This window comes from Drosophila bipectinata, chromosome 3R, assembly GCF_030179905.1.
Source record: "Drosophila bipectinata strain 14024-0381.07 chromosome 3R, DbipHiC1v2, whole genome shotgun sequence".
In the NCBI taxonomy this organism is placed as follows: domain Eukaryota; kingdom Metazoa; phylum Arthropoda; class Insecta; order Diptera; family Drosophilidae; genus Drosophila; species Drosophila bipectinata.
In genome coordinates, this window is record NC_091739.1 from 10568037 (window position 1) to 10623632 (window position 55596).

The 55596-nt window shown below is 41.9% G+C and overlaps 9 protein-coding genes across 15 annotated transcripts; 1 reads left to right on the forward strand and 8 right to left on the reverse strand.

Annotated features, from left to right (window-relative positions):
- Positions 1–1095: 1095 nt before the first annotated feature.
- On the reverse strand, positions 1096–9309 carry NPFR (Neuropeptide F receptor). 6 transcript variants are annotated; one of them, XM_043212087.2, is made up of 7 exons: positions 8871–9309; positions 7608–7842; positions 4276–4684; positions 4040–4209; positions 2728–3304; positions 2376–2655; positions 1096–1771 (listed from the first exon to the last, which is right to left on the reverse strand). In XM_043212087.2, the coding sequence occupies exons 2-7, from the start codon at positions 7608–7610 to the stop codon at positions 1756–1758; spliced, it is 1455 nt and encodes a 484-aa protein (XP_043068022.1). In that variant the 5' UTR covers positions 7611–7842; positions 8871–9309; the 3' UTR covers positions 1096–1755. The 6 variants fall into 6 exon arrangements, 5 of the variants coding, with proteins under 5 accessions (XP_043068022.1, XP_070137715.1, XP_043068021.1 ...); XR_006246158.2 differs by having other exon boundaries at positions 2311–3304; XM_070281614.1 differs by having other exon boundaries at positions 2376–3304; positions 9128–9309.
- A 339-nt stretch (positions 9310–9648) lies between these two features.
- Positions 9649–11228, reverse strand: LOC108129296 (uncharacterized). The gene is made up of 2 exons (XM_017247258.3): positions 10200–11228; positions 9649–10140 (listed from the first exon to the last, which is right to left on the reverse strand). Exons 1-2 carry the CDS (start codon positions 11191–11193, stop codon positions 9944–9946), a joined length of 1191 nt encoding a protein of 396 aa, XP_017102747.2. The 5' UTR covers positions 11194–11228; the 3' UTR covers positions 9649–9943.
- A 560-nt stretch (positions 11229–11788) lies between these two features.
- On the reverse strand, positions 11789–13222 carry LOC108129439 (uncharacterized). The gene is made up of 2 exons (XM_043212171.2): positions 12185–13222; positions 11789–12131 (listed from the first exon to the last, which is right to left on the reverse strand). Exons 1-2 carry the CDS (start codon positions 13209–13211, stop codon positions 11935–11937), a joined length of 1224 nt encoding a protein of 407 aa, XP_043068106.1. The 5' UTR covers positions 13212–13222; the 3' UTR covers positions 11789–11934.
- An 894-nt stretch (positions 13223–14116) lies between these two features.
- Positions 14117–15424, reverse strand: LOC108129415 (uncharacterized). Its single transcript, XM_017247397.3, has 2 exons — positions 14386–15424; positions 14117–14330 (listed from the first exon to the last, which is right to left on the reverse strand). The coding sequence occupies exons 1-2, from the start codon at positions 15407–15409 to the stop codon at positions 14134–14136; spliced, it is 1221 nt and encodes a 406-aa protein (XP_017102886.2). The 5' UTR covers positions 15410–15424; the 3' UTR covers positions 14117–14133.
- Positions 15425–15766: 342 nt separating this feature from the next.
- Positions 15767–17127, reverse strand: LOC108129329 (uncharacterized). Its single transcript, XM_017247293.2, has 2 exons — positions 16073–17127; positions 15767–16016 (listed from the first exon to the last, which is right to left on the reverse strand). The coding sequence occupies exons 1-2, from the start codon at positions 17097–17099 to the stop codon at positions 15820–15822; spliced, it is 1224 nt and encodes a 407-aa protein (XP_017102782.2). The 5' UTR covers positions 17100–17127; the 3' UTR covers positions 15767–15819.
- A 1453-nt stretch (positions 17128–18580) lies between these two features.
- On the reverse strand, positions 18581–20032 carry LOC122321523 (uncharacterized). The gene is made up of 3 exons (XM_043211607.2): positions 19060–20032; positions 18777–19002; positions 18581–18705 (listed from the first exon to the last, which is right to left on the reverse strand). The coding sequence occupies exons 1-2, from the start codon at positions 19952–19954 to the stop codon at positions 18806–18808; spliced, it is 1092 nt and encodes a 363-aa protein (XP_043067542.2). The 5' UTR covers positions 19955–20032; the 3' UTR covers positions 18581–18705; positions 18777–18805.
- A 2338-nt stretch (positions 20033–22370) lies between these two features.
- Positions 22371–24872, reverse strand: Osi1 (Osiris 1). Of its 2 annotated transcripts, XM_070281530.1 has the most exons (5): positions 24855–24872; positions 24679–24807; positions 24571–24625; positions 22990–23112; positions 22371–22921 (listed from the first exon to the last, which is right to left on the reverse strand). In XM_070281530.1, exons 2-5 carry the CDS (start codon positions 24736–24738, stop codon positions 22509–22511), a joined length of 651 nt encoding a protein of 216 aa, XP_070137631.1. In that variant the 5' UTR covers positions 24739–24807; positions 24855–24872; the 3' UTR covers positions 22371–22508. The 2 variants fall into 2 exon arrangements, with proteins under 2 accessions (XP_070137631.1, XP_017102917.2); XM_017247428.3 differs by lacking the exons at positions 24571–24625; positions 24679–24807; positions 24855–24872 and adding an exon at positions 23551–24340.
- A 1494-nt stretch (positions 24873–26366) lies between these two features.
- On the reverse strand, positions 26367–28927 carry LOC108129472 (uncharacterized). Its single transcript, XM_017247449.3, has 5 exons — positions 28645–28927; positions 28249–28587; positions 27735–28181; positions 27531–27683; positions 26367–27463 (listed from the first exon to the last, which is right to left on the reverse strand). Exons 1-5 carry the CDS (start codon positions 28859–28861, stop codon positions 26367–26369), a joined length of 2253 nt encoding a protein of 750 aa, XP_017102938.2. The 5' UTR covers positions 28862–28927.
- Positions 28928–30325: 1398 nt separating this feature from the next.
- Positions 30326–36579, forward strand: LOC108130002 (glutaredoxin domain-containing cysteine-rich protein CG31559). The gene is made up of 2 exons (XM_017248337.3): positions 30326–31337; positions 36003–36579. Exons 1-2 carry the CDS (start codon positions 30516–30518, stop codon positions 36474–36476), a joined length of 1296 nt encoding a protein of 431 aa, XP_017103826.2. The 5' UTR covers positions 30326–30515; the 3' UTR covers positions 36477–36579.
- The last annotated feature ends 19017 nt before the right edge of the window (positions 36580–55596 follow it).

The window sequence follows — 55596 nt, forward strand, 5'->3', positions numbered from 1 at the left end:
GGCCTGCGAGGTGTGACAATAAGCAAAGTAAACACTTTCACGAGTGCATGCGACCGTTGCCCGTCATCACAAGACAAAATACAAACCATCCAAATATCTACTGGCCGTTGACAGTTTCACAGCAGCCGGTGTCACATCACGCATTCCTCAAAGAAATTTTTAATTAGTTTATTTTGTTTTTGTTTTAATTTTCACGCTGGCCGTTCCACTGTGGGAACATTTCACTTTTCCAACGATACATAATTCACTTTACAGGTGGTCACGTTTGTGTCACACGTCGTCGAACTACGACCTGTGAGCTCCACAGAAAAAAAGGTCTTTTGAACTTTATGCTTTAGTATTTTTAAAATTAAGGACGGCTTTAAAAGTATGAAACAAATTCTTAAATTCTCCAATTTATTTATAAGTCAATAACACCAAATTATATTTTTCTCACTGCATTAAAGTAAAACAACAAGATGTACGACCTTTCACCCACGCTGCGTAAGCCCCAATTGAATTGTAATAATATACTAATTTCTCTTACCTGTCGGTCGTCAAGACGGCCACCTCAAGTAGAAGGGCTAATGAGTTTATTAATAAGCTTGTGAATTTGTGGGATTGGGGACCCCAATTTAAGTTTCTAGACGTTTGTTGTTTTGGTTTTTGCCACACTATGCATAGACAGAAACCTTTTACGGCCTTTTCTTGTCGCAAAAATGCCAAAAATAGGCTCGTTCAAAGTTCGCCTGCGTAAACGATATTTTTATGGGTCATACGTTTTTATGTTGCGGTTGTTGAAGTATCTTGAACCCACAAAGGGCACAAAAAGAGTGTCAAAGGTTGTAAATGGTGTGGGCCAGCTGTCGTTTATAGCTTCTGAAATAGCCATTTCGTGTTTCTGGGCCAACGATTAAACGTTTTTCAGGGATTTTCTTTGCCAAAAACTTTTAAAAACAAAAATTTGTTGATAATTTTTGCAGCCTTTGTTCTTATTGGTTTTATTAGTTTTCTGTTGATGCCCAGAGCTCTTGACATAAGAACCTCTCAGAATTATTGATGAATTACCATTTTACACAAATATTTCATTTCCCATAAAAAACCAAAGTAAATATGCAGGATTTGTAAACAACATTTATTAAAATACATGTATTTGTAGCATTATTGGTGTACTGCTTGAAGGTGGCAAGCGTTTGCTTTGAAATGATTCAATTGTGGCTAAAACTGGCATTTCATTTAATGTTTAGGTTTACAGTTATGGACTATAATACAGATTTGCTTGTGAATTATGTTATCCTAAAAATAGCAAACAGCAAACAGAACATCAATTATTACTAACCCTAGGCTTACATTTAGGTATTATGATACGAAATACTCTGAGAGAAAAAAAGAAAGGTTTTCCTAGGAACTGTATTAAGAGAACTTAATCAAAGTCTTAAGTGTTCTATATATATACGACTTATCAAACACCCGAAATCCAATTGGGGGCTCAATCAATTACTTTCCGGCATTCGATACGAAAGTGATGGAAACCAAAGATCTGACTTAGTCCGATGATGGAGATGATGTCGGTGATTGGATGCTCGTGTAGGAATAGATTATCGCACAGGGCTAGAGACTCCTCCGCGATGTGTGTCTTAATTTTAGTGTAACTCAGCTTGGCTTTGGATCACTGGGCATTATACATATGTTTACTGTAAATTCTAAGAGCGAACTGGAAATCGCATCACTCGAACACTGTTCCCGCCTCCCGCTGCTCCCGGATTGATTGCCAATTCAGTACTGTTCCAAACTGAAAGTGTGTCATAAAATTCTGGGTCATAATCGATGGTTGTTCAGGAAAAATAATGACACAACATGGCAACGACAAAAGTTACAGCTCGTTATGTCAACGACAAGCAGAAGTGGAGGCACATGCATACACTGAGAATAAATTATTGACAGTCATAGGCTACAGCAACTCTTAAATCAGGAAATGTTAGTTACGAAATAATGGAATAAAGTCTGAGGCTCAGTAAGCTTTACACGGAAGGAGTAGTTAGTAGTTAAACTTATGAGATCAAAATAAGACAACTTTAAGATAAAAATGGAAGATTTTACATATTTCTAAACAAGGTTTACTGTTATAAGTTATTTACATTTTAAACTACATATGTTACTTAAATTTTCCTGATATAAGCGGCTCAGTGTGCACTTGAACTTTGACTTGCATTTGGAACAATTGAAACGTGAAAAGGAGCAGCAGCGATGCTTGGAGCATGCAAATCCAATCAGCTCCCAAAAGTTGCTCAAGCCGCGCAGGACGAGAACGACATGGCATGCAGACAGAACCTGAGGACGTGAGGACCTTGGGACCGTGGGACCCCCGGCTTTGCCCCAGAACTCGTGTGCTTTACCGCGGCATCAGTTTGGTGACCTCCGAGGGCATGGGGTTCTCCGTGAGGGCCACAGACTCGGTGATAGCGCTGCGATGTCCGTACTCTGGGTTTCCGGTCATGAAGTCGGTGGCGGCCATGCTGCCGCAACCGCCGTCCGGGCCGCCACCGTCGCCGAAAGTTGAGGCGCCACCGCCGCACTGGGAGGCCCCGCCCTTGCCCAGCAACTTCAGCTCGCCCTTGGTGAGGTCGCCGCCCAGCTTGCGGCGCCGCCGGGCCGCTGCCGCCTGGACGTTGCATCCTGTCGTGTGACCGTTAAGAGCAACATTAGTGGGTTCTGAGCAACGGCAGAGCAGTTCGTGAAATTCTTTACGGAAGTTGTCGTTGAGCCAGCCGTAGAGCAGCGGGTTGGAGCAGGCGGAGCTCATGCCAATCATGTGACAGATGGCGTACTTCACAAGCATGTTCTGGGTCACCGGCGACTGCTGCATGTCCGCGTACAGGTTGAAGAAATTCAGCGGCAGCCAGGACACTCCGAAGATTACGGCGATGCTGATCAGGAGGCAGTTGGTCCGCTTCATCCGCCGTCCCCGCTCCACCTTCCGCTGGGCGGAGGCGGCCTGGACGGCCACCACGGTGATGCGGCTCTTCAGCTTGTTGTAGATCCCAAAATAGGCCACAGAGACAATCAGGATGGGCACCAGGTACTGGACGCACAGCGAGAAGATCGAGTAATAGAAGCGACCGTTGCTGCTCGGCCAGTCCTCGATGCAAAAGGGTATGGTGTCCTGGAAGCCAATCTGTTGCAGCAGAGTGGGTGTGTCCGTGTTTATCAGCTCCTTGTAGATAAAGAGCGGTGATGCCAGGAGCAGGGCCAAGGCCCAAATACACGCCAGGGTGGTCACTGCGCCCACAAACTGCAGACTATCTCGCGTGGGGTAGACAATAACCTGTGAAGGATATGGGTTTTTGGATAATCAGCAAGACGGCTTAAGAATCGATTTTAATTCTCTTTAACTTCTTATATCCTTAGAAATATTTAATTATCTTTAAAACTCTTAAGTTAAGTTAACCTAATCTTTAGAAAAACCTCATCCAGAATCCATCATTATATCAACAAAAAGAGACAAATAATTACTAAATGTATGAAAAAAGTTAATATATATGAGCTCAAATATAAAGCATTGGTTTATCATATTAAGAATTACACAAACAAAATTAAATTAAGCTGTGGCTCTTATTCCCAATAATTAAAATAGTTAGTCATATGATATATCTCCATATCGGCTAGAGTAAATTAATGGCTTTAATGAAGTTAAAATTACCTTTCTCAAGTGCAATAAATTGTATAACAAGCTGTTTACTTTCTGTTTCGAATTCTCTGGCATATTTTGCGAGAAATTCAGATTAATTTAATTTCCCCCCTTTACCGGAAAAGCCGTTCTGCGAAACCCTTTTACTTTTGTTTTTCTGGCTATTAATATTACACAACGTTAATCGGGGGTTAAACATTCGTGTAATTGCCAAATATTTACTCACAGCCCATCGATTTTCCCTCACCGTCCAATAGAATGGTTATAAATTGATGCCATTTACCTTATTAATATCGGGACATGACTGGCCCATTCAATTGGCCCCATTAACATGCTAATGGTGGCATGAAACCAGGCTCAAAAAGGACTAACCTGATATCGGTCGAAGGCGATGGCCGTTATGGATATTGTCGACACGAAAATGCAGAGTGCCTGCAGCATGGCAATCGTTTTGCACAGGATGGAGCAGGACCCAAAAGGCCAGTATTTGGATAGGATTTCCATTAGTGTCAGCGGCATGGTAACCAGGCATAAAAGTAAATCTGAAAAGCCTCACCAATGACATTCACCGTACACAGCTCTGTCCATGATCCGGAAGGATAACTCACCCGAGATGGCCAAGTTAAGGATGAAGAGGTTGCGGGCCGTGCGCATGATGGGCTTCCGGACGACTGCAATGACCACTAGGGTGTTGCCCAGGGCGCCGAACACAATCAGTACGCCGTACATACTGATGAGCATATGGTACCATGGGCTGTCCACTGCCCGGTTGCTCAGGAACCGGTCGATTAACACTGGATCAAGAGGCCGAGCTCCCGTATCGTTCGCATCCGATAAGTTGCTGGTGGCCGTCGAGTTGAGAGCGGCGTGGGCGTTGCTCACTACGGATCCCAGGTCCAAGTAATCCAAGGGATGTCGGTCGTCGAGATAGCGGACACTGTTCCCGCTGCTCGCATATCCACTGAGTCGGTCCCCGGTTGCCAGGGGCCCCGATTCCGTTTGGTTCATGCCGATTATCTGGTGAAAAAGAGAGAAAACAAAGAGTGGCTCATTACGCGCCTAATCCACGGCGAAAGCATTCAATTGTCATGGGGCAAGGAGCAGAGGCACGCAACTCGCCTATGATTTACGGGATTGACTTGCAGCACACGCCACACACATTCCGCAAAGTCGTATTGGTTTATGGGCTGGCCCACAATTCATGGCAATAAGCATATGAAAAGTTTCGTCGGTGCCAGTAGGTGGCCCAGCACCAAAGGATTCTATGGACCTACGACATGAATGAAACTTCTGACGCCTTTAGGTACGTATTTCACTGAGAAAAATTAACTACTACCATTGGTATTTGTAATTTAAAAATTTCATGGAGTATAAGGAAAGTAAAATATTAAAATATTAGACACCAAGAGGTTATGGGTTATATTTAGGTATGTTTCTTAAGAAAAGTCTTTCATTATCATAAACTCTCTTCAATAACGACATTTATTACCATAATATTATATATTGTTATAAAATAAAAAGTCCAATAGAGGTTGGATTTAGCTTTACATGAAAAATAAATAAAAATTAAAAAAATAATATTTATTTTAAACATTTTTCAGCTTAAACTTCACTTTTTCTCTTGTTAGTAAAGCTTGAATCTCCCAGCTCGATATAAACTTTGAATTCCCTTAGTTTTTGCCCTTTGAAGCCACATTCTAAACGCAGACATTGGCAATTATCAGCTACAAGAAAACTTCTGGTAGGGCTTAATCTTTGACTTTGCCTTTAAGTTTCGCCCGAACTTTTGTGGCCCCAAATGTGATTTTCCTCCTCATGGCTCGAAAATTTATGCAATTTCTCAATTTAAATTCCCGAGCTGTCAGGATCAAGTTTGTTGGCTGGTTGTTTGTCAATGGACTAAAATTACATAAATATTCATGCAATAATCGACGCCTTAATTTATGCAGCTTGTCAAGACGGGACGTGCATTTAATTGGAAAAAGTCAAAAATGTTGTTCCTGGCGAAATGTGTGTTTAATGCTTTTGTTCCGAAAAACAAGATGTCTACAGCGGATGCCGCCTAGGGACAGCCATCAGATACAGATACAGCTATTTCTGAAGCTACAGATACAGGCAGGTTATAAATGACGACATTTGCTAAAAATAATTGTGTAATTTTATGCGCCAAATGGCTGCGCACTTGTCAGTATTGATAAAATGAAACGAGACGAAGGTGGGCCAGGCAAACGCTTCGTATCCACTCCGATACAGACTTACGGGGGCGCCCAAAGGTATGCATTACCATTGACAGCTGCGATAAATGGGCCCCTAATAAATCTCTCAAATCGAGGATTAACTCAGAATCGGATAGTGGATGGTGTGCCTCGGGGGGACGGAGATAATGTTGCTGAGGAAATTTTAATTTACACTTGCTGTCAGTTAATTGACAAATATTTACTGGGAAACCGAACCGAGGAGCCCTTTTGGGAAGCTTAAAACTCAGCTCACCACACAGCGGTCAGTCGGAAAATTGTTTTTCTGTATCAATTTAAAAACGGCTTGGGTTTCCCCTAAAGCCCCAAGGCGAGGACGAAATGAAAACTTTTCCCCCTCAAAAAAGAGCAACGAATCGCTTGAGAAGCCACGTCCAAGGTTGATCATCAATTTGTGGCAGAAGTTTCAATCAGAGTCTATGCTCTGGACTTCTAGGAATTGATTTGCCAAGGTGAAAATTGAGTTTTCGTGTTTTTCCTCCTTTCCTTACCGAATGGAATAAAGCCAACGGACTGTGGAATGGTGAGTGCTTCACAGCTGCTTTCTCGGTTCGATTGGAACCAAAAGAATTTAGTGACATCCACATTATGTAAAGTAGCCTCAAGTTATCGGCAGTTGTCAAAAATTTTGTATAATTTTTCGGAGTGGCGTTGCTTATAGCATGTTTTCCCCGAGTGAATAAGCCGAGCGTGACAAAGATTTTAAATGCCAGTCAGTTTTCCGAACCCGGACGGGAAATTCGAATGGAGCTCTGTCCTGGTTAGGCAGTTGCCTAATGGCAATTTGACTCAGCTATTTTTTGTGATTTATTCGAGGCGTGGTTTCTTGTTTCGCCCACAACAAGATGGATTTTATTGCCGCTTGTGCGATTTGTTTCCAGCAAATACATATTTCCCCTGCTGTGAGCTTATCAATTTGTTATTCGATGTTTGGCACAGCCCTTTGGCTGCTGCCTTCAGAGCATACACTTTATTAATTGTATCCAATTTTCCAAGGAGTAAAAATAGCTGTAACTTCAGCCTCATCTGCTTCATGGTCAACTCCAATTTATTTAAACGCCTTGGGCTAAAACGATAAAAGTGTCCCTGAGATCCAAAATCTGGCAAAGTGTGTAGGCGTGTTGCCTTGTGAATTAATCAACTTAGCCGCTTAGGGTCTTAACACTGATTTTCAACCGTTTCCGTGAGGGCTAAGTACTAGTGCTGTATACGGTTTAACACATCTTAGGTGTCAAAGAAAAGCCACAAACAGGTTGAATAACTGGGGATCAAAATAAAAATCTGTTTTCCGTACGGCTGTTTGGATAATGTCGCCCACGAAATCACAAAATGATTGGGTAACCAAAAAAGAAATTATAATGTAAGACGATATGTTTGTTTTGTGTGACTTTTAAGCCTTCTCAAAATCTTCCAAATTGCGTTTTCTGCCATTCGGAAAATTGGCTGTTATTTTGAAATTTGTAAAAGTACTCCTAAGGGCGCCGTTGCAAATGGAAATGGAAGACCAGGAAAGGTTTCCACTGCCATATGGTTAAATCAGACAGATTTTCTCGACAACAAATCTCAAGTACTTGAGCAAACTTTAGCATTTTAGGAACAAAGTAATTTCGTTTGACATTCAGAAGCCCTAAACGGCTTCCTGAAAGGACGCACGCTTTAAGTATTTATATTGCAATTACACTCACCATCACTCCGACAATCTGCTTGGCCCCGGAGATATTTGTAGAATGGAATTGTATGTTCTGCTGGGTTTTGTTATTTTTTTGTTTGTATCTGCAAGCGACACGAGTGACTTTCTGTACTCAGTTGTCTTCCACAGCTACAGAAGCAACTGCTCATTTAGTTTGCAATTTAAAATGCACTCATGGGAATTTTCCCTTTTGTCTTGTACGACATGAGACTGTAAAAATGTACACAATCCTGCAAATGGACGAAATTGATGATGAGAACACGGTTATTAAAATCTGAAAAACTTGTTTTTATTTTGTCATCCTTTTTGCTGGCATCTGCGAAGTTTATTATTGGCATATGAACTTAATTAAAATACTTCCAAATTCTTGAAATTTCCATAAGATGGGGGCCAACTTTATCCCCGATGGCCCACAACCACACGCCTTGAGCCAAGAAAGTTTTCACAACATTGTTGGTGTTTTTAAGCGACTTGGAAAACTGCAGTTTTGCATGCATTGGTATGCATAAGTTTTTATAATTTTCCCAGCTTGATTGCTTTGCTTCGGCGCAGTTTCAGGGCACTGAGCACATTTTGGATAAAAAGTCCTGTTGCTGGCATTAGTTAAACTGTAATTGCGAAACTACTTTTCCGCGCTCATAAACTTTTGGATGGCTTTAATGCTACTTTGAAAGTAACAAACTATAAGTCCCTGGCTTTAACTTTTAAATTACAAAATAAATCCATAACTTTCTGGACTAGAATAATTATTTTAATAGATTATCGTTCAAGTCATTATTTCGGAAGATTCAACAATTTAATTGTCACTTTTTTGTTTTATTTGTACAAAGCTGTCATTGGGCCCATATGGCTTATATTCTTTAATATTCAGAGTCCATTAATATTGTCATTAAGCAAATCGATGTGCAGCTTTCATTTACGAGTCATTAGTCATGATGCACATCCGACATTAATTCTGAACCGTATTGAATCGAACCTACAGTTTCCTGAGTTCATTAACTGCCTCGTAGTTTCGGTAAATTATGATTTCTAGTCCGCACCACGCCCACGTCACTTTGCATTACAACTGGCGGCGGGGAAGTAACATTTTTCCCCTAGAGACTTTCGGCGAAATAATATTTTCTTTCGATTAATTCGCAATCATTTGTTGGCTTGCATTTGGGAATTCACTGGAGCGCGCTTGAGAAAATAATCATAATAAATACAGACAACGGGCGAGCGTCCGGCGGCTATTAGCGAATTTCCGTGGACCACTTACGGAGCAGATTCCGTGGAGCCGTAAAAATGTGAATGTCGGGTCTCCGGCGAACTGTGCAAAATTTTCACGCCTCCAACATTTTAATGGCGGCACATCATTGAGGGGGAAAAACACAAATACAAAACGTTTTCACATACTACGCAGAATACAGAATTACGCCGACCTCACGTTTCAACGTTTAAAATTTTGGATAAATATGCCGCAGAATTTTAATTATTTTTTTGTTTTTTTGCTTATTTTTCACGCCTTTGAATTACATTTTCAGGTTTTCAGTGTTTAGTTTGTCTGCTCACTGATCTCCGATAACCAAACGCGTGCACCGTCAGCGACCATCTGTTGGCTTTTCGTGTGCGTCCCTTGCTTTATAGGTTTGTCTTCTGGGGGATTTTTCGGATGTTACCCTTTGCACGGCTGTGTGCGCGTTGCGTATACGCCGCGTGGCACCGAAGTCCCGACTGAACGCGCCATAAGCGAGCAGACCTTTGCCACCGACTTTGTTTTGGAAAATCAGCTGTGCGGAGCTTTCTTATCACCGGAGCCGGGGGTTGAAAAGCTCTGCACACTGGGCTGGGGGTTGCTAAAAATCCTTGATAAGATTCCACGCTGTCTGAATGGCAATTGAGTCACTTCAAAGTCAAAACAAGTTGTTATCAGCCTGGACTATAATCTGCTATCCCCCCCAAAAATGACGACAAAAGTCATCACGGTCATTTAGAGTCACCGTGTGTCTTTTGATAACATATCTTTTAAACATTCTTCAACAGTATAACAGTCTTACTTAGTATAATTTTTCACGTTTCCTTCACGTTTATTCTAAAAACAAAACGAAGACCTTATCGGTCACCTTGTTCTGTATTAGAGCTAGACCAGGACACATTTTTAAATATACTATGCCAGTTTTCTGTCAATGAATAACGCTTGTTTGCTACAATAATATAATCTGTAAGTATTTAGAGTATTTTGTGTCCTATTCGAACAAGAGTCACATGTTTTTTTTAGAAGAGTACAAACTTCAAGGCAAGCATTTTTACATTTCAACATCATTTAACTATACAAAATTATTTTTTTTTTTTTTAATGAAGATCCAAAACACCCTTTGAATCCAGTAGGGCCAACAATTTAGGAACGCTTTGCTGGTATACTTCGTTGGTGTACACAGCGTTCTGAACTTGTCTGCCCTTGGGGGTGTCAGAATAAAGGTCCGAAAAGTCCGAAATATCTTCAGTTCCATTGTACGTCATACATGGCTTAAATAAGTTAGCCAGCAAACCTTGATGTAAAAAAAATATATGTAGAAATCTTTTAAAATCTTCAGAAGACTCTACTTACTCTTAAATCGGCGTCGCTCGAACTCTGCCTTGTACTCCTGGAGGCTGGGAAAGGATCCTTTATAGGCCAGTTTCTGCAAGTTTTCTTTTAAGGCTGTATAATGGAATTCTACGAGTTCAGCTTCCTCCTCTTTCACTTCGTCCTTCAGCGAAGTTGTAAAAAAATAATGCAAATCGATGGCCGGCGATGTAATATTACTTAACTGGAAGTCGAAACCGACAACATGTATTGGGGTTCCCTCGTGGTCGTATTGATACATCATATTTGTTATCCAACATTGGCCATGAATCAGGGTCTGCAAATCCTGTGCAGTCACGTCGTTAATTCGAGCACCGTACTCCACGATGTGAGGACCCAACTTCTCCAGCTTTACGCCGTATGCTTTTTTCAATTGCGGTTGAGTATTAATAAAACGCATAAATGCTCGATACAAGCCCGTGTAAACCTCGGTAAAGGCCTTCTTGTCGCTGGGAGAGAAGCATTTAGCCAGGAGCTCGGGATGACGTTGATTTAGAACAACTCCAGCGGCATGAAACCTGGCCAGCATTTCCACAGTCACCTTGGCGTGATGCATACCCAACAGATTCACACGATCCTTGTGATTTATGTACTTGAGTGGGACCAAGTCCTCCAGGATTATAGAGTTGCGTTCACGATCAACTACGACGGCGTCGGGTGTGAGTTTCTCATTTAGTCCTGCTTCCTGAAGGATCTCATTCAGCTTGGGCAGGATAAATTCGTACATGTTCATTTCCCGCTGGAACAGACCATACTCCACCGGGGACAGCGCCTGTTTGAGGATGTATGACTGATTCTTCGTCACTCCATCCCCTTGTTGATAGTCCACATAGATGCGTATCACCACGCCGAAAAAGTTCTCGCCCTTTCCACCGACCGGCTTGGCCCAGATCTTGAGAACCTTGAGACCTTCGTCCTTGTAGTACTTTTGCAGCCATGGCTGGAAATATTGGTTTGTTAGCCAGTTGGGAGCCATTGTTAACTCGCTGCGATTCCAACACGATTCTGACATTTCAGCCCAAAAACCTGACGCTTATATTAGGACCATCTTATCTGGTGATTCCAAGTGTCTTCTAAATTCAGGGAGATTACAGAGCATGCAACTCAAGTCATTCGCGCCAGGTACGCCTCCAGATCTCTCATCAGTTTTTCGTTCTCAAAAGTATATACAATTAAGTTAGTATATAGGCGATAAGCTATATCAGCAATAACTGACGATGTTTATTGGTATTTTAAAGAGCGCAATGCCGACAATGATTTAAGAGTACAATCACGTTTCTATTCCTACATGAAATGATTTCTAATCAGTCAAGACCAATATAATCATAGTTGTCGTAAGTTATTTGTATAAGAAATTAAATCAATCTATAAAAATAGTAATTAAATAAAAAAGAAAAAAAATGAATATTCTGGCAACCCAAAATGTAGGATATTTTGGTAGAATGAAAATGAATATATTCGTTTTGTACAAAATTTAAATAATAAACATGGTTATTTTTTATTTATAGGTTTTATATTATTTATTGTTAAATATTGTTGTATAGGGGAATATACATGATAAAAACTAAGTAACATGTAATTTTTTTTGTATTTATTTAGTCCAATTTATGTAAGAAAAAAATTTATTTAAATCTAAGCGCAAAACATAGCTCGGAACTGTATCCAGTTCAAGTTTTGCGAAAAAAATCAACAATAAAATATAATCTATGTTTATAGCCTATTGAATATCCAAAACACCCTTCGAATCCAGAAGAGCCAACAATTTAGGAATACTTTGCTGATATAACTCGTTGGTGTACATTGCTTTCTGAACATGTCTTCCTTTGGGGGTGTCTGAATAAAGGTCCGAAAAGTCCGAAACATCTTCAGTGCCATTGTACGTCATACCTGGCTTAAATAAGTTTGCCATCAGACCTTAAAATAAATAAATGTATTAAATAATTTTAAATTTTAAAAGACTCCCTTACTCTTGAATCGGCGTCGCTCAAACTGATCCTGGTACTCCTGAAGGCTTGGAAAGGGTCCTTGATAGGCTAGCTTCTTTAAGTTTTCTTTTAGGGTTAAGTAATGGAATTTTACAAGCTCGGCTTCCTCCTCTTTCACTTCGTCCCTCAGTGATGTGGTGAAAAAATAGTGCAAGTCGATTACCGGCGATGTAATATTACTGAACTGGAAGTCAATGCCGACGACATGTATTGGGGTTCCCTCATTGTCGTATTGGTACATCACATTGGTGGTCCAACAATCGCCATGGATTAAGGTCTGCAAGTCCTGGTCGGTCACGTCGTAAGCTCGAGCTCCATACTCCATGATGTGAGGACGCAACTTTTCCAGCTTTTCGCCGTATGTCTTTTTTAATTCCGGTTGTGTATCAATAAAACGCATAAATGCTCGATATAGGCCCGTATAAACCTCGGTATAGGCTTTCTTGTCGCGGGAAAAGAAGTTCGTAAAGAAGCATTGACTCAAGAGCTCGGGATGACGTTGTTTTAGAACCACTCCAGCGGCATGAAACCTGGCCAGCATTTCCACAGTCACCTTGGTGTGATGCATACCCAACAGATTCACACGATTCGCATTTTTGTACTTGAGTGAGGTCAAGTCCTCCAGGATTATAGTGCTGCGTTCACGATCAACTACAACGGCGTCGGCTGTAAGCTTCTCATGTAGTCCTGCTTCCTGAAGGATCTCCTTTAGCTTAGGCAGGATAAATTCGTACATGTTCATTTCCCGCTGGTACAAATCGTACTCCACGAAAACCGCTGTCTGGGGAATATCCGGGGATAGGGCCTGTTTGACGATATACGACTCATTCTTCAGCACTCCATCCCCTTGTTGAAAGTCCACTTGGATGCGAGTCATCACTCCGACAAAGTTCTCACCTTTTCCACCTGCCGGCTTGGCCCAGATCTTGAGCACCTTGAGGCCTTCGTCCTTGTAGTACTTTTGCAGCCACGGCTGGAAATATTCGTTTGTTAGCCAGTTGGGAAGCATTGTTTGTTCGTTGCGATCTTACACGATTCTGACGTATCAGCCACAAAACTGACGCTTATATTATGACGAAACGGCGATCTTATCTAATGATTCTAAGTGTCTATTATATTCAAAAGTCAGATTACGGAGCCTACAATGCAAGTCATTCGCCCGAGGAACACTTTTAGAGCTCTCTATAGTTTGTTGTTCTCAAAAAGTAAATACAATTAAGTTAGTATATAGGCGATAAGATACATCAGTAATAACTGACGATGTTTATTGGATTTTTTAAGAGCGCCATACAGATATGACTTAAGAGCACAATCACGTTTCTATTTCACCATGAATTTTTTTTTTAATTAGTCAAAACCAATAGATTTGATGTCTTCATAATATATTTATATAAAAAACTCAACAAAATAAAGAAAAAAGTGTTTATTTAATACAAAAATAGGTTAGAATAGGTTATATAAACATCCTTTCAATAACAAAATTATTTTTGTTCAAGTTTACCCAAAAACTTGCTTATTTTCTAAAAAAAAAAAAAAAATATATTCGTTTTGTACAAAATTTTAATAATAAACATGCTTATTCATGATTTATAGATTACAATACAATACAAAAAAAATATATATTATGTTTTTGAATACTTTTGAATGAATTTCATACCGTATCTTAAAATAGTACCTTATTTTAACAGAAAACAAAGCTCGGAACAATTTTATAGAATTTTCATAAAAATTGAATGCACGAAGAGACTTTTGGCATCTTTTTATTATATATGTGTGGGTCCATTATCTCTGAAATTCAATCTTTGGGAGAAATATGAGATATTTATTTTCTTATAAGGGCCGTTTATGGACAGAAGGAGTAGTCTGAGTTCTGCAGCCAGTTCAAGTTCTTTGAAAATGGTAGAAAACAAAATAAAAATAATATTTAAAGTTTATTGAAGATCCAAAACTCCTTTAGAATTTAGAAGAGCCAAAAATTTTGGGATGGTGCGTTGATAGCCTTCATTATTGTATATTGCGGCCTGAACGTGTCTTCCTTTTGGAGTATTTGAATAAAGGTTGGCGAAGTCAGAAACATCTTCAGTGCCGTTGTATGTCATAGCTGGCTTAAATAAATTGGCCATAAGACCTGGAAATTAAATAGTATTTTTATTAAAATTTCCAATTTAGTACTCCTTACTTACTCTTAAAACGGCGACGCTCAAACTGAACCTGGTACCCTTGAAGGCTGGGAAATACTTTATGATAGGACAACTTCTGTAGAATGTCTTTTAGGGTGTTATAGTGGAATTCCACAAGTTCTGATTCCCTTTCCTTTACTTCCTCCCTCAATGATGTTGTAAAGAAATAGTGCAAGTCAATGACCGGCGATGTACAATTACTGCACTGGAAATCTATACAAATGACTTCTTGTGGATTTCCTTCTTTGTCGTATTGGTACATGATATTGGTTGTCCAATAATCGCCATGAATCAGGGTCAGCAATTCCTGTTCAGTTACATCGTAAGCTCGAGCTCCGTACTCCATGATGTGAGGACGCAACTTTTCCAGCTTTTCGCCGTATATCCCTTCTAATTCTGGTTGAGAATTGATAAACCGCATAAATGCTCGGTACAAGCCCGGATAAACCTCTCCATTGGATTGTTTGCCGCGAGAAAACAAATTTGTAAAGAAACACTCAGTCAGAAGCTCGGGATGACGTTGTTTTAGAATAATACCAGCGGCATGAAACCTGGCCAGCATTTCCAATGCCAACTTGGCATGATCCAAATCCAACTGCTTAACGCGATCCGCATTTATGTAATTGAGTGGTGCCAAGTCCTCTAGAATGATCACGCTGAGTTCACGATCCACTACAATGGCGTCGGCTGTTAGCTTTCCATTTATACCAGCTTCCTGCAAGATCTCCTTCATCTTGGGTAAAATGAACTCGAACATGTTCATTTCCCGCAAGTAGAGATCCCCGACAACCGCTGTCTGGGTATCAGTTTCTGGAGACAAGGCCTGTTTGACGATGTATGACTGGTTCTTTGCCACCTTATCGCCTTGCTGATAGTCCACATAGATTCGGGTCATTACCCCTGAAAAGTTTCCGCCTTTTCCACTTGCCGGCTTGGCCCAGATCTTGAGAACTTTAAGGCCTTCGTCCTTGTAGTACTTTTGCAGCCATGGCTGCAAATACTCGTTTGTTAGCCAGTTAGGAAACATTGTTTAGTCGGTGCGAGTTCCTAAACGATTCTGACATTACAGAAGTGGACCAGAAGCTTATATCATAACTAAAGGAATAAGCCATAAAGTAAGCATATAAGAGATTACCTATATCAGGAACACCCGACTTTGTTTGCTATACTCTTTTAAAAGTGCAATAAAGATTACGACTAAAATGATTTAAAAGCAAACTTAAACTTCTATTTCACCATGATAATATTTCTTATCTACCAAGAATAACTACAACTTTGTTACCCTTAAGTAATATAAAAATAACAAGGAAAACCATACTTTCTACCACAATAATAATAATAAACATGCTATTTTTAAAGTATTTCCACCACGAAAAATTAAAACTTTAATAATTATACAACTTATTGTTTATTGAAACATAAAACAGCCTTTGGTGGTTAGTGAGCATCCAGGAAACCTTTCGCATCAAGGATAGGTAGAATAGTTTCTATGCGTCTTTGAATCTCTTTACTTTCATATATTGAGTCCTGGAACCTTATGCCTTCTGGAGTGTCTTGGTAGAGATTTACAAATTCAGGATCCTCGCAGCCCTCGTACACCATGATCGGTTGGAAAACGTTGGCAATCACAACACCTAATAAGAAAAATTAACTTTAGAAAATACAACCAATTTAAAAATGTCAAACTTACTCAAAAATCTCCTTCTCTCAAATTGAAGCTGGTACTCAAATAAACTGGGTATATAACCCTTGTAGGCAAGAGCCTCAAGAGTCTTTTTCAAAGAATAGTAATGATATTGCACCAGCTCTAATTCTCTTTCCTTGACATCAGTCTTCAGGGATGTGCTAAAGAAGTAATGCATATCAACCGCGGGATGGGTCCAGGTACTGAACTGAAAGTCGATGGGCAGGACCGTGGTGGGATTCCCCTCGTCATCGTACTGGTACATTACGTTCGTGGTCCAACAGTCTCCGTGGATGAGCGTCGTGAAGTCTTTTTCGGTGACATCCACAGATTTAGCGGCATACTCCATCAAGTGGGAAATGATGTGCTCTAGTTTTTTTCCATAGCGGTTCCACAAATTGGGTTTGCTCTTTACGTACCTTATGAAAGCTTTGAACAGCCCAACGAAAACCTCTCCGTAACCCTTTTTTCCTCTCGAAAAGAAATGACCGTTGAAATTTCTTCGCAAAAGTTGTGGTTCTCTTTGGTCTAGGACTATGGCAGCCGCATGAAACTTGGCCAGCATGTCGAGGACTAGCTTAGTATGCACTATGTCCAATTGCTTCACTCTGTCTGCATTTGTATAATGGAGCGGTGCGAGATCCTCCAGGATCATAATCGTTCGCTCCCGATCCACTACAATGGCATCTGCCATCAACTTCTCATTAAAATTAGCCTCTCGGAGAATCTCGGACATTTTTGGTAAGACAACATCATACATTTCCAGTTCTCTGTTGTAGACATCGTACTCCGCAAAGAGACCGGCCTGGGGGGCATCCGAGGACACTCCTTGCTTTAGGATAAAGGATTTCTTTTGCAATACACCGTCTGCCAGCTCGAAGTCTACATAGATTCGAGTCATCACGCCAACATAGTTTTCCCCTTTTTCCGTCGCTGGCTTGGCCCAGACTTTAAGGACTCGCAGTTCATTATCCTTACAGTAGGCCCGGAGGGCTGTCTGAATGTACTCCTCCGTTAGCCAAGTGGGAAGCATTTTAGCTGCTACTCTTCTGCGATCTAAAAGATATCTGAACTCACAGCCTCTTGAATAAAAATCTTATATATGCATTTCATGCTTTTATCTTATCCGCTAAATCTTTATTATAAGCTTGGCAGTCTCTAGATAGTTCTCATCTTTTTATAAAGGCGTGCACTTTTTCACTGCCAGCAGTGAGTTGGCAATTAATTTTACAGCCACACGGGTACCGTTTCAAAATTGCTGTTTCAGGGTTATCAGGGCATTTACAATGCTCATCTCAATGGGATGTCGGTGTAAAGCTTCATCATGAGTTTGCAAAAGTGACGAAGTACAAGTAACGTAAATATTCAAAGAAATTATCTGTTTTATATGGAAGTAACATACATATGAATTCTTTTGTAAGTCTGGGAACGATTTGCAGATCAATTCTTTACAAATATGCATCAAAATCTATAAGCAAAATATTTTTTCGATTTTTAGTCAAATTTTCTGGAGGATCCCCTTCAAAAATGCGGAAATGCATGTTTTGACAATATGGGCTTCTGCGATGACCATATCTTTGCCAATAATCACCCGAATGTTGAGCGGAATACCTTAAACGATTTGTAGATGGAATCTTTACAAATCTACATCAAAATCTATGAGCGAAATATTTTTTCGATTTTTAGTCAAAATTTCCCCTTCAAAAATGCGGAAATGCATGTTTTGACAATATGGGCCTCTGCGATGACCATATCTTTGCAAATAATCACCCGAATCTTGAGCGGAATACCTTAAACGAATCGTAGATCGATTCTTTCCAAATCTGCATAAAAATCTATGAGCGAAATATTTTTCGCAGATCATTTGAACGATTTGCAGATCAATTCTTTACAAATATGCATCAAAATCTATAAGCAAAATATTTTTTCGATTTTTAGTCAAATTTTCTGGAGGATCCCCTTCAAAAATGTGGAATCAAATGTTTTGACAATATGGGCCTTTGCGATGACCATATCTTTGCCAATAATCACCCGAATCTTGAGCGGAATACCTTAAACGAATTGTAGATCGATTCTTTCCAAATCTGCATCAAAATCTATGAGTGAAATATTTTATCGATTTTTAGTCAAATTTTCTGGAGGATCCCCTTCAAAAATGTGGAATCGCATGTTTTGACAATATGGGCCTCTGCGATGACCATATCTTTGCCAATAATCACCCGAATCTTGAGCGGAATACCTTAAACGATTTGTAGATCGATTCTTTACAAATCTGCATCAGAATCTATAAGCGAAATATTTTTTCGATTTTTAGTCAAATTTTCTGGAGGATCCCCTTCAAAAATGCGGAAATGCATATTTTGACAATATGGGCCTCTGCGATGAGCATATCTTTGCCAATAATCACCCGAATCTTGAGCGGAATACCTTAACCGAGTGAGTTCATTGAATATGATAAGAACAAGTTTTTTCGTCAAAATTAAGATAGAAAACTTTATTTTAGTAAACTCGTGACGAAACAATTTATCTCTTATAATATCTTATTTTTTTTGCAAACGTGCAAAGTTTCCATTTGGTAGCTTTTATGCCCCAAGGTGTGTTATTAAAATAATCTGAGTCCTTGGCCGTAAATCCATAACCTACACCATTTAAATAGGAAGAATAGCTCGAATGTGCCACATGTTCTCCAACTGTAAACTCACACACTCACTTGTGTACACATGCATTTCAAATTTTATTTTAATGAGGCTCTAAAAGTCCCTTAGAATCAAGCAATGGTAACAACTTTGCGATCCTTTTTTGCACAGCCACATTTTCGTACGTAGAATCCTGGAACCTAATTCCTTCGGGAGTGTCCTGATACAAGTTGGGAAATGTGGGGTTCTCACTTCCCTCATACACCATAAAGGGCTGGAACGAAGTCGCAACTATGACACCTGTAAATGATAAAGGTTTTTTTAAACGTGTAGAAGTTTAAAAGAGTTTTTAGTTACTTATGAATCGACGCAGTTCAAATTGAAGCTGATACTCAAATAGGCTGGGAAATTTGTCTTTATAGGACAGTGCTTCCAGAGTCTTCTTTAGAGCATAGTAGTGATACTGAACCAGTTCAGCTTCCTGTTCCTCTACAGGGGGTTGTAGGGATGTACTAAACAAATAGTGCAAGTCCACCACTGGCGATGTCCACGAGCTGAACTGAAAGTCTATAGGAAGGACAGAAGTGGGATTTCCTTTGTCGTCGAACTGGAACATTACATTTGTGGTCCAACAGTCGCCGTGCACCAGAGTCTGAAGGTCCTTTTCGCCAACCTCAATAGATTGAGCCGCATATTTAAGCAAATGGGGGCGAAGCTTTTCTAGCTTAGCACTATAAAGACTATTTAAGTCCGGAGTTCTTTTCACGTATCTTATGAATGACTTAAAAATACCGTCGAAAAAATCTTTATAACCTTTTTTCCCTGGTGTAAAAAAATATGGCAAGCTTTTCTGGCTGAGTAGATGCGGTTCCCTTTGATTGAGAATAATGGCAGCGGCATGGAATCTAGCCAACATGTCCAGGACCAGCTTAGTATGGTGGATATCCAATTGATTCAACCTATCGGCATTTGAAAAATGAAGAGGTGCCAAGTCTTCTAGGATAATTGTAGTCCGCTCCCGATCCACGACGATAGCTTCCGCCATAAACTTTTCCGTGAATCCAGCACTCTTTAAAATATCTGCCATTTTGGGAAGCACAATATCGTACATGTCCATCTCCTTATTGTAGACATCATATTCGAGGAAAATGTCCGCCTCTGGGCCGTCTGTACCGCAGATTTTCTTCATAATAAAGGATTTTCTTTGCACAGATCCATCATTCTGTTCAAAGTCAACACAGATCCGAGTCATTACGCCAACAAAGTTTTCACCTTTTCCCGTTGCCGCCTTGGATGAGACTTTAAGAACTTTTAGATCTTCGTCCTTGTAAAAGGCTTGTAGAGCCCTCTGGATGTATTCCTCGGTCAACCAAGTTGGCAACATTTTTTGTTTCAATTAGTCACTGAAACGTGTATCGAAACTGAACTGTCAGCATCCAACCAGATGCTTATATTCGCTTCAAACCTTCTGCTTATCAAACCTTTTTTGTCGGACAATAAGATAAGCCTTTTTAAATAATAAGTATCTATATTGTCACCTTTAAATCAGTTCTGTTAGGATGTACTTTATTTTATAGCCGAATATATAGTGAGATGGCAAATTGATTTTCCTACGTCATTTAAGTCAACATTTCTTCTAAACAGTAATGTTTACTCTTTAGGTATATAATAGCTTGTTTAAATTTCTTTGTAAATATTTAAGATGAACTCAAATTTCTTCTTGTAAATAGATGAACAAGAAATTTATTAAAATTCTTAATGTTGCCCCTTTAAAAAATTGCATAAAATGGGTCTAAAATTGTTTTCCCCAGGTTTTGATTAATATACACATTATATCATTAAGAATTGAATATGATAGTAATTGCACATCCAAGATCCAGAATAGAGCATTCGTCGACCAAAGAATCTTAATTGAAATTATGACAGATCGCTGAAATAATTTACTCGTATACGTAATACGTAATGGGAGACCTTTGAAATATCACGTATACGCCCCAATGTGCACCAATTTTTGTCCATAGTTTGAATTTTTTTCATAGGTATTGAACAACCGATACTCAAATACAAACAAGAATAATATTATTGTGGATCTAATAGACCCTTTACATTTAAAAACGGCAATTCCCCTCTATTACCTGAGTTTTTACATTTGCGAACACATCGTCCTGAAATCTTAAACCCGATGGGGTATCCATGTAAAGATTGGAGTTCTCCGGGTCCTCTTTGCCCGCATACAGGAAAATTGGTTGAAAAGTGTGTGCTATAAGGGCCCCTAAAAATAAACTTGTGCATTTTCCGGATTTATTATCTGTTCTTGGTTGTTTAGCCTTTTGTTTGGCTTCAGCTGGATGCCATAAATGTGGGCAAACACACGTTGTATGCTCTGATATTTGCTGGAATAAATCATTTACATGCATAGTCCGGAGATTGCAACCGGTTGGCGACAAGCCAACGGACTTTTGTGGCATTAGTTTGTCATATTCTAACTAATAATAATAATATATCCCATTGATTTCGGAGGCATGCGTAGATGGCTGGACAAACAATTGGCTCGGTTCATCGGGAAACCGAAACAAATGGAAATGTAAACAAACTGGTACAGATAAGAAAACATTGGAATTCGTCCACAGCCCAAACGAAATGCAAAATAAACAAATATTCATAAATGTATACTAAAACTATTTCAAAGTCTAACGTATGACAGAAATGTATACAAAGGTGGTTGATTTTATAGTTTAATTCATATTTTCATTAAAAGTTGTATAGGTTATGTAATATATTCCAAGACACAGTACCAAGTTTAGGCCCCGTAAGTATCAACAGACAAATCTCCCAGATATGCCTTCATTTTATAACAGAGAATTAAAAATCTAGTCAGGTGGCTGTTAATACTGGTGGGTTCGCATCTGTTCTCAAACAAACCGTTGTGAAATAAATTTATCTTTAGCAAATACAAAGTGCAATTAAAACGAGCTAGTTTAGTCTCGTGCTGACTTTTTTATAAGATATGAATGAATTTTTCAAACAAATTTGGGAAGTATATACATACATCCAAGGCGCACACAATTCAGGTGGAACCACCAGAAAAAAACTCGGTTTTAAAAGTAGAATCTTTAAGAACTATTTCTGGCCACAATCGTAGTCGCACATAGTTGGCTCTGGGAATCTGTTGGTAGTAAACAAATTGATTCGGCCAAATCGAAATCGCTTCTCGGAAGCCGAATCCACATTGTTTGGTAAACAAGAGCCATGGCACTGATAAGAACACTGGTAAACAATGAAGCCAACTGCCTCTCGAATGTTTTTGTTATTATTTTGGTTGCTTTTTGTTCCGAACGGTGTCTGTGGGGAAGTGCTTGTTTGCTTTCACCATAAACAAATTGTTTTTATGGTCATATGGGCTATTGTTTGCTTTTCTGACGCCATAAGGCGAGTGCGGCAAAAAATTTAGGTGGATTTTTTAAGAGCCTAAAGCCAAGGCAATTAATGACATCATATGGGAGGATCCATAAAAATTTTATTGCTCTTACCTAATTGACATTGCGAAGCCGGTAACAAATAGTTTTTATCCTCAATATTTAGTTTCAGTCGGCGAAAAGTACTTTCTGTTCCTACCCTATTTTTACACAAGTCCAAATACACACTGGTTCATTTTTGCGCATTAAAAAACAAATAATAAATACTTTTATTTAAATAAAAATAAATTACCTACACTAAATACGAGCTAGCTGCCAGGACTAGGCCTGCTGACAATCTTTTAGTTTTAAATATTGGTGGCACAAGACCGTTTGGTTCTCAGGACTCCCTTACTGTATTCGCTTGCTGATCGTGTCCAGATAGTTGTAGCCGTGGTAGGCCTTACTCGTGGCCCAGTCCTTGCTGTAGCTGTTGCCGCCACCCACCTCGTGGGGTGACCCCGACCCGGAGCTGTAGGGGGAGTACGAGTTGGAGAAGCTACTGCCCACGAATGAGGAGTAGTCCGAGGGGTCCGATTCGTAGACGTGCGAATGCGTTTGCACCAGATGGGGATGGATCTTGCACATGGTCTTGTACTTGAGGTAGTGGATTAGCCAGCCCACACCGCCGACCAGAAGCAGATTCATTCCCAGGACTGGCATCAGGAGGCCGACCAGAGTCATCTTTAAGTGCGCGATCTTCATCAAAATAATCAGGGGCAGGAGGATGAGCCACTTCTTCTTCTTTTTCTTCAAACGAGCCTCTAATTGGGGTTTATGTCTCCAATTAATTACTGTTTTATGAGGATTTTCATTTAACCCCTATACGAACCTGATTCGTCCAAGACTCGGGCTCCAGTTTCACTGGAAAGCGTCAGTTGCAGGGCATGATTGCGGCCGAAGGTCTCCACCGCCCTCTTCAGGAACTTCAAGATAAGAGTCAGTTCGCTGTCACCTGAAAAGAGCAACAAAACAACCATAAGAATATACGAAAATAATATGTGCGAAAAATGCATAGCAAATGCTTATCGACAGAGGAAGCCAGGGGCAATAATTCTTCAAATTAATTAAACATCCGCCGCGGGTTATCCATTAAATCCAATGTATGCCATGGATGCTGTCTAGGCACAGGTGATCAATTATAGTCCCCCACAGACACATTCCGGTCATTTGATTGCCCCGGTCTTAAGCTGCGAATTTTGCTGCCCAACTACCGGGGAAAACAACTTTCGATTGCACCGAAAAAAATTAAATTAAGTTTCATTGTTCAGTACATTTCAACACGAAATTTGACGTCTTTTACCAGTTTCCATAGCATGGATACTTGGAAAATACCAAGTATTTTTGCTAAATCATAAATAGAACCGAAACTTCTTTCAGTGGCAAGACCCACCTTCCAAACTCTTGGCATCGTTAAAAACAACCACTTCGTTAGCGGGTTCTCCAAGCTGGACCATCCGCAGCCAGCGGTTCTTGTCCCCGGGCAGTTCGCGTCCGTACTCGTTGGGAAAGAAGCCCAGGCTGTTGGTGGCCAGCTTCCAGATGAGCTTGCTGGCCTTGTACTTGATGCAGGACACTAGACTGCGAGTCTCGAAGCACTGTTTCTGGTTTCGCGCTATATAGGCATCACTGTGCACTGCCCGCGTGGAGACCGCCGCTCTGGGCTGGGATCCTGGGGCCGAGGGCGTTCCTTGGGTAGTCAGCTCCTCCGCCGTGGAGTAGTGGAGGAGGATGAGCAGCATCAGTGCCACCACGATGCGACACAGCAGCATGTTTTCGGCTCTCTTACGGTTCACACTAGATTCACTGGGACACTACCGTACGGCTGAGTGGACGAGTCGCAAATGGCATCCAAGTGGTGCTGGCTGCTCCTTTTATCGCGCAGCTTCGACCGCAGATCGGCTGGATAGCTGGTTTTTCATCCAGCTAATGCTCATGTATATGCAGTTTGCAGTTTGCAGAGCTTGTAGTTTGCACCGGAATCGCAATTCCTGCCAGTGGCATGGCGCTGAAAAGTCCAATGCCAATGCCACCGAGGCTTTCTGGGTCAGAGTCGCACGGGGAGACTCCAATAGCGAAAAGCGATCAGCGATCGGCGATCTGCTCAGCGATCGATCGCCAACAAATTGAATCGCATTGTCGTCTGGGATTATGATGCCAATATCGAGCAGCAAACAACCACCAATTGGCCGCCTTCCCGCTAACACTGCGTGTGAGTCCCCAGCATTGGGACAATGAAAGCCGGCCGAACGAAAGTGAATCGCTAACGCGAGCGGTGTGCGATAGGTATCTGATGGATATACGGTTGCTGGTACAATTACATTGGCCTGGCGCCAGTGGCAGTGACTGGCAAATGATACCAATCAGAATAAGTGCAAATGTGCATTTATGCGAGTTTAAACGGGGCACATACCTGGTGGTGGTAGCCCGGTGTTGCATCGTGCAATTTGCATATTTCTTCGGTGAGGCTGATTAGAAAACAAAAAGTGTATTGCGAGCTATGACCGTCTTAATTACCAACCGCAGACACTGGATGCGGGATATGTGTAGTATGCTGGATGCTGGATGCCCCATGCTCCATGCTGGATGTTGAACGCGAAAGTTGTTGTTGTTAGTTGTTACTGGCTCGTTGCCCCTGTTGCATTATTGACTAGTGAAAGTAACAATTGGCTCGGCTTGTCGACTCTTTTTTCTCACTTGGCATTCTTGACAGACATCGCTCGCAATGCATTTGATTAGCTCCACCGATGTCCAAGTCCAAGTGCAATTCCAACACCGAGCCCGAGCTCGTGGTTAATGAGAGTGAGGTAATCGGACTTGACGGCCACCCCTGGCATGACTAATTTAGACTAGAATCGGTGACCAGATCCACTTGCCGCAGCTGGGTAGAAAGTTTTCGGTTTTCTTGTTGATCGGCAATTGTGGTAAATATTGTTTTTAAGCCACCAGCCGCAAAAGCAACTATTTTTGACCGCCAGTCGGCCGGCTGGCAATAATGACTGCCTACTGCCCACCCCACATCCAGTCCGATTTGATGGCTACATATTAAATCACGAAGAGCACGCAAACGTGCGAGTATTTCCAGGATTTTGGAGTTTGCACCGCAATCCGCCCCGAACGACTTTTACGAGAAATTAACCAAGGCGGAGAGAGAGGCTGGAACCGAAACCAAATTGCCAACGACTTGCTTAGGCAATTAAGCAAATCCATCGAGAGGGGACACTGCCAAAGTTTTTTGTTTTCTATTCGGTCCAGACGGCCGGATGGGCTAACGATTGTTGAAACTGCCACCGGCGAGGTGAAGATACCCCCAGATGGCTTCCAGACCAACCCCGCTCGTAAAGATATAGTTATGGCATTGACACGTTTGATAGTGAAATTTCCGTCCAGCTGCATATCCCACTTTGATTTTGAATATTCAATGCTCAGGACAAACGGCTAATCCGATGATTTTCCTTTATGGTCCAGTACTTAAAATTGAAATGGCCTAGGAATCAAGTGAAAATAAAAACAAATTTTGTCAAGTGAGGGTAGTATAAGATTTTACAACTTAACCAATTAAGTATCTGGGGTAAAGCATAAATTTTAATCAGGTAAAACATTTTTTATTAGTTGATCCTTTTTCAATTACTTTCATTTAGTAATATCACCTTTCTAATTGGAGAGTATTTACCATATAGATTCAAAATATATTTGAAACTCTTCATTATACCTAAAAAAAATATTTATAAATAAGATTAAAAAAATCTTTTTTAATATGGTATGAAAACCATAAATAATAATAATAAATAAACTTGGCTTATAATTATCTTGGCCTCTATTTAGAAAACTTTTTGCACTTCTTAGCCAATTTCACAACCTATCCAACTTAGCCATGTTTCAAAACAAGGTTCGTGTAAAATATACAAGCAAATGTAAATACAGGTATACCAGGTATATATCGTCAGTTGGAGTTCCACTGCCAAACACCAGACGGCGTTTTTTATATTTTTTACCCACTAAATTGTTAAAAATTAAGTATATAAATATAGATTATGAATATACTATAATTTATATAGTAATAAGGTGTAGTACTTTACTTTTGTAACACGGTTAATAATGCCGAACCATTTTAAAACATAGTATTTTTCATAAAAAATAAATAAGTTAAATTATTTATTTAAAAGTAGCCTAATGAACAACTTATGTACTTAAAACAATAAAAACAAATTAAATAAGAACATTTTGACTGCTTCTGGCCCGCAGCAGTCGCATTATCAACGAGTTCTTGTCCAGTCCGTAAATCGAAGTCTGGCCAGTGGACTCGGCAGATAACTCATCCGCCGTGTAGTCCGAGTTCTGCGTGGAACTCGACAGCTCGGTGGCCGCGGTTGTGGTCGGCGTCTCCGTAGCCTCTGTGGTTTGACTGTACAGCTCCTCAGGTTCTGTGGTGGCCTGAGGTGGTGCATCTGTGGTGCTGATGTCTAATACTTTCTCCGTGGTTTCCGAATCAGTAAAGTCCAAGGAGTCTTCGCTAGTCGTTTCCATTGCATCAGAGGAAGTATCCTCCAGGTGAGTAGTGGCTTCCGTTGTTGCAACACTAGTCGCCAGTTCAGTGGTGCTTGGCGGTGGAGTGGTGCTGGGAACGGGTGTGGTGGAGGTGGTAGTGGTGGTGGTGGTTAATGTGGTGGTCAGCATCTGTAGAAGCTGGGCATCATCATCCCCGAAAACGGTCGGCTTGCTTTCGATATCCAGGTGGGGTAGCACAGGAGTGGCAAATCTCAGGTAGACTGGCACCTGTGGTGGTGGGGGTGCCATAGTTGTTGTGGTGCTGGTGATTAAAGGAGTTCTAACCATGTTTATAAAATAATTATAGCTCTGAGGTTTCTTTTCGGCAAAAGTCTTTTTGAAGCTAACTGGTTTTCTGTTAAAGAAACCATTGACATTATCGAGTGTTTTTCCAATCAGCCAATTGTCGTTGGAGGACCAGGACCCATCCTCATCGGATTTCACATAATTTGAAAGCTTGGATCTCGTAAATCCTGAGAGCTCTATTTTGCGTATCTTTCGGTTATTTGGTTCTAAGGAAGGGAAAGTGGTTTTCATGGGACTCTTCAGGTGATGGTGTGGCTTATAGGTCGTAGTCGGTTTTTTAGTGGTTAACACTTTCTTGATGTTATTTTTTTCAGTAGTAGATTTCTGCATTATGCTTTTTCCATATAACACGCGGGGCACCACTGACAAGGATCGACTTTTCTTGGTGGGTATTCCCTGTGGCTTACTGCCAAGTGGCATTGGGCACTCACCTTTATGAATAAGCTTCCAGACTGAAAATATTATTTTTTTATTAAAGTTTAGACATAATATTAGTTGTTTGGAGAAGGTAAAACTTACTACTTGCTGGATCTTTGCAACGGACTCGCTCCAAGTAGCATTCATTAATGATTGTGTGGTTGACGCCGTTTCGTGTGGCACAAATTGGTTGAATGACAGTGGGGCAAGGTTTGTCACATTGAAGGCAAGCTCCATCATGCGAAATGGTCCATGCTAAAGGGAAATTTAATATATAAAAAATTAGGGCTTTATTATGTTACTTACCATTTCCAAATTTCTGGCTGTACTCCATCAGGTCGCAAACACTAGAGAAAGTACGCCTCTGGCTCCGAAAAGTCCCACAAATGGGATCATTTCCAAACACACATGATTTCGCCGAGTTTTTTGGGTTTCTACTGCCGTAAACCTTTCGAACCTTTGGTTTTTGAGGCTCAACCATGTAGGGCTTTCGTGCTGGTAAGGAGTAGCTCTTTTCCATAGCTCCTGTCTGGCTGATGAATTGTGTGTGGAACGTGGATGGGGCATAGATCTGGACAGCATCTTCAGGTATCTGGAAATCATCAGTCTGTCTAACCCGATTGTTTCGGTACTTGTTGCTTCGCTTTGTGCGATCAGCGTCTACTTTTGGCTTTGTTTGGGGCTTGTGTTTCGGGCTCTGTTTCATTTTGATGCTGTCTTCTCCACAAAGACCTTGGGAAACGATGCGCCAATCTATTAATTTCGGGGAAAAACATTAATAAATTATAATACAATTAAAAGTTTATTAAGGGCTACTCACTTCTCTGGGTCTTAACATTCTCAGCATTTACTAAGCACTCATTAGAGAAGGTGGACTTCACTCCGGCGTACATGGCGCAGACAGGACGATAGATTTTGGTGCAACGCACGGGTTGCAGCGGCTTCTGGTTGTTGTGTGGTAAGGTATTTTCTTTGGGGCACACTCCCCATTGTTGGACCAACCACTCAGAGCCAGACAAACACGATGTACGTTTCATTTCGCAGCGGCTCCTGAAGGTCCTGCGGTGTCCGGTTTGCGAGCTAACTCCACAAACTGGTCTCTGCCGGGTGCTGCACTCGAATTCGCAGTTGGGGAAACAGTTCTGAAGAGATACTTCATCTACAGATATCATTTCAATTAATGACCAAAATACCGACTTAATATTAAGCTACTTACAAATCGGTGCACCCATTAGGTTGTTGCGCTGGGCCTTCCTCAAATCACAGTCGTTTCTAAAAAGAAAGTACATTCCGTTGGCAGTACTTTGGGCACACACGGGCACATCATCGTTGGAGCAGGCCTGGTCCACCTGATCATGAGCACCGGAGAAAGCCAATATCTGACACAATATTCCAAAGTAAGCAATGAGTAGCACTAAACTCCGCCCGGCCATGTTCTTGCAGTTCTGAGACACCGAAACTCAATGCAACCCGAGATGCGTTTGGGCCTTTTATATTGCCATCTGGGGGCACGCTCTGCCATCTGACATAGTCATAGCTCTGCGCTAAATGGTAATGCGATGATGATATTATCGGACCCAAAATTCTGCAGACATCACATCGCGCGATAAACACGCTTGGCATCGGCATTCTGCGAAAATTTGTCACAGCCCGATAGATGCTTCGATTGTCCGCTCTATTGATAGCGTCAGACAGCGCGTCAATTAGATGAGAAACTAAGCATCTCCGGGGCAAGTCTCCGGCGGACTGGCGGCTACGTGATTTTCGACGGATTTTGGGAAAGCGGTCAGATAAGACCCGCCACAGAATTTGCATTGATTGTGAAGACACAGTCGCCGCTTAGCCAATATCTTTTCCGTTCTCCGTATGAGTTGATAATCCTCTGGCATTTTTCGATTACCGAACTCTTCAAAATACATAAATATTGAAAGCTTCCATATTAATCGCTTACAGCCAGCTTAAGATGAGGTAATGAATGAGTTGTGAATTTTTTGGCATTATCAGGAAAGGAAGTTGTAGCAGCATTATTGTAATGGAAAGAAGTCTACCATTCATTCAGAAAAAATTTCAATGAATTCTCACGCATGTTGTGGCAAGATGGTATTATCTCCTACAATAATCTTGGAGCTCTGATTAAATTTTATGTTTTTCTTCACCTTAAATATGGATGCTACATGTAGTTCAATCAGAACTTAAGTGAACATGCGTATTTTAATGTTAATTTAATTCTCTGATGATAATACATAAGAGAATAATGCCAGATGCATTGTGGCCTTAAGGGGGACCTAGTTCAAGACAATCATATTACCAAGACTTTTTTTTCCTATTGTATTACTCTTAAGTTTATTAAAATCTATTTTCAATCTTTGCGACTCAAAAGCATTAGCCAAGAACCGCTAATCGAAGAGGCTTGTGGGTCAAGTTCCATCAAGATGCGGATATTATTTAATTATTACAGAAGGCGCTGCCGGGGTCTCAGCTAATTTGTGTTCTTGCGGTTCTATCTGCGATGGATAATCTGGAAATAGACGCGGCATAACGTCACAGTCACGCGCAGGCATCATGTTGGCTCTGGCACCTGCTTCCCATTTCCAGCAAAACCCATCCGAGTAGGCCAATTGTTAATTTTGCGAGGAGGCCAGCAGCCATCAGCTAGCAATGGCTCCCCCTTGCCGTTCTACGATGCTAATGACAAACAATTTGAGCCGAAGAAACGGGTGCTAAAATTACAAAATCTAATAACGCGCAGCGGAGGTGCAATCTGGCCGAAAGAAAGCCACGGAGTTGCTGAATCAGAAAACTCAACTGAGCGCTGAATGAAGTGGCTTAGAGAGAAGATGGAGAGAGAGAGCCATGTGAAGCGATCTTGGCTCCAACTTGGCTTTGTGGCCAGAAAAAGTCGGGCCAGTCTAACGACGAGAGCTGAAGCATAAAGACATGCGACTTCTCGGGTGCAACGGCCGTCAGAGTCATTGAACGCTTGCATTTTCCTGGGCCAAAAACGCAGATCATAAACCACAGACAGACAGCCAACTTTTGGCTTTGGTTAAAGTTAACAAACTCGGTGAATTAGAAAATTAGCAAGCCATGGTGCTGGCCACGCCCCCCGTTAATAAGGGCAGCAAGCCGGGCAACTGTTTCATGGACCAGTACCAGCAGTATTCCGCCCACTGCGAGACCGCGGACAGTGGCAACGGCAGTGACCTGGAGAGCAACGGCCCCCCCGCCAAGCCGGACGACAGCGAGGAGAGCGGTCCCTCCTCCCTGGGCAGCGACTCCACGGAGTACGTTCGCCAGTCGGCCTCCCAGCCTAGCGGTCAGCGGCAGCGGCAGAAGTCCCTCCGGGTCCTGGGCTCCCTGCTGCCCGACAGTCTGCTGCGGGACATTCGCGATCGCCGCAGCTCGGAGTACGTGGTTCAATACTCCCCGAAGGAGGAAAAAAAGTTAAAGGAGACCCGCCTGACCCGCGAGTCGCTGAGCGAGGAGAAAATCGAAGAGCTCCGGGCGGCCGTCGAGCGGGCCAACTTTGTGCAAACCGGTGAGGAGTCGCTGGACAGCATCGAGGCCACCGCTCAATCTCTGCCAGCCACCAACATTGGCAACAGTGGACGCAGCAGCAGCAACATCAACTACAAGTATGCAGACGACCAATACTACAGCTTTCACATTAACGAGCACGAGAACTTTGGCGGCTTCTCGCGAAACGGAGGCGACTCCAATCGGGACGAGGAGAATGGGAGTCTAACGGAGCAGGCAGATCTCTTCGCCGGATACCGGGATGTGCGGTGCGGACCCAGTTCTACCCAGTCCACCATCCGATCCGCCAAGGGGACCGTGCGGGGCGTCAAGAACCGTGTGCGCAATGGAATAGCCACGTTCTTGCAACTCCACCAGCAGCCGAATGCCAAGGTGAGTTGCGGAAACAGTTACGGGTTTCTTATTAATTGCATTTCATTGGAATTTTGGAGCCCTAATTTGCATATTCTTTCTCGAAAAAAAACCATAAATTAATGGCAAGAGTTTTGAAGATGAAGATGCAAAAAAGATTCAAATGAGAAATGGATATCTTATATTGAAATATCTCTTTTAATTATATTCTGAGATATGTTTAATTTTGAAAACATGTTAGAATTTTTCTTGAAAAAATTAAACTTGTTTCCCTTTTTTTCTCAAAAAAGTAAAGACATTCTATCGGGCTTGCAAAATTATGAAAAAAGAGCTCCTAGGAGTTAGAAGCCTTTGGAGAAAAGGGGAGATATTCATGTCTCTTATAAGATATAAAAAAAATATTTTTTAAGCCATATTAAAACTTGTTAGTCTGCCATAGTTTTGACCGCGTCTGTAAATTCCGATATGAATATTCAGTTATTGATGGCAATTCAGTTCCCACGCTGCTGGGCGTCTTCAGAGCCATCGCATCCACCGGCAGGTGGTTGAGTCACCTGAACCGCCTTGCCTTCCAAATTATGCAATTCCCTCGACGCGCGCGAGCATCTTGTCTTGTCCAATTGTCTGCATTTCGGCCCAACTTGCCGGAGAAAGTGCTGGGCAACAATTGTGGCGGCTGCCTGGCTGGGTTTTCAATATATCTTTCACATTTCCAGTATTCAACTATTGGCGTATTGGAGTGCCCGTAATCTAATGAACCGCTCGCGGTTTCCCCCTTGTCAGCCCCCGGTCCCCTGTCCCCACCCATCTGAGTCGGTTTCTTCTTCAATTATAATGGAAACCGTTAAGTGGCTTATTTTGTCGCCGCCGATGTCGCTTTGTATGCGCTTAGCGCGCGTTTACAACTTGCTCAGATAGCTCGGACGGCTAATGCCAGATATCGTCTTAGCCGAAATTGGTTTTCTCGTTTTTGTTTTCCTCTCATGCATCTCATGTTGCCAGTAATTCGGGGTTTTGGTTTTCGTTTTGGTTTTGGGTGCGCTGGATTGACACGACTAATCGCAGTTAATGTCGGGCAGCTTGTGGCAAGCAAGGGGCTGGGATCTAAGAGCTGGGGAGCTTGGGAGCTGGAAAGTAAATAAAAAGAACGGCTTATTCCGCGGAGACAACGGGGCTTTGTGAAATTGTCATCGTAAAAGCGCGATTTGTAATAGTTTCTTTTCTTTTTCCGAGGCGGGTTCTCGGAACTAGTTTCAATAAGCGATCTCTGTTTGGATAATTAATTCATTTGATAAATCAGCATAATGTCTTCCCCATTGATGGAGGAGCTTTCTAGTATTTTGATTTGATAACCATTTGATAAATCGCTGAAATTGACACCGAGCTGATTTATAACTTCGACTCTGGTAACATTCTTTAGCAAAATTTCACTATGTAATCTGATAGATCTTGGCTAAAAAACATCTACCATACATATTGCGATTGGGCTGAAAGGCAATTAAGCATTCGGCCGGTTTGTTGCGTATTGCGTTGAGTGAATTATAGGAAAATTACGGAAACATATACAATACCACTACTTGATTTATGACTATGGACTTTCTAGTGTTTCGATTTAACCAACTTTTAGCCACACACATAAAAAGAGCTTTCTAGTATTTGGACTTGGCAGTAAATCACCTTTAGAGTCAACGCTTCGCACTATAATGTCACAAATTATCGGGAATGACTGCCATTTGGAATTCCCGATGCCAAATGATAACCCCAATTAGGGTTACCAAATAGTTGTGATCGATTTCGGGCCTTTCAACAGTATGAACCCCATTTATGAGTCGAAAACCAGTCTCCAGTTGATGGATTATCTATCATTGAACCGTTTTTCCGCCCATTTGCTCACTTTTCCCCGTTTTGCCTTTATCAACCGTGACTGCAGTAGAAATCTGGTGTCTGGTCCAAAGATACCAAAAACAATTTCGGGTTTCGTATTGTTTTTTTATGCTTTTTAATTTTTATTAGTGCCCCGCTCCCATTCCAAGACTTAGAAATTTCCCTTTATCTAATTTAATGAGCAGATTTTAGATCACTTTAATTGTTTCGTTTGCCTTTGCTTTTCACTTTCTGAGCCATAGAGCCGAACCTGATGAATTGATGGAATGATACCCGGCTCGGCCTGCCCCGGCCTGGTCTGGCTCAGATCGACGGACTAGAAACACAACGGATCACTATACATACATTAAGTGGATGCTAACTGAATAGAAATGTTTTATGGCCTTATAGCGGGCCGCATGCAAATTAGACTGAGAGATGGAGGAAGCATTCAAGACTCACAATGAGGAAAGTGATAATGCAAATTATAATGCAGCCAGCAGTATGCAGAGCAATAAAAATCGAAAGTGAAAATGCTGCTTGTCTGGGCATTGTTTTGGTTTGGTTATTTCATTTTTATTTTTTTTTTTTATATTTCTTTTCTGCAGCCCTTTGAGCTTTGGAGTTTAGCGCATTGCTGGAAGCTATAATTAGAGCATTCACCAAATTTTGTTGATGGCTGGCCGCAAATTGGAGGTGCTGGCCAACAAATCTGCTGGCCGTTCAGAAAACACACAACTCACTTTGTCACCTTCGAGAAGCATCAGCAACATCGCAGCTGGTTTGGTATTAGCCTCCATCTCGATGGCTGTTGCCCAACTCTTCGATTGGCAATCACTCTACCACTGGCTCTTGGCCATACAAGTGACCTGCTTTCTCTTTTGTCCACTTATATGTAGCAGTTGTTGCTGCTCTTGCTGCCGTTTTGTTGCTGCGGTTGCTGATGTTGTGGGCTGTTGCTGCTGCTGCTGCAGATGCTGCTGGTGTGACAAAAGTCGCGCTGAGGTCAACCGTGCAAATCACGTGTGGTAATTGTTAATTGGCGGCGTGTTTATGTTTTTGGCAATGCAAATTATCAACATCAGCCGAGTTGACATTGAACCACTGACAGATGAGGTGCCACTTGGCGGTTAGGTGCTTTATTAGCTTCGCTAGTTGCCTCGCCGGCTCGGCTGGATCGAGGCTTTTCTTTTTCTGTGGAATTGAATTGGCAAAACAGCTCCTCGCCAACGTTCACTTGAAGATGGAGATGGAGCTCGCAGCTCGCAGCTCAATCTCAATCGCAACCTGAAGCTGCAGTTGATGTTGAAGCTAATACTGAGGCTGGAGTTGACTTTCCATTTGACCGCAGCTTGTTTGTTGTTTGTTTGTTTCGCCTGCTTGTTTATTGTCTATTTGGTTCGTGCTGCGTGGCTTTGAACTTTTCTTCGGCTGTGTCGTGAAATATTTTTCTCGCTTTTGTCGTTTATCGTTGACAACGACACCAGCCCCCAGCTGCATCTGCTGCGGAATGCCCGTTTTTTGTGTATATCCCCATCCACTTCTCATTACCTTGCTATGGCCAGCTTATTAATTTTCTGTCTTTCTATTGCAATGCAAATTCTAGTCATACCGGTTTCAAGATGGTTCGAGCCATGCACATAAGAAAAACCAATAAATTTTCAAGATGTTGGGATTAAGTACCGTAAGGTTACTAATAGATTTTCCTTTTTTTTTGGACAAAGAGTTTCAATATCAATGAAGATACATTTTTACCTCATATTGTATCTATCAGTCAAGCTTTCTTAAACCACCATTTTTTTTTTCGGTGCACAAAATGCATCCAACGGTTCAATGATACTTGCTAGACATCACAGGTGGGGGGATCATATCGCATCGTATCGGTCGGACTTGGTTCATTAGCCAAAGCAGACGCCACCAAAGTTGGCCAACTAACGGAAATGTTAATTGTCAAATGAAATGAGCGAACCCCCAGCTGAACCGGTTCGGACTTACAAAATAAGACATCATAAATTGTCGGGAAAACATTCCAGGTTTCCATTGTGTGGCTGTCTCTTTATATCTGTGCCCGTTTCGTTGCTGGCGCTGTCGATTGCCTAGCAGTTTTCCTATTATTGCTTAATTGTATTGATTAATAGGATTTTGAGTGACATGCAGAGTTGCCCGGTTACGTGACTCCGAGCTAACGAACTCGGCACTCTGGCAGAGAGTGGCTGAGGTTTTCCACAAGCCGCAGATCGAGGCTTTCCAACCAACCAGTTTTCGGCATCCGAATACCGATTTCCAATTTTCATTTCGACTATTTTTTTGGCCAAGACCTGATTCTATCGTTGTGTACAGAAACTGCAATTAAATTGGCTGCAAAGCTGCGATTTCAATGTCAGTTTACGTCTAAAAAATGAACATTTTTTCTTTTTACGAAAATTGTATGCCTTTCTTTTTTTGGAATAATTATACTACGACTTAAGACAACAATAGCGACAAAAATAAATGTTTTATGTTTAGCACTAAATATAAATTCAAAAACGTATTGATTATTTCTTTGTGTGAGCAGTTGTCCGAATGAAAGAGCCACGATCTTGTGACATAGCTGCATATTTGCTTCCGATATAGCCTTTGTCTATGGTTGGCCTTCATCCTCTGATGGTGGAGACTCGATTTGGCATTGCCGTTCTGGCCAGACCGTGACAAGCTCAGAAATCCGCGCTGTGTGGCGAATGCTGTGCCAATTTCCAGTTTTCGGTGGCCTGCTTTCCGGCCACCAAACCAGAACTCGAACTAATCTGTGGTTTCTGTCTCTTCCCCCTCTGTTTTCACCCACAGAACTTCAAGGAGAAAGACCTGGGCAAGGTGGTGCTGTACACCACCAGCATGGGCATCATCCGGGACACCTACACAAAATGTGCCAACGTGAAGCAGATTCTACGCACCCTGCTGGTGAAGTTCGAGGAGCGGGACGTCTTCATGAGCGTGGAGTACCAGGCGGAGATGCGCCAGCGGATGCAGACTACCCAGGTCCGGGTGCCGCAGCTCTACGTGGAGGGCCAGCACATCGGAGACGCGGAGACGGTGGAGCGGCTGAACGAGTCCGGCGAACTGCGACAGCTGCTGAAGCCCTACAAGTCCATTGCCAGTACGCTCACCTGCCAGACCTGCGGCGGCTACCGCCTGCTGCCCTGCCCCTCCTGCAACGGATCGAAGAAGTCCGTGCACCGCAACCACTTCACCGCCGAGTTCGTGGCCCTCAAGTGCATGAACTGCGACGAGGTGGGCCTGGTCAAGTGCCACAACTGCTGAGCCAATCCGAGCTGAAGAGTCCTCTGTACATCTCCGTAGCTGTAAGCCCAGTTAACTGTAGTCACCAGTAAGGAACAATCGGAATATCCTAGGCCTAAGTAGTAAATAGTTTAAAATCAAAAGCACCTTGTTTTCTTGGGTTATTTGGGCTATAAAAGGGGTCACTCTAGAAATGAGACAAAAAAAGGTAAATTAGGATCAAAATCTAAACAGGTTAAGGTAAGGCAGAAATTACCCAATTTCGCAGAATATTAAAATAAAATCAACCATTTATTTTTATGTGATTACTATCCTGCGCTTATTTTAGAGCCGATAACAAAGCCTAAGCTCCCAATCAATGGCTTATAATTTGCGCTCTGCAGACCAACAAAATATATTAAATACAAACTAACTAACAAACTTAAATATTAAAAAACGTTTAAAACAAATGAATGATTTCAATTTAATCTGAAAAATTGAATATTTGCCACACACAATAGTCTGTGGGGAGAGAACTGGCATATATTTTAGATGCAATTAAAAAAGTTTAGCGCTTTAATTTTTCATTAATTTGCAATCGAACCACAAAGTATGCAAAGCTTAATACGGATTTTGCGTTCAATTAAATGTTGCAGGCCTCTTGAATGCTTAGCGGAGCTTAAAATTAATTTAGATTTTTGTTGAATTCGTTGCATACATTTGGGCTAACCGGAGCTTAGGGTTGCCAACAGCCATCAAAGTTTTACACATGTATTCATGTGGTGGTGCGGTCGAAACATTCGGGCCGGGCTCCGTTGAGGGCTCGCTGTTATGATCGCTTTCTGCAAAATGACCTTTTATTACAACATCAGCCGCACCATTGACTTTCTGGCTTCTGGGAAAGTGACTTACTGCCCCCCGGTCCAAGCAAAGAAGCAACCAAAACTATGCCACCGCAAAGCTGGCCAAGACAAAGAGTATATATTTCAGGAAATAGTTAAATGTTATAGGGGGCAAGGACGCATACCCTCCACACATTACTTTGTGTGTGTATTTGTGCTTCGGTGTAGTGGTGTATGTGTAAGGACAATGATTGCTTTCCACTCTGCCCTGCTTTTGGCTCATGCATCTATTCTGCTGAATCTGCACTGAAACGCAATATCGAAATATTTTTTAATAAAAATTGGACACAAGGAAATAGGATATGTTCAGCATGTTTCCAAGAAACCTCACTCATTTACTTGAAAGCTCTGAATGAATAGAAGGCATCTGACAAGGTAAAATGAAGAATTTTCAACTATATTTTATAAAAAGTGGGTTTCTTGGCAAATTTTAATTTTCCACTTTTCTAATCTTTGTAGCACATATTGAAGTTTTCTTCAAGACTTTACTTTGAATTTTTTATATCAGTGTTGCTTCTGGCTCGGGGCAATTATGTAAACCGGCTTTTCTCTCTTTGCACCACACCGACCATGCAATTTTCTCGCGCCATTTAATTTTTGCCGGCCTGCTCCTGCTCGAGTCAGGAAGAGCGGAAAAGCGCTGGGAAAAGGGTGGTCTACGTTGGCCTTTCTGCCAGTTAGCCAACCATTCGGCATCGCCATTTGCTTTTGGTGTCTTTGTTAGTTATTGTTATGGCCGCTTTTAATGTTATTTTCCACTTGGCTCACACTTTTGTTAACATGCCGCCCCACACGCACAGCCAACACAGTGAATATCCAACAACTGACCAGGCGAACTGACCAAAGGAAAACCCTTTTCCTTCAGTGGCCGTGTGGGTGGCGGTCTGGGGCCGAAATCGTTGGGTTCCCATCCTCCCAACCCGGATCGTTAAGTTCACAGGCGGCTACATTGTAATTACCGAGTGGAGCCACCGAGCTACCCGTCGAGCTGGTGGCCCAAATCCTCAGCCAAAGCGGCTTGATTTATGGGCCAACAGCGGCGTCGTCATACGCAATTTTTCATAAACAATTTGGCACAGTAACATACACAATATTCAGGAATCTGGCATGGCTGCCTGGCTGGATGGCTGAGAGTGCGGCCTGGCTCCGAAAATATTAAAATATATATATGTATATTGTAAATGCCGGTAATGCTGACAAACGGTGGCGTCGTTGTGTGAGTGCCGAATGGCGGAATGGCTGCAGGACTTCATTGGAGATGAGAGTTGGTGGTCGGAGCCGGGATCCACAGTGCCACTTAATGGCAGCTGGCTGCCTGGCAGTTGAGCCGAAACTCCAACTAAATCGAACATCACACCTCGAAATTTAATTATTTCCAATTAAGTTTCCGAAAAAAAACAAATTCTAGACTAAAGAGATATTTACAAACGTTTTAAGCCAAATTTTTTCCAATCCACAGAAAAAATATATAGTTTTTTTTTGAGTGCACAGAAACCACCTGCCAAACAGACCCAGTTCGTGGCCGCCTTTGTTAAACTTTATCCGCGGTAATTAGTTTATGCGCGCAATTTCATGTGCGGTTCGGTCATTAAATATTTTTTGTTACCCGTTGCGGGCGGTGTGGGCATTATTATTTTGCCATATTTCGCCATGGAGGTGGGCTGTCAGGGGGCAGATATAATACTAGTATCTAAAAACGATGCAAACTGGTGCGGCGGTCGCAGGTGTTCGGAAGCTCGGGCTCACTATAAATTAGTGTGTCAAGCGGACGGCGGCATCGCTCCCAATTGGCGACAAATAAAATTAGCCACACATTATGTTTTTGGCAAAAACTTTCAAATTGTTTTTGGCCACCGCTCCCGCAGCTCATTACACTGTTGTTCCGCTTTGTTCAGTCTTTTTCCGTGTTATTTTGTACGGTCCTGTTCTGTTCTGGTCCTTTTCTGGCCGGAATCGGGTCGAATCGGGATGGCAACAAATCACGGGCAGCTACTCAACGGATTATTAAGTGAAAATTATGGCACTCCAAAGGCTCATAAAGCATTTACAATGCCTCGACCGGGGCAGTGGCGGTTAGTTACATTTTTTATTGTCATTGGGCTCCGGGTGTTGAAGTTGGAGTTGAATGTTGCCGTAACCCATTTGCCGCTTGCCGGCTGGCTGCCATAAAACTAGCATAGCTCACATTACGGACTCCTCTAAGTCGTAGTCCCAGTCCTGTCCCGAAAGAAATACCGCATCCCGCTCCGCGCTGAGTGTGAGCATAAGTTTTAATCTGCCTTCGTTACAATCAGCTGGTTTCTGCAGTTGTTTTCCGTAAAAAAGAACACACTAAAGGCTTATGCTGTAGTGAAGATGGTATACACTTTCTTTACGTCACTTAATAGATCAGGAGTACTTCCTTCAAAATTTACAAATCATAAAAAGGAGCTTCTTGTTTTCTATAGTTTTTGCAAAAACCTTTGTGTTACCAACCCCTCCACATAGTCTTTATTCATTTTTTGTACTTTTGGCAAAAAAAGGAAAGTGCATACCACTCTGAGCATTAAATAAAATAAAAAGGCAAAGTGCGGCCAAGAGATAGCAAAAGTAAGCAAAGAATTGATTAAAATTTATGCTCCCCTCACAGAAGAACACATATAGACTCCGCTGGCAGATTCTCGGGACTGGCAGCACATGTGCTCTATAAAGATATATCTTTCAGACAGCCATCCGCCCCTATCGAAATCTCGCCTGGTGGGCTGAACAACATTTTGATTAAATTATTTTAATGGCAAGTGCGAGATATATGGTAAATATATGCGTCGGATCTATCGCCGGCTCATCTTGCGCTGCTGGCGCAGCAGCCAATTAATTCAGCTGCGAACTATTAAAGCACACACTGGGCGCTCATAAATCGAGGATGAGGCGGAGTGAAGCAGCAGGATGTGCCAGCGCAATCGGGAAGCCGAAGGAGCAGGAGCGCCAGTATCAGCGGAGAACATCATGAACCAATTCTCCAGAGTGAGCTGTAAATGAATGAATATTTCATAGACGCGACTTTGAATAGATGCAGATGCAAAGGCGGTGCCAGGACGCGGGATTAGCTAAGCAAACAGCTGATGGACGAGGTTCCAGGCAAAACATTTGGATTTTTTGCTACACTAGGAAAAATAAGTTAACAGGCTGTAGTTTTTCAATTAAATGGTAAACTTAGGCTTATTAAAAACGAAATTCGAAGGCTTAGCAACCAATTTAAGAAATTAAAAATTCTTAAAGAAAATGGAATGAACTACTTTAAACAAAGCCTGTTTTCCAAGTGCTTCTGTTTTGAGCACCTGCCCGCATAGAGAGTCTCAACACTGTCTCCTTTTTGCTTCCTCCCAGCGGCAAGTCCTTTTGCCCGCATATAGGACAGGGCCTTGCACTCCCCTCCGCCGTCCAGGACCGTTCTGACTGACTGGTAAATATTTATTGAACACGATTCGCTCGTTAGGCGGACGCAGCACACACATCTCATGCAGGATATAGCATATATAGCGTATCGCAGAGTGCGAGTGAAGTCCCTCATGTCTCCTGCTCTGTCTCGAATATTCGTTTTTCACTTTGATTCATTCTGGAGCATTTTTCAATTTCTTTGTGCTCCAAAATACAACCTCGAAGGGCAACATTAGCTGAACAGACCTTGAATCGGGTCCCTGCACGTTGGGTTTTGAAAGAAAGAGCAATGGAGGGTATGTTTTTCTGCATGTGTGCCCATTAACATTTTCAATGTCCTGGGATGCAGCAATAAAATCAATGTCGAAATATTCTCCAGAATAAATTAAAAAGGTGCATTGAAATGTTTTTAAAGACTAAGCATAAATTTTAAGCAACTACCATACATATTTATGGAATTCGGCAGAAACTGTCAAGACCTTTTCTTTCGTGTCACGATTATTGTATTTATGTGGCTGTTTTCAAGCCAAAGAGAGAGTATTTGGGTAAATACCGTTTGGAAAATTCATTTCCCCAGCTGAAATTTTGTGCAGATTCGTATCTAGGACGCTCTGTTCCGAGTCAAGCGATCTGTGTGCAAATTTCCAAGTGTCTGCAGGCCCTTGTGTGGGAGTTAGTTTTAAATTCGGTCTTAGCCGGTCCATCGGCTCAATAGGCCGGGCCGAAAAGAAGCAGTTAATAAAATCCCCTGACACGGAGGCGTTTACATAAGCTTTTAGCAAATAATTGAGTGTGCGTGCCTTTGTTGCAGTTGTTGCCAAGGCTGTTTGCACGTGTATCGTGCGATTGGCAAAATTGCTCGGATTGGATTCCCAAAGGATTCAGGGTCCTGGGCTGGGCTGCTCCTTGGGTTATGGTCTCCGTTTCATTTCCACAGTTCGAAATTCAATTGAATTTGCAAAAATTGTTGTTTACATGTCGATTTGCTTGTTTGATTTATGCAAAAAACATGTGAGTGTGTGTATAGCTCCGCCCCATCCGAAACATCCGAAAATACTCCAACACACACGCAAGCACACACATAACCTTTTTTGATGTGTGCCTGGAGATTTGGCCAAACAATCTTGGCCCGAAATTAGAGGAACGGGCTACCAGTTGGTCAGCGGTGGGCAGTTTTGGCTTTTTGTGGGCTGGGCATTAAACGAAATTAGCTGTCAATGGGCCGAAGGCAGATTGCATCTGATAGGGGGCGTGGCAAGCGGCAAGCTTGGAATGTGGCAGGCGGCATGTGGCACGGCTGCTTTGTGTACGGATTAATAGACATGGGACCAAACCTTTTGTGCGTCCTGGCAGGACGACAACGATTTCAATCTTGTTTGATAAATTTTCTATTTACATACAATTTTCTTTCGAGGTTGGAGCTTGGAGCTCCCCCAATTTTTCCGCTTGGCATGGTTAGCACGTATACGCAATACGCATTACGCATACGCCGCGTTATCCCCGGACTAAGAGCTAAGTGCAGCTCCGGCACTCCGAATTCCATCAACGTCAGCCCACATAATGACCTGACCATCGCAACACTACACAACACCACACAATGCAATACTTGAGCAGATGAAAAATTTGTCTTCGAAATAAGTTGCAGCCAAGTTTGCCGTCGAGCTGGGGCGGATAAACATTTTTCAGCAGCAATAAATAATAACGCAGGAGCCGGACGGGCAGCAGTAACAGGAGCAGGAGGAGCAGGCGGCAGGAGAAATATTAATAATAAAAGCACACAACTCTGAACAGAAGTGCGCATAAAGGGACAGGACAGCACAATGGATGCGAGCTGGACAGAATCTGGGCAGCCAACAAGAAAAGTGCATCCACGAATAAAATCAAAGCCATCAACTGCAATTGCGGCAGGCGGCAGCCAGCAGCAGAGGGGATGGTGAATTTCGAAAATGGGGAAAGTGGGAAAAGCGGAAAAGGCGGATTGAATGGTTATTGGAAGTACTTGGGAGGGATACTCTTTCTCGAAAGGAAAACTTTTGCGCTTCCCTCACGGCCATAAAACTATTACGCAAGATGCATAAAGACTTTGTCAAGTGGAAAAATATGAAAAACTTTTACATTTCTATACAAAAGGCAACGACGTAAATTGCTTCCCCCCTACCCGAATCGAATAAATGCGTTTATTCATATACATATCCCCCCACACATTTTTGGAATAGGCCATATGTGCTGGGGCTATCAGCTGCGATGTGCGCGTTCTGAGCCAGGATTGTAAAACTTTTTGATCCTTACTAATTGCCCAAAAGGGCCATAAAATTTTGGCTTATTAGATGGTCCATCAATATTGGGACATCGCTTCCCAAACTGGGTTATTAAATTACAGTTAATAAAAAGCTTTAATGGCCGATTTAAAGATTACAGCAATTTCGCTCGGCTCGTATCTACAGTCTGCGCAAACAATGTGGCAAGTCACCAGGCACACTTTCAATTTTCGGAAAACACATAAAACTTGATTATCTTGATTAAATTGCAAATCAAAAACATGTTTCAAGGATTACTTGTGTGCCATACCCACACACACACAGCCCACACTGTCAGCGAGCTTATCAAACCACACACAACCACCAGGACACACGAAGAAGGATATTTGTGTACGGATGTCTACATTGTGAGGATATAAATAATAATTGTAAACTGCAGGCAAAACTGTGTGTATGTGCCCATGTTAATCTGTTAACAAGAAGCTTAGATCGATTTCATTTCAAAAGTGTTTATATCAATTTAAAGTAATTACAAGCGCCCACAAACACATGAGTTTCCAGCTCAACAAAGCCAGTCCGTAATGGAAAATATTACGAGAATCGATTATAGCCACGTTCCGAGGACTCGAGAATGGTTTCCTCAAGATTCCTTCTACTACAAACTCAAGTGACATGTGTATTGACAAATGCCATCGCTGCACTCGGTCTTTGTTTTGATTGGCAAGGAGTTGCATATTGCAATTAATATGATTACCGATTCGGTGTGACAAGACCTGGCATCATTTGGGCAACGGGTGTTGATTAATGTCAATCATCTGATTAGTTGCAGCTCAACAAATTGAATTAAGATCCTTGGGGTATTGCACAGGGCCAGCTGTTGCCAAATTTGAAATGGAAAATCATCAGATTTTTGGCTTGGCTTACTCGATTGTTATCTTTCGATTGATAGAGCTCATGCAGCTGGAAATAAATTATTTTCTAAAAACAAAGGTTAAATGGTTGTCCTAATGCACATCCTGAAAGAGTAAACAAATGCATGCTTTTAAATTGGAATCTAGCTTACAGCAAGTGCCCCCGCAACTGGCAACATATGAGGTGGAATCAAAGGAAATTGCAGTCGTAAAGCTGCATATTATGTGAACTAATTAAATGTCAACCCGAAAGCGTCGACCCAAAAACTCAGTTGAGCTGCTGTTAAAAATTCACGAGCCAAGAACGAGAGCAACTTTCGCAGTGGCGGGAGCGGATGCGGCACTGGCTCACAGCTTTCGGCTTTCAGCTGGGCACCTGGCTCAGGTAAATCTCGAAATGTCAAAGAGATTAGCTGAGGAAGGGGCGTGGCCAGGGGGCCGGAGGGAAGGGCGGCGCGAGGGTAGCTATGCCGAATGCCCGAACTAATCTTACCAATTCTAAGCGCATTGTCTTGCCAGCTTCTGCGGGCTAGTTACGCCTTTTGTCCGTGTTCCTGCTGTCATTTCTGCCTCGTCCTCCCTCTCTTACCGTTCCTTTCCTTGTGTTTTTCCTACTTCTGACTTTGGGCGGTATGTTTGTGGGCGTGGCAAGGATAAAAAACTTGGCGTACGTACGGTACGTGTGAGCAAAAAACAAAAAGTGCCAGCGGCTTCGTGTGCATTTACGTGTGTTTCGGTATCTGTGTGGTGTCACTGTCTGTGTTATTGAGTCTTTGTGTGAGTGTGTGTGTGCAGGTGTGTGTGTTTGCCTCGCATTTAGGCACATGTGTACAAGCTGACAAAAAGGGGGGTGGGGGGGCCAAGGAGGAGGCGGCAGGAGTTGAGTAGATGACGCTGTAATAGCATTCAAAACTCTTACTAATGAGCAGGCAAAGCGCACTAGAGGAAAAGAGAAGGAACACAGAGGGCCATACAAGCGCGCCTGAAACTTAACCCTTTAACACCATTAAATATATAACATATTTTTTTAAATTTTTAAATAATGTGTTACACAAGTTATTCAATTTTAATTACCTATGATACTTGAGTAGTAGTTCGTAGAGCTACAAAAACTACCTTTCGAAACCTAAACCTTACTTTATTTAATTTAAAAAAAATACTCATATTAAAATAAATCTTCAACATTCTATTAATATAATAAAATTAATCAAATTATATTATAAAAATTACACTAAAAAAAAATACCATTGGGTTAAGGCGTCTGATGGAAGAGCGCGGCTGACGAGCTTTTCCGGGCAGGTGATGTGTTTTGCCTCCAGCGTGTTGCCAGCAATGCTTGAACCAATTTTACATTGTAAACCGGCTGCGAGGGAGCAGGGTACTGGAGGGCAGAGGTCATTCTCTGAAGGCAGCAGCAGCAGCAGCAACGGCAGCCAGCTTCAAACTAATTGTGCAATTATTTTTGCATAAAGTGGCATAAACATGGCTAGAAGAGGCATTATGCGAGTGGCCTGACTTTTGCAACATACGAGCATGTGCGATGCTGCTCTCCTTTTGCAACAAAAGGCGGCAGGGGGCACAGAGGCGAATAGGGCCGGCAGGAGCCGGTAGAAGGCGGAGGCAGGGCGAAATGCGGGGGCGTGCCTAAGTGGCACTCGTAAAATTTGAATGTAATATTCATTATTTTTTGCACATTGTCTGTCTGCCCGTCCGCCGTCTGCCTGTCAGTTAGTTACATTTTGGCTTTCCTTTGTTGCGGCCAGCTCACACATAGATACAAATTTACACATCTACATTGTATGTATTGGTTCGGATGATTAAAGTGGGTGTGAAGCAGGCTACGTTACGCATACGTCAAGTGGTACGTGTGCCAAACTAAGATTCACTTAAAACTGAAATTACCCAAATAATTGCCAAAGAAAACTAATTCCTGTAAAGGATGAATGGCTAATTGACTTAGCTCTCAGCTAATGAAGTATGTTGAAGTCATTGAGTCTCATAAAGGGTTATAATTGATTAACTTTCGGGGAATGTCAATTAATCAAAGTAAAGAAATACATAAGACCATATTGATAAGAACAGTGACATTTGAGAGTTGTCTTTTGTTCAATTGCCTTTAACAACCATAACACAGTTATAGTTCCATTTTAAAATACACGCCTCTCACACATGTGAAACCAATTAGTGTTCAAAACTTGAATGAAATTAAAGGACAACGAAGCTTCTACGAGATCCTTATCGTCAGTTCAAGATGATGCTTTGGGAAGTAAGTGAAGCGAGTAAACCGTGCCGACCAAAACAAACTTGACCAACTTCTTTAATGGTTTCATACCATTTTTTTGGCAATTAAAATTAAAATTTTCACTGAAATGAAGGGCGATGCCAGCTGTAGTTCGCAGGGAAACCACAACAGAGAGAAAGCCAAGGGAACTCCTGTCAAGAGGTGGAGTAAATTACAACAGCAACAACAGTAGCAGAAGCAGCAAAGGCAACAGCAACATCAACAGCAAAGGCGGCTAGCAAAACAAACCGCAGCAACCAAAACCAAACAGAAGCGCTACGCAGGGAAAAAGTCGACTTGGCTGACGTCGTCGTCGTCGTCGACGTTGGAGTCGTAGTCGTCTGGGCCAGGAATTTGTACAAATATGTAAATGAAATTGTACGACTCGGCACACACTCGTGCACCCGCATAGGTCTGCAGCTATATCTACAGGAGCAACATATACGGGAGCAGCGGCAACAAAAGCACTCGAGCAACTTGCAACTAGGCGAGGTGCAAATGTGCCTGTGTGGCTTGCTTTTTGCTTGTAGTTCGTTGACTTTTGAAGTTTCTCGACGGCGCAAGGTGGTGCACTTTCAGGTTACATTTATTACATTTGTAATTGTTGTCAGTCGTTGTTGCTGTGCAGTTGTTGCTATTGCTGCTTTTACGGCAACGTCTTGAAGAGAAAAGTTAATTATGGAGTCGGTCCCATTTTCACTTTTTGCCTCATTAGATTTTAGAGCCCTTATTTAGTAAGTAGAGTAAATGAGAACTTTAATTATTTTGATAAAATGTTCAGTTTTAATTCAATTGACGACGAATAAACCCCGCTTCCATGCATGAGGACTTGATACAAAATAAAAATATTTCAGCTACTTCTATAAAAACCTGAAAATAATGGCAGAAAGCCCAGAACTGCCCGCGTGTGTCATATGCAATATAGGGACGCGTGTTAGCGGAAGTCGTTGCCAATCGAAGGAGCTTCCTGTTTGCTCGGTTTTGTGCCTTGCTTTCTGTGCTTTTTTCTCTGCGGTCTCGCCTCTAGCCGGCTCCTTTGACTTTCACTTTTTGCTGCCTGGCTCCTTTTTCCTTTTGCCGAACGCCTGGATTTTCTGTGCCTTCCTGCATGCGAATTCTGTATTTAAAATGCTTTTGCATATTTCATTAACATTTTAAAAATGCATGGGCTGCTAATTGAAAACGTTTGTCGTGGCCCAACGCACACACACACACGCTTCCAGGACCCAGGACTTAGAGGTGCGTACAGCAGGGAAGTGCCAGGAGCTGGGGAAAAAAGGTTAAAAGGTGCCATCGTGGCACTCAAAAGCCGGGCAACATAGTTTAGCACTTTGCTGCGCCATTGCCCAAGAAATCAAAGCAAAGTCGCCCTCTTCCGCCCGCTTCCATGGGAGCTAATGTATGCGACCTGCACTCAAAGTTCGCCTACAGTCCTTGGGTCGGGCTTAGTTTCCCGGTATTCGGTATTGTATGCGAAAATGCCCAGACACATGTACACCCGAGGTCTTCAGGGGTCAAACTAGAACTAGAACCTATGCCCGACACACACACATACTGGCACACCTTCAATCACTTCCGCTGAACGATGAAGTAGCTCTTTTGCACGCTATTATTTTCCTGGATACTATGCCGTAGAGCCATATTCGCCTGTAATTGGAACGTGTGAGAAATATCAAGAGCCGGCAGAAGTCAAAGGTGAAGTAAGCAGCACTTTAAAAAATAAATACCTAAGCAATACACATGGGAAAATTACATATTACTATTATTTTCCAGAGAGAAGATAATCCACAACAGTTTTTAGTCATTTTAATTGTTAATAGAATAATGAACTATGCATGCTCGAGTCTGGAGTATAATAAAGGTAAGAGATTTCTATGGGCTTACTAGCTTATATAAGCTTTATGCGAGATTAAAAATTAAAATTGAATAGGTTTTATTTTTAAAAAACTCATCCTTCTTATATCCTTCCCCTCCTAAACTACCCATTTAAATAATATTATTTTGAAGCGTGTACTTCGGTCTCAAGTCGCTTTAGCTACGGCCCTGTTTTGCCGGATGTCCTGTTGGAAGCGTAAATAGGCATAAAACAACGAAAAGAACATTTCTATTACCCCTTCGCAGGCCCTTTGGTATTTGTCTGGACTTTGGAAGCCAGAGGAGTCGGCGTCCGCCCTCTAGCCAGCCGTGAAAACTTGTCTAAAGTCCTGCGGCAGCGAGGCGGAAACGCTGCCACGAGCTGTCTAATGGCTACGCAGCAATCCAACAACCCGGCAATCCAAAAGTCTAACAGCAATCCTACAGCGATCCTTCCATAGGCATTTCAATTCGTTGGCAATGTAAATTTCCATGGCAACGCGAAGAGTCAAAACGCTACTAGCGGCAGCTCATTATGCCAGGAACACCTTTTGTTCTGGATTCGCAGAAAGGCGGTATGCCTGTAGAAATGCGAAGCGAAGTTGGGCGAAAAGTGACTGCCACGTCGTCCGCTTGACACCTGGCTTGGCTTTGGCTCCTGGCTCGGTTACTGGAGTTCCGGAGCCAAAAACTCCTAGTGATGCCCACCGCAAAAGCTTGCTTAGCCGGTCTTAAAGTCGCAGCGAACGAAAAGAACAAGGAGCTGAGCCAGAGACAAAGCAAAGGTAACCCAAAAGGTGGCCAAGTGCCAAATGCACGTGCAACTTGCACGTACGCCGTCAGACGGCCGCCTGAAGTCCTCATTCCTTTGGCCAGGACGATAAACTGCTTTTAGTCAGCTTTAGTTACTTTGGTCAGCGCCCGCTGCTAATGCAGGATGCCATCACTGAAAATAATCGGACAATGAAATTTGGAATATTCCATTTTAATATCCCAAGTGTTGAACTTATAAATAGGATTAACAATTATAGAAGCTTGGTAAGAAAATCTAATTATTGTACTTTGAAAACTCCACACCTTGTATAACAGTGCATCGCCTTTGAAGTTTTCTTTACTTTTCGTCTTTTGAAAAAATCAACTACAGCTTGGAGCTACTGGTCCACTATTTACTACTTTAGTTTTGTGCTTTTCGGCGTGTTTTGTTTGCCTCCTGTGTTTTGTCATGCCTCTTATGTCCTGCTCCGAAATGGGTAAACAACTTTGGGCGTATAGCCAAGTGCAAGGTGCACGGAGCACGGAGCAGAGAGCAGAGGGCGTACTGTACAGTGCACACAGAACGATGGCAGCAGTATCACGTTCTGTATTCAGCTCTCGACTCCCTTTTTGGTGACTTTCTTGCCATGTGGCCCACTGACCAGCGTCCGTCGTTAATCCGAGATGTTTGTTTACCTTGGCGCCAAGTCCGGGTAACCGGACAACATGGACTACCCGGCCACGAGTACGGGTACGGTTACGGCAACGGCAACGGCGACCCATTTATCTTGCAAACGCAATAACAACGACTTAGCCAAAGATTTTGTGCAGCCCGTGTGCAAATCCATTAAATGCGTTGACTCGATATAACAGCTACGTTGGGTTTAACAAGTTTTTCGCTATATTTGTTCAGAAAGGAGCTGAGTCCTTAATAAAGCAAGGCGTATGGGGAAGAAGGCTAGCTTAAGACATACTTACATATAATATTTTACCTGTTAATCATAATATTTGCGGCTTAGATTTGTTTATGGCAAATATCGCTTGTAGTGAGGACTATATCTTTTCCAATTCTCAAGCGGAGTATACCCCAAGTATTCCCCACACTGCACTGCAGTGATCCCACAGTGATGGCTATATCTTCCCCAATTCTCATCCGATTCTCAAGCGGAGTACATTAAAAGATTCTGGATAGTTTTTACACCATTCTACATCAAAATCCTGAAACAAAATATTTTTCAGATTTTTTCCATTTTTTGTGATGGGATCCCAAGTATATAATAAAGTAATTTAATATTTTCCGTTTAATTTAAGCCGCAGGGGTGAAAGCTAAAGGCAAAGACTTCAAAATTTAATTGCTTTTCCGATCACGTTACAATTTTTGAATTTTTAATCGGTTTAACCTCTTTAATTCGTATTTAAATTAATTAAAATCACTTGCGACCATGCCGAGGAAACAACAATGCTGGGCAAAACCCCAAATTAACTTTGCAGTGCTTCAGAATCGGAAAAAGCCGCAGCTGGGGATGTCCGAAAGGGATTGGTTGGGGAATTCAGGGGCCCGGCAGGTGGCAATCGACGGATACAAAAGGCGCGACCGCAGAGTATCAGTGGGCGGAGGGGGCTGGTGTGGGCGTGGTCAGGAACTCAGACAAGGGTTACTGTTTCTGTTGCCGATGCCGTGGCCGTTGCCGTTGTCAGTGCATGCTGCATTTTATTTTAATAAAGACTTTTAATTGAATTTTCAATTGTTGCACTGGCGCGCGGAATGAAGTAAGTGGAGTTGTTGTTGGCCCTTGTAATTGTTGTAATTATTGTTATCATCATTACAATGTTATGTAGTATCGGAGCAGGTTGTTTTTGTTGTCGTGCGCCACATGCAGCACAAAGAGTGCAAATGTGTGGTTAAACAATTACAAAAGGGGTTTCGGAGGTCGACCGTGGAACGGGACGGAGATAAGGGCCGATCAGCCACCCATCACGAATGGCGTTCGCCACTTCCGTTTCCGTTTTGCCTGGCATGGATGTCCGGCCGCTGCTTAGCATGCAATGCCATAAAAATTAATAAAAAGGATTTATCCGGACAGCCGCCTTTTCGCCCTTTTTCCACACTCACCACGTTAAATCAATGAACGTGGCAACAATTAAAATATTCTGCCTGTTTCCGTTTAACCAACGACAAAATTTGCGGCCACATTCCTGACACTGTTAATTCGGGTAGATTGGACATTGTTTCCTTTTTTAAGATTATAAATAGTTTTTAACGAATAAAGGTAGTTTTCTCATTATGTCATTTATTTAACGAAAAACGCTTTTTAAAATGAAAATCTATTTACGTGAGATGGCTTAACAAAAAGCGTACTACGCAAATACTTTAAATACATAACAACCTTTTTCGTTACAATGTATGTTTTTTTATTAAAGGGTATTAAAAATCCCATCTGTGGCATGCCTTGTCCTTGTTGCTTTATCTTGTTTAATTGCGGAATTTCAATAATTTATTTATTACGTGTAAATAAAATACGTAGCCGAGTTATTAATTTTTAATTTTCTCCTCAATGTTGCTTTTATTATTGTGCGTTCATTGTTTGATGTTCCAGATTTTTTCCACTTATGTTCGCCCTCTATATGGCACTTAAAGGCACGTAGTCTTTACGCCCACATTCCACACTTGACCACTCGGTTCGAATGCGTTGGAAACTGCGGAGGAATAAAATGCAATTGTTGGCAGTAATGCATTTGAACAACCATTTATTGGCCAGTATTGTGTGGGCCGCGAATTCTGTTTTACAGCATTTTCAATTAGTTGGCGTTGGTAGTTTATTGGCTATTGTTTCCACGCTAAGTACCCTGGTCGTATAAATAGAAATGCATTGGTCCTCGATGCTCTCATTTTGGAAATTAAATTGCCATAGCGAACAAACACAAGTGTTTGCGAAAAATATATACACATAATTTAATCCTAGGAGTCTGTCAAGTTTTCTGGACTTGATGAAAAGTCCATGCATTACTGAGGCATTTGGCTGAGTTGATTTGAAAAGCCTTTCGCCTTCGCTCCATTGACTCTCTAAACTTTTCATTTAACTTAGTCAGAGACTTAGGCGTTCGAATCATTACATAAATTATGTGCAATGAAGTCAATGCAATTTTAAATTGAGTTTCAATGACTGCAGGCATTGGGCCTGCGGGACTCGGAAAAGCGTCTGAACAGCCTTCGCAAAATGCTCAAATTAGTGCGTCACATACACATTTTCATCAGCATCTGCATCTGCAGCTGCGGCTGCACAAACGAGATAAATCAGTCGCTTTGGGGCGGGGGAAACCGTAATTACCTTGCCAAAGTATACGAGCCAACTTTGCTCATTTCCGGAAGGAAAACGTGGAGGGTGAAAATTAAAAAAGATGAAGTGAAAAGAGCCCTGCGTCTACACTATGTCCATTTTAAGTTTTTGTTTCTTTTTCTTGGCTCTTAATTCTTCCTTTTTTTTTGGCCAGAACGAAACAAAATTCGAAAACCACAGACCGACCAAGGGCGCTGGAACATAAGAATCTCGTCGGGGTCAGAGCATGTGAAAATCGAATTTCCACCCGAGAACCCTCAACAGTTGCGCAGCTTCAGGCAAAGGGTCATGAAATGCAAGGAGCGAGGTGGTGTGAGGAACGGGAAAGGCAGGCAAGCTGCATTAATTAAAATTTGAATGGAAACTCAAAGGAAAAGCGCAAATCCGACAAATTTTCATAGGCTAATAAACTTGAATGCCACTCGGAAAGCGAGCAATCCCAGGCTGACACCTGCCATCGAAACAGAGACTGAAACACAAGGAGGGAAATAGAAGTGCCGGCCAACTGTGCTCCCTGCCTTTTCGTTTTCGTTTTCGTACTTATTTGTTTGTTTTTTATTTTGCCGCACTGTCACCCAATTATGTCACACTGTGTACAACAAATTAATGCCTCGTTGCGTTGATTGCGCCGCCGCACTATAGGAAATTTGACCACTTTTTCTGGCCAAAAACCATTTTTTGAAAGTTAAAGGATTTAAATAATTTTAACTGCATATCATTTACAATAGATTAATTTTTAATGTTGCATACCAGAAATTTTCATAGATGGCGCCACTGCGAAGAAAACAGCTGTTGATGTTAACATTTACATGAGCTTAGAATTTACGATTTTTTGGTGCGATTTTAAAAACACGAATACTTAAAATTTTATGGACAAAATAAAAAGTTTTGAAATGAATACTTTTTTAAGTGGTTTGTGTTGTGTGTTTGTGTATGTGAAGTGTCCAAAAAACTTGTGTTGTCCTTTTAATAAAGTGAAAATGTAAGCAGTCTAGCATAAGAAATTTTTAGAAATAAATCACATTTTTAAAAAGAGATTTAAACCAAGTCTGGCGGAGTCGGACAATGTAATTTAGTCCATGTTGTAGATTGTTTAATTTTTTTCAAATGAGTGAAATATGAATATGCATAAAAATGCACTTTCGAAGAAATTCATAATTTAAGGAGGCAACCTCAACACCTTGAATGTGAATCTGTTAGCTGTGAGACTAGTGCAAAACCGAACAGTTAGAATGTTATTTTTAAATAGGGGGCGGTGCCACGCCCACAATTTTTTCATTTATGAGTTCTTTTGACCATATAAACTCAAATCAAAAATCAAAATTTAAATATCTTGCTTAGTTTTTGAGTTAGAATGTGTTTCTTAAAAAGTGGGCGGTGCCACGCCCACATTTTTTAAAAATATTGAATCTATTGACCATGTGAACTCAAATCAAAAATCAGAACTTAAATATCTTGTTTCGTTCTTGAGATATTATTTTTGGCCAGAAAAAGTGGTCATATTTCCTATAGTGCGCCGTCGCGTCGAGAGTGCGCGCTAAAGTATGCAACGAAATGCGAAATGAACGCACAAGTAAAATCACTAAAAATATTTCGAGGCCGAGCTACAACTACAGCCTGCCAGTTGTCTGTCTCTGTTTGTGTCTGCCTCTGTATCGGTGCATACCCTTGCATCTGTGTATCTGTGTATTCGTGCTGCTGTGCATCTGCATCTGCATCTCGGTCTGTGTTGATGTCTGCCTGTCTGCTGCCCGCTACCAGAGTGTCTGTATGTTGATGTGATTGCGTGACAATTTCAAACAGATTTAACCGCCAATTTAAAATGAAGTCAATACACTGGAGAGCAGTCGCACCGCGTATGAAATGGGTCGGTAAACAGAAGTCCACGATGGACTACAGATCAACTGATACTTGTCAATACGTAAGACAAGGTTTTGGGTAATGGATATTCCAATTAAATTAAATACTGACGGGCAAAACAAAGAAACCCCTTATTAAAAATGAAACTTTTAATGAAAGTCTCTGAAGCTGATGCAAATAAGAAGTTGCACATTTGGCCGGTAGTTCATATCACTCATACGCCTTGTATACCCACCAGGTACTGGCTAGAGGTAAACAGATCAACGGCCCGTCGGCGATGAAGTTGACGTCGAATGTTTTCGATTTCCAGCGCTTAAACGCCGCCACGGAGTCACTGGTCCGGGGAGATCTGTTGTGTGGACTAGCCGCCGCCGCTGGGCGGCAACGGGGCGTATGTGTGACCAACCGGTCGGCAACTGAAAAATGCATTGTTAAATTCACGATTTTTTGCGGGTTTTCTCGGTCGACTGCCTATTTGTCGGTTGATTTTTCTTTATTTTCTTTTTTTTTAACGCGTTTTTGCTTTACTGCACTGAGCTTGTGTCAAACAACCGATTTAAATGAAATAATTTACGATGAATCACTCAATCGGTGTAAATAAAACTGTCGCACTTGTAATGAGATATCCGTAATATCCGATACATCGCTTGGATGCGTCCCCTATGAAGTCGCACTCTACCAAATATGGCTAGTTCAGAGCGTCGGTCCTTGAAGAAAATCCTTTCGACCTAATCTAAAGCCTCTTTAATACCCGTACGCCTTACGGGTCCAATGGGTACTGGATATTGCCTGGTAAAAGCCGCCTAAATACATTTGCCAGCACACTGAACCATAAACCAATTGACAGGACAATCATTTGATACAAAACTCAAATGTTTGAATCAAAGTGAAGGATCCTGCCCCCCGGGTTCTTCATCGCCCGGCTCCTTTCCCTTTTTTCTCTTTAGTTTTGGCTTAGTGGCAATCAGCAGTGCATGTAAATACCATGACAATGCAAGGACATTCAGGACTGGAGGGATAGGAACGAAGAAACACTCGAGAGCATTACATGCCCCACACACACCCAGCCACCCACACTGGTAGTGCTTTGTCCACCTGAGTTGTCAACAAACCGTGAAATTATCAACACAAATTGGACGATGATGTCGAGAACGAGGAGCAGATTCGTTTTTGCTTGTTTTTTCATCTACTTTTTCTCTGCTTTAACGCATATGTAAAGCTCCTTCGCCTACGAAAACCTTTTAATACAAATTGAAAATACTCAGAGCACAAAAAGGCCAAACATCCAGCACTTGTGATAAGTGGAAAGGTAACTCGGAGAACTGAAGCTGCCACAACACTCAGAAAAACGTTTGTTTCCTAAATATTTGCACCCACCAAATTGTTGATGGAACAAATGATTATACCCATTTTATAGCCACAGACTAATTAGTGGTTTCTTCGGGGCAATTAATGTGGAAAATGATTTATAAAATAAATATTTAATTATGATTTGTGTGGCAGCTGTTCATAAAACCCAAATCGAAAGGGTACTCAGACTATGTGCAAAAATCCTTTCTCTAAGTGCATACGAATACACAGATGAGTG

Coding starts and splice junctions, on each gene's coding strand:
- LOC108129439 (XM_043212171.2), bottom strand. CDS start 13,211: ATGCTTCCCAACTGGCTAACAAACGAATATTTCCAGCCGTGGCTGCAA. Junction 12,132..12,184: donor TGAGCGACGCCGATTCAAGA/GTAAGGGAGTCT, acceptor ATTTATTTTAAG/GTCTGATGGCAAACTTATTT.
- LOC108129296 (XM_017247258.3), bottom strand. CDS start 11,193: ATGGCTCCCAACTGGCTAACAAACCAATATTTCCAGCCATGGCTGCAA. Junction 10,141..10,199: donor CGAGCGACGCCGATTTAAGA/GTAAGTAGAGTC, acceptor TTTTACATCAAG/GTTTGCTGGCTAACTTATTT.
- LOC108129472 (XM_017247449.3), bottom strand. CDS start 28,861: ATGGCCGGGCGGAGTTTAGTGCTACTCATTGCTTACTTTGGAATATTG. Junction 28,588..28,644: donor CCTAATGGGTGCACCGATTT/GTAAGTAGCTTA, acceptor TGATATCTGTAG/ATGAAGTATCTCTTCAGAAC. Junction 27,464..27,530: donor TTGCAAAGATCCAGCAAGTA/GTAAGTTTTACC, acceptor TAATATTTTCAG/TCTGGAAGCTTATTCATAAA.
- LOC108129415 (XM_017247397.3), bottom strand. CDS start 15,409: ATGTTTCCTAACTGGCTAACAAACGAGTATTTGCAGCCATGGCTGCAA. Junction 14,331..14,385: donor TGAGCGTCGCCGTTTTAAGA/GTAAGTAAGGAG, acceptor TTTAATTTCCAG/GTCTTATGGCCAATTTATTT.
- LOC108129329 (XM_017247293.2), bottom strand. CDS start 17,099: ATGCTTCCCACTTGGCTAACGGAGGAGTACATTCAGACAGCCCTCCGG. Junction 16,017..16,072: donor TGAGAGAAGGAGATTTTTGA/GTAAGTTTGACA, acceptor TTTTCTTATTAG/GTGTTGTGATTGCCAACGTT.
- Osi1 (XM_017247428.3), bottom strand. CDS start 23,929: ATGCTGCTGTGTCGCATCGTGGTGGCACTGATGCTGCTCATCCTCCTC. Junction 23,113..23,550: donor CGATGCCAAGAGTTTGGAAG/GTGGGTCTTGCC, acceptor TGCTCTTTTCAG/GTGACAGCGAACTGACTCTT. Junction 22,922..22,989: donor CCGAGTCTTGGACGAATCAG/GTTCGTATAGGG, acceptor AACCCCAATTAG/AGGCTCGTTTGAAGAAAAAG.
- LOC122321523 (XM_043211607.2), bottom strand. CDS start 19,954: ATGACTCGGATCTGTGTTGACTTTGAACAGAATGATGGATCTGTGCAA. Junction 19,003..19,059: donor TGAACTGCGTCGATTCATAA/GTAACTAAAAAC, acceptor TATCATTTACAG/GTGTCATAGTTGCGACTTCG.
- LOC108130002 (XM_017248337.3), top strand. CDS start 30,516: ATGGTGCTGGCCACGCCCCCCGTTAATAAGGGCAGCAAGCCGGGCAAC. Junction 31,338..36,002: donor ACCAGCAGCCGAATGCCAAG/GTGAGTTGCGGA, acceptor TTTCACCCACAG/AACTTCAAGGAGAAAGACCT.
- NPFR (XM_070281614.1), bottom strand. Junction 4,210..4,275: donor CCTTAACTTGGCCATCTCGG/GTGAGTTATCCT, acceptor GAGGCTTTTCAG/ATTTACTTTTATGCCTGGTT. Junction 3,305..4,039: donor TCGCCTTCGACCGATATCAG/GTTAGTCCTTTT, acceptor TATCCTTCACAG/GTTATTGTCTACCCCACGCG.